Source organism: Passer montanus, unplaced genomic scaffold (genome assembly GCF_014805655.1).
Source record: "Passer montanus isolate IOZ18808 unplaced genomic scaffold, ASM1480565v1 scaffold165, whole genome shotgun sequence".
NCBI lineage: Eukaryota > Metazoa > Chordata > Aves > Passeriformes > Passeridae > Passer > Passer montanus.
The window spans coordinates 377,726-448,602 of NW_024363716.1; the positions used below are offsets into that span (position 1 = coordinate 377,726).

Sequence of the window (70,877 nt, forward strand, 5' to 3'; positions counted from 1 at the left end):
GTAACAAACTGCTGGTTTTCTCTAAAGCTTCCCAAGAGAAGACCACACAAAGGAAATTAAGGATGGAGTCCAAGCCCGAGCTGGATCTAACCAGTCCAACTCAAATTCTAATGCAGCATCCAACTGGCCTTCATCCCAAGATGGGACGTGCAACTAAATCCAGTGAAACACCAGGACATCCGTGGGGTGGGGTGGGCTGTCCCTGCTCAGACAAGGTGACACCCCCAAGGTGACACCACCAGCAGATGGAATTCTGCTGCCCAAGCCTCTGGGGCTGCTGGAAAACCAGAGGGATTTTCCTGCCTGTCACCAGTCCCTTTCTTGGGGCTTTCCATAACTCTCCATGCATATAGAGGTGGTTTTTTCCCCTTCTTTTTCAATTACATGTCCCATTAACCACCTGCACCTCCTGATTTGCTGAAGATTTCCCAGCTGAAGAGGGAAATAAAGCAACAATCTATTTCTGGTTACAGCTGCCACAGGATGATGCAAAACTTCACCAGTTGTTTGTAAAATGCTTTCACTAGCAGGGAAAAAAAAAAGACTGGGAAAAGAGCATCCCTTGCTGAAGATAATTTCCACCCCGTCACCCTGTTGTTTTGCTTTTAAATAAATGCCTGGGGAAGTGGAAGCCTTCAAAGTGTGTCCAGCTCTAAGCTCTCTGCAGGAGCTGGCTCCCAAACTCCTTCCAGGAATGCCAGTGCTGCTGGTCATTCCCACTGGCCATCAGGCCACAGGGTCACTCTGCTGGCCACACACAACCCAGCTGCAGGAAGAAAGAGCCACCCTTGGGAGCCAGGAAATCCCCCTGTGGTGGGATCTCAGCACGATGTGGTGGCTTCAGTCAGAGACCTGAAGGTGATCCCCTCAGGCTCCAGATCTAGAAATCCTCTCAAATCACCTGTGCCCATGATAAATGAATTTAGTCAGTGCTCCTCAGGTGGCTTTTTTTGGAGTTCATCAGTCCCGTTCGTGGCAAGACCCTTCCAGTGAGATTTGGTGACCTGCTGCAATCCTGCCAGGAATGAGGGCTCTCCTGCTGTCCCCCTCAAAGGGATGGGCAGCAGAACTGAGCAAGGCAGCCCCTTCCAGTCCACCTCTGCTGAACCAGGTGAGGAGAGGCTCCACCAGATCCCATGAGGAATTTGGCCGGTTCCTCCCAGACCATAAAAATCTCTTCTCTCCCCAACCCAGCCCACGTGAGTCGTGTGTGACTTCTCAGAGACCACCCAGCTCGAGCTGCAGAGTGTTCAGTGACTGATAAAAACAACAATTGCATTAACCGAGCCCGTGCTCCTTGCCAGGAGGATCAGCAGTGGGAAAATTCCTCCTGTAGGGAGTTCTGCAGCCAAGGATGGGCCCTCAGGGTTCACGACCAACAAGATGCTCCACGCACACTTAGGAGCTATGGGGGAAACATGGGAAGAATGATGAGGCTGGGGACTTCCAGTAAATCCTGCTTGTATCCTCGTTCCTCAAAGGGAGAGCGATCCGGTCCATGATCCCGGCGGAATGGCCGGCACCCAGGATCACTTCTCAAAGATGTACCCACTGGAGCACCTTCTCTGCCTCCAGTCCACTTGTTCTGGAAAACAAACCAACCTGAGGATGTTGGAGAAGGAGGAAGAGTCACCTCGTTTGTCTGTCAAACAGATTTCCACCAAGGATCCCCGAGGACGGGGCCAGACGTGCCAAGTGAAGAGCGGGGTGGATAAGGAAGAGCCACGAGCCAAACTATGGATCGTGGAGGAAAAAATTCCATGGAGGTGAAAGATCAACAAGTATTTTTACTCTGCTGAAATGCAAAGAAAGGAAAAAAGAAGCTTGAGTCTTGTCCCTGCACAACTGCCAAGAGTTCAAAATGCCCTGTGGGGCTTTAAATGCTGTGTCCACCTTCCAAACCTTCCCAACATTAGCCCTCAGGAATGTCTGTGGTTTCATACCCTTTTTTTGCTGGAAAGAGCACTTCGGTGCTGCACCAGAGAGAACGTTGTGCTCCATGCACAGAATTGGATTTTTCTGGCAGTATTTCACCCTTGGAGTCTAATCAGAGGTTACTCAAATAATTTTAAGGAGTGAGCAGAACATTAATGCTACATTAAAAAAAAGATTTGTCACATCAGAATCCCAGCAAAGACTTGCACAGCCACTGGTCCAAGATGCAGAAGTTGATTGATACATCAACTACTAAATTATTTTTTGTTGTTTTCTCCTACTCATAGATATTAAAGTTCCCTTTCCTCATCTCCAGCCAGTTTCTAATCCCTGCTAAGAAGCTGCATGACACCTGGTAGAAGAACAGTAAAGTGATGGGACAGGAGAGCAGGCGACAGCAATAATAAATGATTAAAATAATGTCTCTGCACCTCAGACTCTTAGGAACCTGCCAAAAATTCTTCCAAGTGAGTTTAGAACCACATGGGATGACAATTGTGCACAAAAAAGGCATCAGAGCACTTTTGAAATTAATTAATATGTTCAGCCACCATCAAGGTTTCTCCTGAGAGCCCCAGGGCCCAGTTTTGCTGCTTTGGATCTTTTTTAATCACAAAGTTTATTTGTCCCTAGCTAGCACCCCAAATTGTGCTCGGCCTCCTTTGGATCCCTCTCATGGGATTCAGGGATGGTGCCACCCAGCCGAATGTTTCCAGCACCTTTTGACAAGAAATACATATTTTTCTTTTATTGGACACCCTGGCCAGAGAACCCATATGGAATGTAAACTCTGTGGGGAGAGATATATATTTTCTCTCTCTGTTTATAAACACAGAGTCCAGTTCTTCCCCCACTAGGGTTAGATGAGCCCAGAATTTATCAGCATTGGAGAACATACTCCTGATTTACACAGGAGGAAGAGGGGAAATTGTTTGCAGGAGAAAACAAAAAATAAATTAGGCAATTCCTATTTGCATATGGATTTGAGTACACATGCACCACAATATTTAGATTCTCTGCAATAAACAAACTTGCCTCAACACCCACAAGAGCAAACCTGAAATCCAGAGGGGAAGTCAGGGAAAAAATATTTTTGTGTTCCCCAGATGGAAGCGAGGCTGCTCAGGGAAATTCCCTTGGCAGCACCTTCCTTTGGCAGCTGCCCTGACACCCCTGAGCCAGTCCTCAATTTTTCTCTTGTAGAAACCTGGAGAAACCTGCTCTCATGGAAGGGCAGGGGTTGGAATGGAATGGTCTTGAAGGTCCCTTCCAACCCAAACCACGCTGGCAGCTGTAACTCCAGGTTCCCTTTCCTTGCTGCTTCTCCTGCCTCACTCCTGGGCCTTTTCTCCCCCACGAGCTGGTCCCAAGAGCCACCAAAGGCAGATTTGCTAGGCTGGGCCTACCTTCTCCCACCCTGTCCCAGCTGCTGTCCAAGCCTTCCACACCTGCCAAAATCTCCCTGTGACTCCAACAGAATCAGGCACGTGGCTTCTGCTCATGGGCTTAAAACCAAAGCACATTAATTTGCCAATTGGCCCTCGTATAGATGAGGCAGTGAGGATGGTGTGCATCAAGCATCCTTGCAAGACGTTAGAGAAGCCACCAATGTTTTGACATCCAGAAGATTATGGTATTTGTAGGGCTGAGCTCTCGTAATGATGAATTTCAGGGCTGAGCTCTCATAATGATGAATTCCCCAGCCCCAGTCCTGCTGTTATTGTTGAAATAACACAAAGTCACTGGTAACAGATTATATACATTTGTATGTATACATCTATAAATGTACAAACACAGAGAGGAGGGGAGAGATAAATATCTGCAGGTCACAAGGGAGCAGTTTTAGGAAGCTTTAGGACACGAGGGAGGGTTTTGTTTAGAGAAGGATTTCCCCCTTTGTCCCTCCAGGATGAGATCTCCAACATCTGTCCCCTGTCACCTCCCAGCGAAGCCAAAGGGTGCTGGGAGCACAAAACCCTGCACAGAGGGGCCACCCTTTGGCAGGGAATTCAGCTCATTTTGGGTGGATTGAGGGGCTCTAACTGAGCTCATGGCCTGCCTGATGGGGCTGCAGAGGTCTGCCAGGGTGCTGCTCCCCTGCCATGTGGGTTTAGAGGGCTGGGGATGACTCCTGGCCAGAGAGAAGGGTCATCAGTGGTGCTGCATCTCCCTGCCTCCTTCCTCGCTGTTTCACAACTGTGTCTGCACGTGGGTGGAGATGCCTCACTCCTTTAAGCCATTTTTTAATGCTCTAATGGAGGGAATCAGGGATCATGGAGCTCAGCATGTTTAGAAGAGCAGAGGAGGGCAGAAAAAGGATAAATACAGACACAGTGAAGTCCCAGGAGGGGGAGGAAGGACAAAGCAGACACTGCTGGGAGCAGGAGAAGACCAAAACTGAACAAGTGAGTGCCAGGAGAGCATCCCTCCAGGAGCAGGCAGCAAAAACCCAAATGCTTTAACAGCAGAACCAGACTGAAATGAGCCCCAGGGGAGGACAAGGAGGGGTCTCTGTGGCCCAGGCTCAGCCTTTTCCCTGCAAACAGCTCTGCCACGTGCATCCACGTGGGTGGAGGGGGCCTCTGTGGCCCAGGCTCAGCCTTTTCCCTGCAAACAGCTCTGCCACCACATCCCTCACGTGCATCCACGTGGGTGATTCATCCTGGGACAACAGCCCGGAACATCTCAGGACAAGCAGGTGTCCCTCAGCCAGAGATTAGGAAAGGTGCCCCAGAAGGGAAAGCTGTGACAGCTCCACTTGGAGCCCAAGCACTCCTTTGGGAGATCAGGATCTGCCAGCAGCAGGACAAGATTGATACCAACCACCTTCCCTTGCTCTGGAAGATTTCTCTGGGGAGGCAGTGCCAAGCCACATGGAAGTACAACCTGCCTGCATGCCAAGCCTCCCTCCAGGCCAGCCTCCAGCACGGCTGCTCCGAAATCCCCGCTGGGTTTGAGCAGCAATCCCAGCCATGAATCTCACAAACTCCTGTCATAAACGTCTGGCAGCCTGGCTTACACCCTGGCTTCTGCAGAATGACAAATGCCTGCCATTTCCCCAGGAATAGAGCACAAGGGCCCTCCTTCCTTCCATCCTCCCTCTGAGGGGAGTCTGGGCTCCTCTGGCTGCTCCAGACTGGCTGGAAGCAAAGATGGGACAAAGATGTGAGGATAAAAAACCCCAAACCACAACAGTATATCTATTTATGATATTCCTTTTTTGCAGCTGACTCTCGATCCCAGCCCAGGTCCATTTTTCCCTGTAGCTGCAGAGAACAAGGAATTCAGGGATGTTCAGGGACACCACAGACCAGAAGATGAGCTGGACAATGGTGGCAGTGGCTGTCACAGCCAGTCTGTCTGCAGGGCTGGTGTCACCCAGCACCTTAGACAGATCTTCACAAGGGAAAGGCCGGATAAATAAATCCCACAGCATCCAGGGATGCACCCTGAGTCCCTGGCATCCAATCTGTGCTCCAGGGACAGGGTGGGTGTGCAGTCTGAGCGTTATTCCACTATTTTTTTCTTTCCTGAGAGAACCAGACCAACGTGAGGGACCAGGGGTGCAGCTCCCTGCCATGATCCGAGCCTGGGGACAGAGCCAAGCACCCCAGAGAGGTGGCAGGAGCAAACGTGCTGTGAAAGCCACTGGAAAGCTTCTGCAGGAAGAAGTTTCCCCGACTTAAGAAGCATAAAATCAAAATCCTTCCCTGGACAATATCCCTTTTGTTTCAGGAGGAAAGTAGTCCTGAAAAAGCAAAGTTTTTCTGTTGGAAAACTTGAATAGCCGAGCCCTGGGAGCCTGCTGAACTCACTTTCCACAGCCACCAGGAGGAAGGTGAAGCTGAAATTCTCCATCCAGGAAAGGAAAACAAAACCTATTTGTTCCCTGCTGATTTTCCTGCTCTTTTTTTTTTTTCCCCTGGTCATCCATGGGGAGCAGGGCCTTTTCCTACTGGGCTCCACCTGCCACCCTTTCCCTGCCAACCTGGGAGCTGCACCATCCAGCCCTGTTCTTCTGGGGACACTTTTCCCTGGAAAAGCTGCCCAACAGAGACCACAAGCACAGCAAATCCACCTTTCCCAGTTTAGTGAACACAACCCTCCTCATTCCAACCCTCTGACCACGCAGGACAAAGGGGAGAAGAGCCAGAGCAGTGGGATGAACTCCCTGGTCCCAAAGGAAAGCACAGCACTCTGGAGACATGCCTGCATTCTGAGAACCAGACGCAAGGCTCAGGGATATTTTTCCAAGGGGTAAAATGAACTGCATCACCTAAAAAAGTGAGCTGTAATTAAATAAATAGATAGAATCTCTTTCCAGACCATCTGGATGTGAAGCTAGAGGTGTTCCTAGAGGATGCTGGGGAAGAACCTGCATTTTTGTGAAGCTGAGCACCACACAAATCCCTCACCTGCACGTCACAAGCACCCCAAGGCTAAACCTGCTTCCAGAGCAGGTGGGCTCCTCACTCCTTCACCCCCAAAAACCAGGAACACAGGAGTGGGTGCCATGGGAAGGGAGGGAGCAGAGCAAGGGACAGCAGCAGGGACCAACATGGACCCAGAATGATTTTCCCCACCAAAGCTCCTACTTGGCAAAGGGACCAGGACTCAGGCTGGGCAATATTTGCAAATTTGGGAGAGCCTAAGGAAGCCAGCAGGACTTTTATCACCAGCAGCAAACTCCAGAGCTGGGCTCCTCATCCAGCCCCACGGAGCTGTTTTAACTCAGACACAGCAGGAAAAAGGAATAAAAGAAATAAAATCATTTGGTGTTATTGTTGGCTCCCTTTTTTGCCAGGTTAGTGAGTTAAATCAGGGGCTGACAAGTGCTGAAGCCAGCACTAGATAAACAGGGAGAGCAGGATTAGGGCAAGGATGATAAAAAAAGGGAAATCTCCACCTTTTTTTTTTAAAGACATTGCATTGTTAGATTGCTTCCAGCTGCCTTCCCCAGCCCAAACCCTGGGAGCCAGGATGGCAAGAAACAGCTACCAAATCCACCAGCCAGGAAACGTGGGGATTAGGAAAGAAAAGGATCAGAGCCAAACACAACCTGCCCAAGGATCAAACTCTGGGCTGGGCAGGCTGAGAGCTTGATAAAACCTGCCAGAAGAGATAACCCCTTCACAAAGCAAGAAGGGGCTGTCTGGAACCACTGCCTTTGGCCTCAAAACCCAGATTCCAGCCCCAAACTCTCCTCCGTGGGAGGGAGAGAGCAGCTGGCCAAAGGCAGAGGGTGGAAGGCTCTTCACATTTGTCAGGTTGACCCTCAGAAACACAACCTGGGAAACCCAAAAGTTCCTCTCTCGATACATCCCCAGACACCTCCTCAGATGACAGGGAGCTGCTCCCTGGTGGGCATGGAGATGGCCTTGCACAGGCTGCTGGACCAAAAAGGGAGCACAGAATCCAACAGTTATCCCTCTTCTGGGTTCTGGCATCCCATCTGTGACAGATAAGAGTAAAATAAGTCTAAAACCAGGGGGCTGGAGAGAGGAGGCTCTCCTGGAGTGCTTCTTCCCACGGGCAGAATTGCTCAGCTGCATTCAGAGCAGCAGCAGTGACATTTGGGGTGGGGGCAACAGGGGAGAGGCAAAACAAAAATCACAGAGAAATGGTGAAATACCTTCAAAAATAAAGCAGAAAAAAATATTTCTGGGAGCAGATGGAGGAAGTTGTGTCTCCTCCCTGACTCCTTCCAGCTTCACTGGCTGCACCCAGTGGGGAAGGACAGACCCACAGCTGCCTTCCCTTCACAAAATCCCTTTTCCCTTCACAAAATCCCTTTTCCCTTCTGCAGACTGAGCAAATCCAACATTCCCAGTCTCCAGCTGTGTGCCTTTCCCCCTCCCACCTGTACCCAGCTCCACCAGGCTCCTCCTCAGCAGCAGGGCTTCAGGGGTGGGGAGCACCAAAGTTTTATTTAGTGGCAGAAGGAGATCTCACCACAGCTCTCCAAGCACCTGCCCCCCACACCTGAGGTGCCACTTCTCGTGCTGCTGCTGAGCCTCTCTTGGGCCACCTGAGGCAGATCTTGGGCACCACCAGCACCCAAGGGGATCATTGTCACTGCTTTGTAATTAAGGAATGGGATTATTGTTGGGTTAAGAATCATTTACTGCTCAGATAAACATCAGTTTCAGAGGTTGTGAGATTGTAAAGGAGTAATTAGTTTGCTATAGTTAAAGGTAGTTATCTAAGTTTCTTTGCTGCAAGGCAATACCTAACTTCCTAACTCAATAGATAGCTGCTACAAGGTTTATTTTGCTTTTCTAACCTATCACTTTTACTTAATTTTGTTTAATCTCACAGGTTTCTGTCACATGTGTGCACATATGCTTCTATTATAACTTTTAAACTCTTACCTTATTTTATATAATTACATTCATATTAAAATTTTCACTATCTTATCAATACAGTTTTTACTTAAGGTACATTTTTACTTACAGCTATAGAAACATAAGTTTATGATTTTTTTTTGCTTGATGTTCGTATATTGTATTTTTACATCAGTTCAAGCTTTCTCTAAGGCTACAGATTAAACTCTTCAGCGTCTGTAGAAGTTTCTGTTTTTCTGATTCCCACACAAAGGGATCTTTTCTTGGGGGTTTTAGGACTGCACAGGTTCTTCTTATCCCTAGAAGATCCCGAATTCCTAGCACAGATCCCCCAGATCATTTTTCCATCCCCCTTTGTCCTGGAGAGGAAGATGCTGCCAGTGTGGGCTGTCACCTGGACCAGGCTGGAGGTCAACAGCAGCCAGATTTCCTCATCCTGGGAATAACCTCCCTAGGGATGAAACACCAGCAATTCACGTTTCATCCAGGAGAAAAGTGAAAAGCTAAACCTCTCCTCCCTTGGTAGAGAGACACTGAGCCCTGGAGTTCCTGTTTATAGAACTGCAATCAGCGCAAGCACAAATTATGTAGAATCAGTCAAGAGTGGGAAATTGCCATCAGAATTCCTCTCTCTTCTTTTTTTTTTTTTTAGATTAAAAAAAAAAGGCAATTTAAACCCACTGTGGCTGCTGAGCTTTCATAAAAGCTTTCCAAGCCTTCATTTCTGTGCTGTGTGTCACCACAGAAGACACACGAGATGCAGTGAATTCCCCCAAGTTAATTGGAATTATGCCACAGAACAGATGTGTGCTCTGGTGCACGGAGAGCCTTTTTCCCTCTTCCACTCCCAAACGACTCCTGCCTCATCCCATTAGCTCTTCTCATCCCCCTGCATCCCCTGACGTGACATAACCAGTCCTGACACCCTCATATATCATCAGGAGAGACAGCAGCAGCTCCACACCACTTGGGAAGAGCAGGAGTTGTGCTGCAGCTTTGGTGGGAAGCTGGGGCTGCTGCAGCCTTAATTTGGAAAAGGAGAGATCCCCCTCCCTGAGCCAATTAAGATTCTGCAATCAGGCAGATTACAGGAATGAAGGTGGAATTCATGGGTGAATCAGATGGAATTTCACCCTCTGGGCTCGGCTCCCAGCTTGTGGCAAGAGACACAGATTGAAGCAGGAGCTTTGCAAGCAGGAAGGAATCCTCACAAACACCAGCCTGGCCTCCTGGGTCGTGGTGGGAATTCCTCCACCAAGCCCAACAAGCCAGGGCTGAGGAGGAATCTGCTGCTGAAGGATGGACGTAAACTCAGGGCAGAGCTGAGAAAAAGGCACAGGGTACTTTGGAGACAACTCTGCCAATGGTTAAACCCTTCTTGTCTTTGGAGAGCAGGAGTTTGATGTCCTTTTCCTGACCTCAGTGCCTGGCTGGGCCTTCTCCTAGGGTCATACAATCCCAGAAAGGTTTGGGTTGGAGGAGCCCTTGCAGCTCATTCCACTCCCTGCCATGGGCAGGGACAATTCCACCACACCAGGTGGCTCCAAGCCCCATCCAGCCTGGCCTGGAACACTTCCAGGGATGGGTTGAGGACACCTCAGCATGGAATTTTTCCTTCCCACTCCTGCCACGCTGAGCACAGGCCACCATGGTCATGGAAAAGAAACCCCTGGGCACAACCTGGTGTGGATTTCCTCAGTTCTCCTCCTCTAGAACATGCAAATCCTCCATCTCAGCCCATCCCTCCCCAATTTCTGCTCTTATCATGACTCAAACTAACCCCAAATACACAAAATTACATTTGCACACACCCCTCTTGTGGGGCAGCACACTCAGGGTCACCTTTGATGTCCCCTTTAGGTAAGTTCCTCTGGGAAGTTTCTCAGTGCAAGGTGAATTTTCCAGATGTGAGTCACTCTCTGCATCACATACAAGGAAAAGAAAAAAAAACAGCCAATTTTACAGCATTTCTGGAAAAGGAATGCAGGGAATGTGTCATAAACACTCCCCCCACCAAGGAGATGGTAAATTGAGCCCTGAATGTTTGAAACACCGGGCTTGGGAGAACTGGTGGGAATTATTGGAGGGGGCAGATTGGTGGAGCCTCTTTCTCAAATTTTTGTTCTTCCCATTCCTCAGTTTCTTTTCATTGTATTTGAGCAGGGAGTTTTTCCTCTGCCTGACTCTCCTGCTGTACCCCAGAATGGGTAAGAAGGGAAAAACCTCTGTCTGTGTGTTTATTGTCACTGGCTCCAGGATGGCTCCACCCCAAGGAATCCCAGCCCAAACCATTCCCAAGGGCCCCTCTGCAGAGCACCTTTCCCACCTTGGGAAGATCTGTACCCAGAAACAAGGACACAAACAAAAGCACCCAGCCATTTTTCTTCCCCTCAGTGAAAATATTTTAACGATGGCAGATGAAAGAGCCAAGGCTGACAGGGCACATTACACGTGCTTTTCATGGATCTGGCTTCTGGGCTGAGTGAAGGAATTAGAATGCTGTTTCCCCTGTGTGAAAACACTGAATTAGCAGTTCTCCCTGTGCAGCATTGCTGCCTGCAGGACACTACAGGCTAAGCAAAAACCCGCACAAAATGTTCCTGTCAAGCTGCTCAGGGCTTGGTTTTCTCACTCAATCCCCTGAGTTCAGCAGTTGTTCCATCTGCTGAGGGGAACAAGGATCTCCTCCACAGAGCCCTGTGTCACAAACCTCTGCTCTGCAAGATCCAAGGGGAATCAATGGTCCCAGAACAATGGAAACAGTGATCCCAAGGAGAGTCTGGAGACGCTTCAAGGCCAGCTTGGACAGGGCTTGCAACAACCTGGTCTAGGGGAAGGTGTCCCTGTCCATGGCAGGGGTGGAATGAGACAGGCTTTAGGTCCCTTCCATCCCAAACCACTCTGGGGTTCTGTGGCTGCCTGGTGTTGAATTTTTGGGATGGTTTTCCTTAGGACTGGCTTTAAAGTGCAGCAGGAACAATCAAGGGTTAACAAGGTTAGGCTGCATTATGTCCAGATGAGTATTATCAGATGACCCCGAGCAAGGCTTGTATTAAAAAATGCCTTAATTAAAAAATACAGGTCAGAAGCAGTTTAAGCTCCCTACCCCAGGTTATATTCCTTAATTAGAAGGTTTGGACACATCCCTCAGAGTGATGGATGAGCTGTGGCTGCCTCGTGGCACCACAGGGAGAGACAGGACACGGCTCCCCAGGCTCAGGGTTGCAGCAGTTTGCTCCATCCAATTCTCCTCTCTTTTCTTCTTCCCCAAAAATTAACAGGCTGCAGGCATTCAGGGATGAGAAATCATCCATACACTGCTGCCCTGCCTGCATCAAGCCCCTCACCAAAACTGCCAAGCACACAAAACTGCCCTATAAACCCCACAGCCCAATTCCAGCACATTTCACCGGGTGGTTTCAGGTGAAACCAAATCCCTTCTCACCAACACCATCACAATTCCCTGCTGGAGGAGATGAACCAGCCCCATGGACATCAGCAGAGTGGTCCTGCTTGAAACATCCACCTGATCTTTGGGTAAGAAGTGCTTTTCCACTCAAAACATCAACAAGAAAAAGACAACCAAACAAAAAAAAAACACCAAAAACCCCCCCAAAAAAACACAAACCAAAAATAAACCCAAAAAAAAAAAAACCCCAGAAAACCCAAACAAAAAAAAAGACCAAAAAAAACCCCAAAAAACAAAACCAAAACCAAACCAAACCGAAAAAAAAACCAACAAAAAAAACCCAAACCAAACCAAAAAACAAAAAACTACCAAAAACCAACAAACAAACAAAACAAAAAACCCAAACAAACAAAAAAAAAAGAAAAAAACTAACAAAAAACCCCACCCCAAAACCGCAAAACCCAATCTCACAAACCAAAAAAAAACCCAAAAAACAACAACAACAAAAAAAAAACACCCAAAAGAGACCCACCCCCCCAAAATGAAAAAAAACCCAGACCAAATAAAACCAAACAGAAAACCAACCAAAAAAAAAAAAAACCCCAGAAAACCAAAAAAAAAAAAAAGACCAAAAAAAACCCCAAAAAACAAAACCAAAACCAAACCAAACCGAAAAAAAAACCAACAAAAAAAACCCAAACCAAACCAAAAAACAAAAAACTACCAAAAACCAACAAACAAACAAAACAAAAAACCCAAACAAACAAAAAAAAAAGAAAAAAACTAACAAAAAACCCCACCCCAAAACCGCAAAACCCAATCTCAATTCTTCTACAAAAGAACAGGAGAAGAGCATGAGGAAGTGTCAGGAACTGGGGTGAGGAGCTGAGTCTCTCACCCTGGCTGAATAAAGACCTTCAGCACTGGAAAGGAGGGAAAATGAGTCTTTTACATTACAGTTTCGATGCCAGAAAATAGATTGCACCCTCAGTAAAAGTTTAAATCTCCCCCCAAAAATAGACCCCATGCCACCAAACGAACAAAAAAACCCAAAACCAAATAAACCCTTAAAAATTTCTTTTTATAATTTTTTACTTTATTGTAATCCATTGCACATTCAAATAACATATATATTTAATTTATCCACTGCCCTAAGTAGAGATTTTGCTACACAGTTTGCAATTCCTATGGGAAAGCAAATCATTAATCTGATGGAGAAGGCCACAAACAGGAGAAGGCTTCCCAAATAGAAGAAAACCAAAAGGATTTCCTTCAAAACAAGCTTCCTTATTTGGCTGTTTCAGCATGCAGGAACATTTACGGGGTGCTTGATGGGTATTTCTGACAAAATGGAATGGGGACAATCCCAGGGACAGTTGGATTTTTTGGGATTAATTCTGTGTGATACTTAAGAGGCTCCCTGGAACAGAGACGAGGCAGAGTTAAGGAATAAATCAGGGATTTATTAAACAGATACACCTTGGGCTGTACAAGAGCTTGACCAAGGTTACACCCAAGATGGACCCCAAGTCATGAGTTTTCACTTTTATAAATTTTGGCCCATTTCCATGCTGGGGTTAATTGTCCAATTACAGCTGCAGGTTCTGCAGTCCCATCCTCCCAGATTGTTCTCCTCAATTCACTGTTTTTACACTTTTTGGGCCCGAAGCTGCAGCGGTTTTGCAGCATTTCTGGAAAAGGAATGTTTTGTCCTTGGTTCTGGGGCTGGAAAGGGATTGTTTTGTGTGACTGGACTGTGAGGAGAACTTGCTGACACTTTATATGAAGCTCAGAGTTCTGTACCAATGCAGTAGAGAAGCTGGAAAATAAAAAAGCTAAATTTTAAAGCACCATTTGTGGGTCTCCACTAAAAGCCGTTATTGCCATCCTCCTGCCTCATTTGCATAATGAAAACAGATGAGTTCAGGGCCCTGTGAGGGACACCCTGTGGCCACAGCTCTCTTCACAGAGAGCAGCAGCCACAGCCTCCCCAGGATTTCTCCTGGGGAAGGCAGGGAGAACGCTCAGAGAAAGAAGAGACAGAAGTTCTTGTCTCCACTTGCTGCTCCTGTTGCTTGGCACACGTGGAATGTGTTATGGAGATTGTCTGCTGAAGAAGGGATTTGTTAATTGGACTCTGGTGAGTGCAAACTTTGAGATAAGAAATGCAGACTTAGAAATGCCACGGAATGGACAGGCATTGTTGAGAGAGAAATGGGACTAAAAACAAGTTTCAAAAAGTGGCCTTGCAAATAAGGCTGGATACTTTGGAGAAATAGGACTATGAAAGATGCATTGTAGTGTGACCCACGAGGGGTAATTTTTGATGATTGGCTTTAAGGCATTTACAGCATGGTGTGGCTTAAGCTGACGGGCCAAGAAACACTTATAATGTATTGCAATTATGAAATAGTTGGCTTCTGATTGTGATGGCGTGAATTATAACATCTGTATTGTCTCATGAGACTGAAAATGGAATGAAAGTTTCTAAAACACCTCTCAGTTGCTCCATCTCTGGGTCAGGAAAGGGTATAATCCAACAGCATCCCAAAAAAAAACCCCAAAACCAGGGAGAAAAGCAATGAAGAGGCAGCACCTCCTTTCGGAGAGCATCACTGGCGTGTTTGCAGGGATCAGGGCAGGTTTTCCTCCATCCCGGGTTTGTGACTGGAGAGGAGTTCTCTGAGGAAGCTGGCGGGGTTCCTGGCTGTCATCTCCTCCTCCCCGCAGCTGCGGCGCTGCACATCCCATAAATCAGCAGGAGGGCCGGGAGAGGGAAGCGTAAACAGGCATCGGAGGGTTCACTGAGGCTGAGGGGCAAACCCTGCCCTGACAGCACCCTGACACCTCCCCTTCCTCCCCAGGGAGGGATGGAAGGGGTGTGGGATATCAGCCCCGGGATGTGGGATCCAGGGAGGATCCAATGATGGGAGATGGCCCAGCCTGACCCGCTCCCCACTGGATGGCACCTGGGCTCAGCAGCTCCCTGCTATTTAATCACCTCAAATCCCATCCCTTCCCCTGAATCCCAGGGATTTCAAAGGCAGCAGGATGGTGGCACTCAAGGTAAGGGTGGTGAGGATAAACCATGGAGAGCTGAGAAATCCCAAATGCCACATCAGAGCATCCTATGGGATGAGGGAGAGGGGGAGCAGAGCTGAGAGCAGAGCACCGAGGCCTTCAATTCAAAACTCTGCTTTGCTACCTGTGTCTTAAAATATTCTGTTCTTGTGTTGTGGGTGACAAGCTCTGTTAAAGGGAAATAAACTTTCTAAACTGCCTCTTTAAAAGCTGGGAACTGAAGAGGAGGAACCCAAACACATTTATATTGAAAATCCTGGGATTTTAAACACTGCTCCTGCACCAAGGGAGACCAGGATAGTGCCCCAAGGGGAAGCTGATTCCTGAGGCATCATGGCTCAGCTTCAGCATTCTGCACATTAAAATAAATTAAATAGAATAATGTGAAATAATGCTGAACCCCAAAGGGAATTCCCAAGAGCTTCACTGGAGCATTTGCACTCCAAGTGTCACCCAAGGGAGCAGCAGGGCTGATATCCCAGGATCTGCCCCACAACACCAGCTCTTCCCCAAACAGAAGATCCTCCAGCTTTCCCCCTCTCTCCTATTCTGCTTCTCTTCACCTCACACTCTGGCTTTCCTGGGACTGCCTCTCCCCTGGAGCAGCAGACAGGAGGAATGTGGCACGCCAGGTTTGTTTGGATAAAGCAAAGAGGGGAGGATTACTCTGAGCTTCCTGCTGAAAAACCGGCACTGCCGCCAGCTCCGAGAGTGGCACGGGGCTCTGCAAGGAAAAACTGGGCACAGGAGAGGGAAAAACTCAAATTCTCCAAACAAATCAAAGTGCTGATGCTCCAGGAGCGGTGATTGGGCAGGGTGCCAATCCATAGCTACGTTTCCAAAAATAGCTGAGTCAAAAGCCCCTAAATATCAGGAATTTCAGTCCACGTCCTCCAACACCCAGCGAGGAGCCTGGAATGATGGTGGGACTCGTGTCCCTGGCTCTGGTGGCCCTGGGAGCCATCCCCAGGGAGCATGGCCTGTGTCACAGCCCAAGCAATCCATCCTTTACACATTGCCCTTCTGCAAATATTTTTCCTGCTGGTGAAGAGCAAACCAAGGGAGAGAGAAGGTTTGAAAGGCACTAGAGGTTAAGTTCAGCTGGTAAAACCCTGACCCCATAAACCAGGCCTTGAGCATGCCAACAGGGAAAACAGGTGGAGAGGGATAAATCCTCATCCATCAAACCCCCCATGCAGGCTCCTTGTGCTGTCCCACAAATGCTGTCCCACACTGAGAGTGGTTTGAAGTTGTTGTGCTACCTCACAAGGAGGAGCAGCTCCAGTCTCTGCTCCCTGTGACAAGGACAGGAGCCAGGGAGTGGCTGGAGCTGTGTCAGGGGAGGGTCAGGTGGGATATCAGGAAAAGGTTCTTCCCCCAGAGGGTGCTGGGCACTGCCCAGGCTCCCCCAGGGAAAGGGCACAGCCCCAGGCTGCCAGAGCCCAAGGGACATTTGAACAATGCTCTCAGGGATGCTCAGGGTGGGATTATTGGGCTGTCTGTGCAGGGCCAGGGGTTGGATTCCATCATCCTTGTGGGTCCCTTCCAGCTCAGGATATTCCATAATCTTTCTGCTCTGCCAGCAGGGGATTTTATAGGGAACAAAGGTAAAGAAATCCAACTGCAAAACTACTTTTGAAACCCAGCAGAAACAGGCACAGACCTGGAAAAGCACTTCCCATCCCTCAACCCTCCTTGGGACTCCAGTGCCTGGAGAGTGGGAGATGCCAGAGGTGCAGAGCTGGGCAAACAGGAGTGGGTGCTGCAGCTGTTCCTACAGATGTGCTCAGCCTCAGCCAGGATGAAGAACCTGGACAGGTTTCCTTCCTGAAGATCACTGCTGTGGAGGTTTTCCTCCTCTGCCTGCAGTCTGTCCCTGCTGCCCCACATCTGGCTGTGCACTCAGGGAGCAGCATCTGTGGAAAATCCCAAGGATATTCTGTGGTGCAGCAGGCACAGCGTAGGCAGCTGGGGCAGAACAAATCTGTGATGTGCCACATGTAAAACTGGCCTGACTTTGCTCAGCCTTGGTAAAACCCAGGATATAAAGTGACTCCAGTTTGTTTTTTTTTAGCCTGGAGATGCAGAGTCACCTATGTGGAAACTCTTGCAGGGCTCAGAGCTTTCTCCTGAACAGCCCCAGGAGGAGAGCCCAGCCATCCAACCCAGGCTTCAGCACAATTCCCACAGAAATCTTGTTCTTCCAACGGTTGGGTTTTATTTCTGGAGGTGATAACCCATAATCTCATTAGCCTGGCTCCTTCAGTGATGCAGAATATCTGATTGGCAAAGGAGGCAGGGATTCAGGAAGCGAGACTGCACCCTCATTAAACACGGGCAGTGCTTTTTCCAGCCTGCTCCTGTTCCAACAAGACATCAGTATGTACAACGTGTGCTCTGCAACTGCTTTGGTCTAATCCTCCTTTTTGTTCACCTTTCAGCTTTTAAAACAGTCTGGGATAAGCCCTGCTGAGGAAAATGCCATGCTGGTTTGTGCCAAGTGAGTTACAAGAGCCACAGGCTTTGGTTATGTGTGGCAGCACTTCCAGGAGTAAGTGCTGTGCTGAGCCAGGTCCAGGAAAACAGCTCTGGGATGAGTTTCCACCACCAGAGACAAGTTTCCATCACCAGAGGCAAGACAGGTTGGAGAGAACCAACAAGAAGCCAGGGTAAATGAGCCCCTTCCCAGAAGCATGATTGTTTTTAATTAAGCATTAAAAAAAAAAAAAGTTGACAGCCTTTCTCAGACATTTCACAGCTCTCAAAGCATCAATTTTTCAAGTCAAATTGTCCAAAAGTCTCATTAACAGTAACTTTGAGCTTCTGCTAAAAAAAAAAAAAAAGGAAAAAAAACCCCAAAAATGTAGTTAAAATTTACTTTGACATTAACACAGACAAAAACCACCTTTCAAATTACACCTATTTTACCTTGGGGAAAAACCCCAAACTCTACGTTTGGAAGCCACATTTGAATTAAAATTATTCTCCTTTCCATATGCAGAAAATACTGGTGGCTGACACCAGAGTGATTGAAACCAGAGTTTCAAATGAGTCTTTCATAAGGTGAAGCGCAGACAAAGAAAAATTGACTTTTAGAAAATACTATTTTTAACAGATAGAAGCAGCACCATAAAATAGGTACCATGACATGCAACCAGCAAAGTGAGTTCTGAAGGATATAAAATAGTGAGACAGAGCATTTATCTGGAAAATGAGGATAAAATCTGTTACCAAGCACCTGTTTTGTCTCTGTAACTCTGGAGTGACCCAAGTTCAGGTCACTGCCGTGCAGAGCAGTCACCACGGAACAATTCCCTCAGCCCAGCTGCAGGGAGCTGGAACATATGAATTCCTTCTCTCTTGACAAGCTCTGCTGGGATATTCAGCCTGGAGTGGAGCTGTGTGAGGAGGATCAGCAGTGGGAAGGGAATCCAGCACCTGGCAGGTGTGTGAGGTTTGCCATCCCATCCTCGCTTGTTCACACCAGGGAATGCCAGGAGCATTCCCAGAGCAGCAGTGCTGTAAAATGCTCTGCTTCAGGGCTTTATTCAAGGTTTTCCTCCTCAGAAAACTGTGCAGACTTTCTGTCTCTCTGCAGCCTCCAGAATCTGGCATCCTGGACAGGAGTCAAAGGCGAGGCAGAGCTGTTCATTAAGGTGGGCTGGTGGGACCAAAGGAGATGCAAATCAGCCCTGGGGAGTGCCAGGAATTGCTGGCCAGGCCCTCGGGGCTGGCTCTGGGAGCCCCCAGCCAACAATGAGCCCTGGGTTCAGGGAGGGGGTTGCCAAGTGGGCAGAGGCCCAAGGGCTGTCCTGGCTTCCAGCTGCAGGAGCTGCTGCTGGCCCCAGTGAGGAGCTGATTCCCTGCGGCTCCACCGTGGCTTGTTCCTGCCAAAAGATGGTGGCAGGGAGGAAGGGAGCCTTTAGATGTCCTCACATCCAACAGATCAGACCAAAAGCTCCAACAGGCTTTCAGGGAATTTAGAATCACTCAGGTTGGGCTTGGAAAGGACCTCAAAGCCCATCCAGTGCCACCCCCTGCCATGGCAGGGACGCCTTCCACTGTCCCAGGCTGCTCCAAGCCCTGTCCAGCCTGGCCTTGAGCACTGCCAGGGATCCAGGGGCAGCCACAGCTTCTCTGGACATCCTGTGCCAGGGCCTGCCCACCCTCACAGGGAGGAATTTCTTCCCAATATCCCATTTATCCCTGCCCTCTTGCAGTTTGAAGCCATTCCCCCTTTTCCTGGCACTCTGGGATTTTGTCAAAATTTGCCGAGCAGCTTCTGGACAAGTTTTTACTGTGGGGAAGTGTGCTGGTGAAACAGCAGCCACAGGCCTACAGACGGAATCCTGACTCGAGCTGACAGAAGCTAAGAGAAAGCTGACAGCTCTTTGTGAGGACACAGTCCTGCAGCTGTGGAAAACAGCTTGCTTTCCTTGAGAAAGAGCTCTAGGACTGTGGAAAACAACTTGTTTTCCTTGAGAAAGAACTCCAGGGCTGTGATAAATACTAGCCACCTGCATAAACTGTTTTTGCGCCGTTAGACAGAAAAATGAAAACTATCTTTCAGAGAATACTGCGGGTTTGAGTGACCAATCAACAGAGTGACAACTTGTTACTGACAAATTGGGGATAGACAGGGGATGTCCTTCAAAAACCCTATAAAAAGGGATATGCAAAATAAACCAGGATCAGTTCTTTTTGCACCATAAAACATGTCCTGCATCCAGGACAGGGGAGGAAAAAAAAATTACTGCAGGTGGAACATTCCAGGTCTTGTAAGAAGTACAGATCTGTGACCACTTTCATGTTTCACTCCATTTCTCCAGCTCTGGGCTGTGTGACACATCCAGCAGCGGAGATGGGAGCTCCTCCATTAGCCCTGCATGGAAGTTGTTTGCCTTTCAGGAAACCACAAAATAATCCAAAGCAGCTATTGGCACCAGATGGCATTTGGGCTGGGGGTCCAGACTACCCAGAGCTGGGGTAGGAGGGGGAGCTGCACATGATATTAAACACATTCCCAGGTTTCAGGTATCATCTGCTGGCTTTTGAGAGTCAAGTCTCCACCCAGCAGGATCCCAGCACAATTCCAGAGGCGCTGCATCCCCAGCTGACACAAACCAGAGCTCTGCTCAAGTCAGTGGCATTGCAACCACCCTCTTCAACCACAGGATCTGCCTCCCTCCCAGATTTCCAGCTCGGCATCCTGTGGTCCTGACAGCACTCTGCTTACTCCAAGGCAATCCAAGTCTTGGCAGGACTCTGTTTAAGCACAAACATTCCCAATGTTGTGATTTTCCATCTCTAATTACCGGGAGATTAAATTCTGCCGGGGATGAGGGTGATTGCTGCCTCCAGACTTGCTGAGGTGCTTTCAGAGAGGCGGACAGTGAAGGCCAGGGAAAGGAGAGGAAGAAGAGGGTTCTGCAGACACAGAATCATGGAATTATTTAGGCTGGGAAAGACCTTTAAGATCACCAGGTCCAGCCATCAACCCAGCACTGCCACTGTGTGCTGAAGTGCCACATCCACACGTTTTTTGAACACTTTCAGGGATGGTGACTCCCCTGGACAGTCTGTTTCAATGCCTGGCCACCTTTTCCATGAGGAATTTTCCCTAAAATCCCCCTCCCCAGTGCTCAGGCATCCCTTTCCCTCAGGGTTCCAGCCTGCCCAGGGGTCCAACAGACCTTCAGAAGTGGTCCAGGTGCTTCTGTTTCAGCAGCCCAGTGGGAAAATCCACAAGGGAATTGTTCCTCATCCTCCTGCCCTCCACTTCCCACAAGTTCATGTGAAAGCACATGGCCTTGACTTTCCTTCCATTTCTCCCACCCTGGATGCTGCATGACTTCCTCCAAGGATGAGTTTAAGCCTCCAGCCTAAGCTCTGAGGCAAATCATGGCTATTTACCAATTTGTTTTGTTTTTTAATCTCTTTTGCTGATAGCTCTGTGTATTGGGGTGTGACTTAGAGCCAGCAGCAATCATGAGCTCGCAGGATCACACCCCACAGGAATCTGGGATACAGAAGCTCTCCTCAGGCAGAGGGGAGGTTTGCTGATGAAGGGGTTTGTAGTGAGGGACAGTTTGGATTCCAGCAGACCAACACACAGAGCCTTTCTCATCCCATAGATTTTTTTCCCCCCATGCTTTCTACAGGCCATTCCTGCCAGGATTTTTCAGAGGTTTAATCAGCTCCTCTTTAAAGGGCTGTCTCCGAGGGAGCAGATTCAGCAGAGTGATAATTTTTGCTGTTTAATCTGGGTTGATTAATTTTAACAGTCTGCTTAACAATAGACACCATGTGGCCACGGCCAAAGGAGTTTCATGGCCTTCACCGAGATTTAAAGTAGGTGTGAAACGCTTTAAAAATGGGTCACTGCTTCAGGAGAGGTGAAAGCTTCATTGCCCTAATGAGGGAATGGACTGGCCCAGGGTTCCAATGGGATTCTTGCCTTTCTCTGAAAGGTCACTCAGAGTCACCAGATTCCTGAGTTTCCTTTAGAAAGTAAGCTGAGGAAAGGACAAGGTGATCCAAGAGGATCTGGATCTGTTTTCTGAACTTCTGCAGCGCCTTAAGGAGAACAAATTTATGTCTTTCTCCCACAACCTCTGTGAAGTGTTCATCTAAAGGAGTCACCAAACTCTGAGAGACAGAAAGAGAGAGAGAGGTCTTGATCAGAGAATTCCAGCCTGGTTTGGATTGTGTGGGACCTCCGCCTTAAGGAGAACAAATTTATGTCCTTCTCCCAGCCTCAGTGCACAACCTCTGTGAGGTGTTCATCTAAAGGACTCACCAAACTCTGAGAGACAGAAGGAGAGAGAGGTCTTGATCAGAGAATTCCAGCCTGGTTTGGATTGTGTGGGACCTTAAAGTCCATCTTATTCCATTCCTTCCATGGCAGGGACACCTTCCCCTATCCCAGGTTGCTCCAAACTTTGTCCAGCCTGGACTTGGACACTGCCAGGGATGGGGAATCCACACTGCTTGGGATGTTTTAATGTTTTTGAGAAAAGCAACCCCCATGGAATGTCTTCCCTCACATTATAGGACATGACAAGGGCGTTTCTGGAACGCATTTTGTGATTCGGAATTGCAGACGGCCAAGGAAAAGGTTTTGAGATGAGATAGTAACAAAATCATTTTGCATTCCTAAATCAATGCGTGTGCAGGTTTTAAATTACATTTTTTCAAGTGATCTTTACTCCAATAGTACAGTGGATTATTTATGAGTAACTGAGGGTCCAAGACCAGAGCTGGCTCAGGTGTTGAGTCTTCAAGCCACAGTAATGGCAATATTTTTGGAAAACATTGTCATATTTAGTCCAGCTAAAAAGCAAAGAATTCCAGAAATGAACTCACATGTAGGAATTTGGTTTTGAGACAATACTGATTTTTTCCACATTGAGCAACCTGGTGTAGTGGAAGGTGTCCCTGCCCTTGGCACGAAGTGGAATGAGATGGTTTTTGTGGTGCCTTCCAACCCAAACCACTCTGGGATTTACTGGAGCATTTCCATTATTTTTTACAGCACTATTTAGATCTGAACACCAAACAGAGCTGGACTTCAAATCCCTGGTGCTCACCCACCTACAGTCATCCAAGTTTTATACATAATTTTTAAAAAAAATATTTATACATAAAACCAGCATGGCTCTAAAGGCACGAGCCAGGTCAGCCCCTTTCCGCCGAGGGATTTGTTCCAGTCCAACCTGCCCATTGTGCTTCTGTGCACTTATTTTCCATAATTTTTTCCTTAGAAAACACGGGCAGAGAGCAGGCATGTGTGTCAGGAGAGGAGAACAGGACGAAGGAATGGAGGAAGCCCATCTCCAAGAAATCGCTGATTAAAATTGCTCCCAAGTTCCCGTTTCCTCCACAAACAAAACAGCCTGTGAAAGTCCAGGCTGGGGTGGATAAAATATCAGCCACGTGCCTGACTTACAGCACTGGGACTGAGGTTTGGGCACCATTTCAAGACTTTCCCCTAGGAGCCTATCCAAACCCTCATTGCTTCTGATGTGGAATAATTTGGAAGTGTTTTTAGGCTGCCGGCTGGGATAACACAAGGGCTATTGTAAACACACACGCAGCTGATCAGCACCAAACCCACACAAATATGGGCTGTACACACATAAATAACCAGCAAGAAAAAAAATACAAAATTAATCAAAAGGCTCAATTAAAGGAAAAGATGAAATTGCTGAGCAGGTCTTGAAAAAAACAAATATTGTTTATGGCAAGAGCTATGTTTCACCTAATTTTAATAAATGAAACATATTTAAATGCAGACCACTAGATTTAAAGAGCTCCAGCCAGAGCCAGCTGTCATCCAAGTGTGGGCAGTGAAGCAAGACCATAATTTCCGTGGATGCTGTTTCAAAAACACTGCTGCCAGCCAAAAAAAAGTTGGGAAATTTAAGAGAGCGTGACCAGGGCAGGGAGAATAACCTGCTGGAGATCCACAACCCAGCCTGGAGCTCCAATCCTGATGCTTCCCCATTTCTGATTTGAGTGGGAAATGAGAGGATTGCTCGTTTGGAGTCAGGGTTCTCTGGGATAATTTGGGGGTCTCCTCCATGATAGGCAGGAAGAAATTCCCCTCACCTGTGAGACTTTTCCCAGCTGGTTTCAGTGTGGAGTGATGTTTTGGACCTGCCTAGCTTCCAGGGCAGGCTGATGGGAGCCTGAAAATGGGTGTCTTCAAGGGAAGTCAGCCAGATGTGGGCATCATTCACACTACGGGTTGGAGAGGCCATTTTCCAGGATTTCCAGGTGGCTCTGGTCTGCCTGGGGGCATTACATCCTTTATTACTTCTTCCAGGTTTTTTTGGCAAGTGGATGAAACAGCTCATGCCAGTGGGTGAGCAAAGGAGCCAGAGGCACCTGCAGCAAGTGACCTTCTTGCTGGAATGCTGACCATTTCTCCATCTCCTCTGAGAGGTGAGATGGGACAGAGGATACCACCTCCTCCATGGCATCTGCTTTTCCTGTAAGGAACGGAGTCTCTCCCTGTCTGACCCCAAAAGGACTCAAGATCTCCAGGCCTTTCTGTCCATCCTGCCAAGCCCAGGCTGGGATTTAAAGGAAGCAACAGCAAACCAGTCTGTCAGGGTTATGGATGTGGAGTTTTTACGTCTTGGCACTGGATGGATCTTGAGCAGAACCATTCCATGTGTGAGCCTGTTCCCAAAACGAGACAGCAGAGAGGTTTCCCGGCAGCAATAAATCCATCTGGATAATAACAGAGTGGTACATGATGGTTTTGTGACTGCACCATCTGCAAACAATATTTCCCTGAGTAGGAAGTAGCTGGAAAATGAAGTAACATTCCATGTGGAGAGGCTCAGGTTCTTCTCTCTTCCACCACTGGTGCTACTTTGACCAGGCTCATACTCAAAGCAATGCTTAAAATAAATAAAAGGAATTGTTTGGTATCCCCTGCAATCACAGAGCTCGGGGGCTGGGTGAGGAGGACTGATTAGAGCCCTCTGGATGTGTTCTCTGCTCCAGGCCAGGCTGATTTTCAGGAAATAGCAGCACGTTGACACCGTCTCCTTAGGACAGACTCCATCCAGAGCCTGTTGAAGTCTAATCACAGACTTCCCCTGCTGCAGCAGCCTCTGGGCAGAGCAATGTCATCAACTCCTTCTGGCCCATTCACAGGGGCATTTCCCAAAGGAGAAGACTGGTGCCAAGATTACTCCAGTCAAAATCCATCACCAGCTATTGTGGAAAGGAAAACAAAGCTCAGCACATCTAAGGCAAAGTGTGGAAAAGGGTGTGAAACAATTAAAGCACCTAATAAAGCATGGAGGGAAGTGGAGAGCAGGAATTTTATGTGAGTTCATCGTGTACAAGGCTTAATTTAATCAAGATAGCAACCAAAGTCTGACCCTCCACAGGAAAGTCCTCACATCTTTGTCCTTGGCCTTGTCTGAAAGGCTTTGCTTGAGCCTTGGAGGCTGTGGGCTGAGACAAAAGAGAGTCTGAATCACCCTTTGCTTGGTGACCTGTCCTGATAACCTTGTCAGTCCATTGCAAGCACTACTTTTATCCAGAATAAATTTATAGGTTTTTTCATGAAACAATCAGGATCTTGCCTTTAGTTCCCCCAGATTCTCTGCTACACAGGAAACCCTCTAACCTGGACTGGGGACAGATTCAAATTTAAGCTTCCTTTAAACCTAAGATCCTGTCCTAAGGCAGGGTGGAGCAGGTTTCCCAGAGAAGCTGTGGTTGCTCCTGGATTCCTGTGAGTGTCCAAGGCCAGGTTGGACATTGGGACAGCCTGGGACAGTGGAAGGTGTCCCTGCCATGGCAGGGGTGGCACTGGGTGAGCTTTGAGGTCCCTTCCAACCCACAACTGACAAGGAACACAGAGGCTGGAGCTGGGATCATTTCAGGAAGCAATGGTCTCCCCAGGGCCTATGCATGGGAACATTAAGGAGACTTTCTCCAGACTCCAGTGACTTATTTTTTTTTCCGTGTGAGGAACATTAGGAATACATGGGCTGCAAAGCCATTATCATCCACAGGAAGATAAGGAACATTGATTCAGCTCAAGGCTCAGGGAAGTGGGGAATTGGACAAGCATCCTTCACCAAGCCAAGGTTTAGAGGCAGTGGGAGTAGTGGATGAGGGTTCATGCACGTTTTTTTAAGGGGGTTGATTAGAAGACAAACCTAAAAATATTCTCAAAGCAGGAATAGATGAAGACACACATTTTCCTGAGATGCCCTGTAACTTGATGGATCCAAAGTGCTAAGAAAAGCAAGGTCCTGCCACAAGAGCATCACTGGGCAGTTTAGACTGGAGATGAGGAAAAATATCTTGAAAGGGCTGTCCCGCCCTGGCACAGCTGCCCAGGGCAGTGGTGGAGCTGCAGTCCCTGGACGGATTTAAACTCCACATGGATGTGGCACCTGGGGATGTGGGTTGGTGGTGGCCTCGGCAGTGCTGGGGAATGGTTGGACTCCATGATCTCAGAGAGCTTTTCCAACCTTAATTTTTGTGCTGGTGAGGCACAAAAAACACTGGCCCTGCTTCCATGAAGCCAAGCTCTGGCTGAGGTCAATCCCAGCTGGAACAAGCAATCCCACAACACCAGATGTGTGTCCAAGGAAAAGAAAAGCAGCACTTCTGGTCCTCGCCCTTCCAAAAAACCTGGTGGGACCTTGGGAATGTCACTTAGGAGGAATGTGGCAAAGGCAGGTTAGGTGTGTGCCAAAAGGGGTTTAAAAATGTTGTTTGGGCTTTTTTTGTTGTTGTTGTGGTGTTTTGTTTCTTTTAAGGACTTTTTTTTTTTTGGCAAAAATTAACTTTCTTTCAACACATTTTCCTCTGGAAAATTCAACCTGCAAAAATCATTGCATATCAACATTGAGAAATGCCTGGTCAGGTCTAATTAACATTATAATTCCAAGACAAAGGGGCTTGGCTCCACAGACCTCAGCACATGTGTTTTCACATCGGACACTGCTCCCTCTGAAACACTCAGAAATTCCCTCTGCCCTTTTCCAGCATCTTCCATGATACTTTGGCTCATGAGACTTGAGGCCAGCTGTGGATGACAGTCCTGACCCCACTGCCAGGTCTTTGCACAGCATAAAAGGGAGGAAGCTCTACCAGTAGGAATTCAGTGAAAAATTTTTTGCTTGGGGAGAAAAATTGGAAAAAGTGAAAAGTGGCTTGCTGCAGGGTGGAAAACTCAAATGTTCGAGCTGGCATTGGGTATTTTTCACTGCAAAGTGAAACACATATCCCAGGAAGCAAGAAATTCCTCCCTGTGAGGGTGGGCAGGCTCTGGCACAGGGTGCCCAGAGCAGCTGTGGCTGCCCCTGGATCCTTGGAAGTGTCCAAGGCCAGGCTGGACAGGGCTTGGAGCACTCAGGGATAGTGAAAGGTGTTCCTGCCCATGTCAGGGGTGGCACTGGATGGGGTTTAAGGTCCCTCCTGATGCTAAACCCCCCAGTTTGAGCCCAGGCTGCTCAGAAACACCTACCTGAAGGCCCTCAGCTTTCCCCACACGGTGATGACAGCACTGGCAGCCCTCCAGGGTCATTAGCAGTTAATAACCCCAGCATTTCTGGGCTCAGTGTCACAGTGTCTGAGGGCTTTTCAAGAGTTCAGGAGTATTTAGAGCTTGGTTTGCTTTGGCTCTGGAGAGTCCAAGCTGGAAACCTGTGTGGCTTGATCCTGAACACTCCTTGTAGGGAGAGAGGGATGGTGCTGGGTGATGGGGAGGCAGAACCTGAGGCAACTTTAATGGCTCCAAGATCAAGCAGGTTGAGTAGACGTGGGAGGTCAGCAGGGAGGCCTGGACAGTCTCCAGTTTTGGACCTTGGATCCTCATTTTGTGATGTGTCTCCAGGGAGGATCTGTGCTGAACCCACTGCATCTTGCAGGGAGCTCACTGGAGCCTCTATTTTCATGGGATCATAGAAGTGTTAAGGTTGGAAAAGCCCTCTGAGATCACAGAGCCCAGCCCTTACCCCAGCACTGCCAAGGCCGCCACCAACCCACGTCCCAAGTGCCACATCCTCACAGCTTTTCAATCCCTCCAGGCATGGGGACACCCCAGCTTTTCTCAGCAGCCTGTGCCAGGGCTGGTTAACCCTTTCAGTGAGGAAATTTTCCACAATGACCAATCTAAACCTCCCCTGGCCCAGCCTGAGGCCGTTCCTTCTCCTCCTGTCTCCCAGTGACCAACCTAATCCTCCCCTGGCCCAGCCTGAGGCCATTCCCTCTGCTCCTGTCCCTGTTCCTGGAGCACAGCCCGACCCCCCGGCTGTCCCCTCCTGTCAGGAGCTGTGCAGAGCCACAAGGGCCCCCCTGAGCCTCCTTTTCTCCAGGCTGAGCCCCTTCCCAGCTCCCTCAGCCTCTCCTGGGGCTCCAGACCCTTCCCTGGACATTCCCCAGCCCCTCAGTGTCCCTCTGGCTGGAGCGCCCAGGGCTGGACACTGGGCCAGCCCCGGGGCTATTTGCCTTCTTGGCCACCTGGGAACGTCTCTTTGGAGGTGGTTCACCTGAAGCACAGCTCACTGGCTACCTGTCAGCTGTTCCAGCTCCACAGGGGTGTCGTCAGCTGTGCCTGGATGGAATGTGAGGGTTCCCTGTGCTCCATCAAAGCCTCGTCCCCTTTCCCTTTCTGGCAGAACCAGAGCTGAGCACCAGCAGCACTCACAACACTCATCCCCATCCCAGTTATGGTCCCAGAGCTCCTGCACATCTGGAAAAGCACAAAACACCCCATGAAACAACTGCCCTGGAGTCAGATGCCTTCGACCTGAGTCACCGAGAGGAAAGGCGAAGGGCGTTATTCCAAGGAATTTTGCAATGAGGAAAACAAACCCAAACCAAAAACAAAAAAATCACACCCACCAGGGAAGCTGCCTGCCTCCAGGAACCCCACGAGTCAGAACTGCCCACAGCAGCTCAGCTGCCTCTCAGCATCCCTGCAACTGCAGAGCCAAGACATCCGAGCACGCTTGGACTTCCTGGAAGGAACTCCAAGGCTCGGTGGTGAGTTAAAGTCATGTCTGAACACACTTTCACCTGCATGCCTCCAAAGTAGCCCACAGTGTTCTCCTGCTGGCTTCCCACTGGGATATGTGAGTCTTGGGAATGGAATGACAGTGCAGCCCTTCCAAAGGTGGCCATCAGCCCCCATCCAGGGGAAAAAGTCCAGCTGCCATCACTTGGACAGTGTTTCTCCCAATTCTCCCCCCAAATCCTTCAAAAGGATGAACTGAAATAGCTTTTTAGGTTTTTTTTTTCATTTTTATTTCATTCCAGCCGACGAACAAACACTTCAGCTGTCTACTTTGCCTTTTTTAATCCCCATTTTTTTTTGGCACAGCTGCATGGTCCTCAAGCAGGCATCCTACAGATATCCAGTTGCTTTGCTCTGCAGCCCAGCCACCTTTGAATGCTCAATGTTAAAAAGATTTGTCAGGCACTATCTGCTTTTGCTGGATATTGCCCTCAACCCAAAGGGACTCTTCCCTTTGAATCTGGCAGCACAAGTCCTGCTGCCTGTAGATTTATATGGAGGTACATCAAGTTCTCCTTCCAGTAAATAGGACTGGATAATCAATTCCGAATGAAGGTTTGGGAAAAAACCCTTCTCAGACAGTCCCTCTCAGGGAAGAGTTTTTAAACCGCTTCCAAGTTGCTAATCAAAAAAAAATTTTTTTAAAAGCAAATAATGATGTGCTAACAGCGCTTCCAATTCTTGGTGTCTTCCCAAAGCCACAGCTCACGAGGGTTAACACGCAAACCCAAGGAACTGTGGGAGCTCCTGGGCCTCCTGTTTGCAAAAAAAAAAAAAGAACATTTCAGCAGTCCCAGAAACAGGTCAAACAAACATTTCCCAAGAATCACACAGGTGATTGCTGAGCTCGCCTTGGCATGACAGGAATCTGCTGGAAGAGGTCTCTGCTGCCTATCCAGGACTATTTCCTCCAATTCTTTTTTAAGTCAGTGCTTCCAAGAGTTAAAACCCCACTGGTTTTAGCCAAGCTCTCATTTAATTTAAGGCATGAAGGGAACAATATTTATCATTCAAAGGAGCCAGTTCTCTTTCTCTCTGCTCCTATTTTTGTCCTCTGCCTCTAGACAGGAGCGTCCCTTCCCTGTGCTAATTAATAGAGGGGATAAAGGCACACCTTGGGGTTGGGAGCTTTATAGAAAATTTAATTACAGATCCTGACTTTGTAATTACCAGGCGAGACTCTCCCATTATCTGCCACAGGATCCCTGCAGGCTTTACCTGGCTGGAAAGAAGCAGGACATGACTTTAAAGGCCTGGGTGGAAGCTGATCTCTAGACAAAGTTTAAGACACAGGAAGGGCCACCAAAAACCTCCATAATGATGGCAGCAGGGGGGACATCAGCAGGTCAGAAGGAGAGAGAAGCCCTGATAGGTCACAGACATCATAATGGACTTGCAGGATTGAAGGGAATGGAGGCTAAGACCATAAGGAGATAACAAACCTGCAGCATTGTCAACACGAGTTCAGCTGGGCAGCTCTAAGTCCATTAACAGGCTGAGACTAATTAGAAGGTGATGCAAGACCAGAGCAGAAGGAGAACTGTCCTTAGAGAGGCTGGAAATGTTCTTGTGCAACCCGTGCTGCACGTTCTCAGCTCGGCCCTTGGACCTGAGGATGATCAAGACCACTTGTGTAGCTCCATCCCCGACCTGTGAGCACTTACATACTCACTCTGGTATGTGCTGAGCTGGTGCCTCGCGCTCCCCATTCCATAAATCCTCTCCCCTTCCAGGCTCAAGTGATGGAAAATGCTCTCTGAGCAGACAGTGAACTGGCTGAGGTCAGAGGGGGACTGCAGATGGAGAGGTACAGCACGAAGCTGCAGCCTAGGGGATACAAAGGACTCCTCAGCTATAAACCCAAGGTTTTCTACCCAGAAGCTCTCCACAGAATATCCCAGTGGCACTGTGCAGCACGACTGAATTCCGTGGGTTTTACCAGCACAGCTCCCAGTTTAAAGAGGAACCATTCATTAATGATGCACTGGCCCATTGTAGGAGTCTGAGTATTTCTCAATGCATTCAAGGCTTTGCCAGTCAGCTCCATAAATCAACTTGCTGGAAAAATTGCCTTTAAAAAGGGAAAAATAAAAAAAAACAATTAAATGTCATGTCAGCAACACAACCATGCAAACTGGAATCCCTCACCTCATGTACTCCCAGGGCATTTTATACCCTGTATTACAGAGGTGCTGCTCTGCTCCTTGAAAACTGTCTTTAAAAATACCCAATGAGATAAAAAAAAATAAATTCCTGAGTGACTGTCACGGGGAAACAAAGCAAGAAAAGGGGAGAAAATGGCGATTTGTGGGCCGCTGTTGGTGGGCACTTGAATGGGAGCCCCGTGCTTGACACCAGCGTGACTCTGAACAAAACCAGAGCCAAGAGCTATTTGTCAAGGGGCACCAAGGCTCACAAGTGGTGAGAACCTGGCCCTGCTGCAAAAGCGTGTCAGGCACTTTGCTGTGGGGCCGTGCCGAGCCCCTGATGGATCGCCGTGCCGGGAGGGCCGCATTGTGAGCCCGGGAATGAGACATCTGCTCCCTTCTCCTCTCCTGAAAGGAGATCCTGCCTCGGCCGAGCCCAAACGAGCAGCCCCTCGTACACAGCGTGCATGTGGGGGTTTTGTGGCCACTGACCCACAGAGTGGGTCTGGCCTCCCTCACACCATCCCTGAGGGCTCAGCCCGGGATTCGGGATCTGGGATGTGCTGCCAGCATCCGCCACGGCCTCTGCTCCTCTCTGTGTGTTCCAGTGCTCCCTCTGCATCCCTCCGAGGTGTCCCTGCTCAGGACACCGTGCCTGAGCCCACACACACACAGGTTCACACAGCACAAGCTGTTTTCCCTAAATCTGCTGTGTGGGCACGGAAATGCTGCAGGCAGCATCATGGAATGGTTTGGGTTGGAAGGGACCTTGAAGACCATCCAGTGCCACCCCTGCCATGGCAGGGACAGCTTCCACTAGCCTAGGGTGCTCCAAGCTCTCTCTGTCCAGGCTGGCTTGGACTCTTCCACAGTTTCTCTGGTAACCGGTGCCTCGTTTTTCCCAAATTTTCCCTCATTTTTCCCAATACCCCGTCTTACCCTGCCCTCTGTGAATTTGAATCCATTGCCCTTTGTCCTGAACATCCACTTCCCAAAAGGACGCCCCCATCATCTCCTCAGCCAGAGAGGAAGGATTTGCTGCAGGATGTGAGGATTTGGAGGATTTTATGGAGCTGCCAGTGCAAGCAGGCTCCCCTTTCCCAGGTAAGCCAGCAGCTCCTGGGGAGCCATTCCCTTTCCTTCCCATGCAAGGCAGGACACAAGGCTCACAGGCACAGCCTCAGGGAAGCAGGAATAATTTATAAGGCCTGAATTATGGAAAAAGCAGAAAGTTTCTATAGAGAGTTTCAGTTCTGAGCACATTTTACCCCCAAGAAAATGGAAAATAACAGGATTTAACACACTGGGCAACCCTTCAGCAGCCCTCTCCTGACACCTTACACCCTACAAGAGTAGGATGGACTGAGGAGCTGAGGGAGGGGGAGCTGGGAGCTGCCTGGGAATGGGCTCGAGACATAAAGAAAATAGGGGAAATGGAAGCAAAGAAAAGAACAGCAAAGCGGAAGAAGCAGAAAGAAGGACGTCTGTGTGCTGCAAATCTCTCAAAACAGAGGCCCCACTTTGCAAACGCCGCTTCACTGGGGGAGGAAGGGAGGGAGGGGAAGGCCGGTTTCCATTTCATTTTCACTTTGAAAACGCCATTTTTCCGCACATCCACTGAAGTGCAAATTTCCTCGGAAGCCGTCTGAAGAGCGAGCGTGCCTCAAAGCTGAACTTTTCTAAACCACATCTGCTGGGCTTTACAAAGCCCTGCCTGAGGGAGCCGCCGGCAGCGTGAGCAGCATTTCCCAGAGCAGCACCCGGAATGTCCCCAGCACCCAGGCGGGCACAGCGGGGTCACAGAGCTGCCAAGGGTGGCACAGACAGGTTTCTCCAGCCCCAGAGCTGGGAACAGAGATAGGGAGTGGCTGCTGGCTGTGTAGAGGGTGATAAAAATGGGGTGACAACCAACACCTCCCCATCTGCTGGGGGAGAGCTGCCCATCTTCCCAGCCTTCTGTCAGGAGCTGAGCAGTGCAGCCAGCACAGGCAAGACGTGGGGATAACACTGAGGGAGAAGGCTGAGAACAGGGATGGGGGTGTTCATGTGGCAGCAATCCCACCTGGAGAGCCCCACAGCCTCCCTCTGCTCCACATAAATCACTGGCTGGGTGGGAAAACTGCATTTGGAGCAGAGTTTGGAGCAACGCTTGCAATCACATCCTTGGTGACATCCCAAGCAGCGCATCCCTCAGGAAAAGCCTGTGGAGTTACCTGCCATCACCCATGGCTGTGTCTTTGCAGCTCCCCCAGATCCCAGCTCGGTGCCCGGGCCAGGCAGATGGTTTGCACAAACAGCTCAGGGGGAGAGGGCTCTAAAGCTCTCCAAATTCCCACGAGCACACAGCAGCCTCCCCCTTCCTTCCCAGCTGGCACCGACAGCAGTGCCCAGCCCCTTTGCCCGCAGCTGGAGGGGGCTCAGAGGGAAGGGACACAGCCCCAGGCGCGGGGACAGTCCCCAGGCTGGCAGCTGCACCATGGCAGGGATGCCCAGGGGAAGCAGGTGTCCCTTCCCAAGGGCTGGGTGGGAACGCTGGCACCCAGGGCCTGTGCAGAGGGGTGACCCCTGGCTGGGTGCCCGGGGACTGTGTTTGATGTGACAAAGGAGCTGTGCAGCCCCAGTGGCACCAGCTGGGAGGGCTCAGCTCTGGGCCACCCCAGCAGACTCCTGCACCCGGTGGGAGCCAAAAGGAGGGACACAAAGCATGGCCCCAGATCTGCTCCTGCAGAAGGAGACATGCCAGGCACCGAGCTGCTCCCTGCTGCTGCACAGCCCTGCCCTGCACCCTCACCCTCCCCTTCCTCAGGACTGTCCCAGTCTGTCTGCAACAGGACCAGGATGTGCAGGCCATCCCAATTTCCCCAGCTGCTCCACACCCTCCCTTCCCACAGCATTCCCATCGTCAGCTGTGGAGATCTCCTTCCCAAGGCCATCCCAGCTTACAAACCCATGCATTTAGGGTGAGACAGAGCCCAGCTCAGTGCCATAGGAGCTGCTCCTTTCCTGGAAATGTTAAGGTCCGTGGGTTTTGCAGTGCAAAGGAGCCCTTTGGCATTCAGTTGGGTATGTTTAATGCAGCCTGTGGAGCAAACAGACCATGGTTAATGCATCCAGAATGGCTGACGGCTCTCTACTGGGCAGACGTGAAGAGGGCAGTAATTCATCCCAGTCCACTCTGCTGTGCACATTCCCACTGCTCCAAGGAAGAGGTCATGCCCTCTTTTTCCTTCTCAGCAGCACCCTGTGCCTCTGGTCTCCCTCTCTGCTCTTTGCCAGGTGCTGGGAATGGCCCATTAAGGCCTTTTGCTTGATTTTTTCCCTTTTTTCCCCCCAAAGCTCCCTGCAGCTCAGTGCACTGAGCTGAGCAAGCCACAGCTCCCCTACCCCATGCCCTTGAAAACAGATGGCAGGCCCCAAGTTTTCCCTGACAAGCAAAGGAATGAGAAGTGACGTGGCTGGAAAAAACAAGCTCAATTCCTCTTGGCAGGATATTAATTTAGAAATCTCTGGTGTCGTCGCCCCGATTCACGGCGAATTTGAATCCGAGCTCTCCCAGTGCCAGACGACACAGAGGTTTGACAGGAAAGGTAATTGGAGGAAATGGCTTTGTAATCCAGCTATTGTGCTGGCAAGATCTAGCTCTCCTCAAGAGCAAGGTTCGCTTCCTGGCATGGCTGATTCAGCAGCATTTATTTGTCCCCAGTTCCGCCTCTCTCTCCCCTGCCTGGCAGGGGTGGCACGGACCCTTCAAAGCAGTGCCAGAGGTGTGCTGGGCACCCAGGCTTTCTGCAGCCTGGGGAGAGGCAGGGATGGGGTGGAGGAACCTGCAGGGTCAATCATTTCACGTGCCCAAGTGCTGGGGAGAAGAGCAGGACTGGGCAAGCCTCGTGTTCCACACAGGAACAGCAGACATCACCGTGGTGGGCGCTTGTGCCATGCCAGGTGCAGAACGGGGGTGGGGGGTGTTCAAGAGGCAGAATTCCCACCTGGAGAGCCCCACAGCCTCCCTCTGCTCCACATAAATCACTGGCTGGGTGAGTGGGAAAACTGCATTTGGAGCAAAGCTTGCAATCACATACTTGGTGACATCCCAAGCAGCACATCCCTCAGGAAAACCCTGTGGAGTTACCTGCCGTCACTGAATCATAGAATCACAGAATTATTAGGGTTGGAAGGGGCCTGAGAAACCTCATTCCAATCACCTGGACGCTTCCACTACACCAGGTTGCTCCAAGCCCCATCCATTCTTATTCTTCTTCAGAAAAAAAACACTGTAAAAAAAAAAAGCAACAACTGCATTCAGTGAGGGGAAAGCAGCATCAAAGGGCCAAAGAGTCTGCCCTGGTCCCACCTGGAAAAAGGCAGAAAGAAAAGAGTAAAACAGGTCCAAAATACACTGTGAGCTGAGCAGCACTTGCCTAGAAATGCTCATGCATGATTCTATATACAGAGTTCCTGGGTCATCATATGCAGCATCTTACCACTGCTCTAATAATCACCATTGATAATTAATAACAATAAAATAGTAATAAAATATAATAATGATGATGATTGTGATAGAATAACAAAAATAAACAAAAATATAATAATAATAACAATAAAATAACAATAATAACAATAACAATACCCATTTAAGTGAGCTGTGTGCTCGTGCCATTCCACTGGTCACTCTGTGTTCCCAGCTGCCCCTATCTGGGCTGGAAGGTGAGGTGCTGGATCCACTCCCAGGCTGAGATGGGATCATTTGGCAGCTGGGGCAGTGTGAAACCCTATCCCTGCTTGCTCCATCAACCCCACTGCTGCCCTGACAGCCCCTTTGGGAGCCCTGGTGAAATGAGCTCTTGCCTTTCAGAAGGCTCCCGTATATTTAAATAAACAGCTTGGGGATGGAGCAGAGCAGCACTAAGGTACCCCAGGATCTGAATATATCCTTTAGCACCAGGGCCTGATTCCCTGAATGCACACCAAACTGGTTTTGTGGAGGAGAAGAAAGGGAAAAGCTCAATTTTTTTTCTTAATCTGCTAGCAAAACAATATTGGGGTAGTGAACAGGCAGCAATCACCCAGGGATGCCTGGAGAGCTCCTACCTTTGGGCATGCAGAGCTCTCATCTGGAATTCATTGATTCCTGTTTACTACTGATGCTGCTCAGCTGCAGAGGTGCTTGGGGAAGGGCACAGTCAAGAGACCTGCAGGTCCTGAAGAGGCCAGTGCCAGCTCTGGGAATAACAAATCCTGGGGATCTCTCAAACTCCTGGAGGAAAAACTGCACAGAAAAGCAGCATATATTAGGAAAAAATTCTTCCCTGGGAGGGTGGTGAGGCCCTGGCACAGGGTGCCCAGAGCAGCTGTGGCTGCCCCTGGATCCCTGGAAGTGTCCAAGGCCACGCTGGACAGGGCTTGGAGCACCCTGGGACAGTGGAAGGTGTTCCTGCCATGGCAGGGGTGGGACAAGATGAGCTCTAAGGTCCCTTCCAACTCAAACCATTCTGTGATTCTATATTTGCTCCATGGATTTTATTCTGCATCCATTTTGCTGCCAATTCCCTCAGAAAGCTCTCCTAGTGCTGATGATGGCCTGCATCTCATTTAATTACATCCAGCAAGTCCAACTGCTGGAGCAAAGCCACTTTAGGTATAACCACTTTGAGCTCCGAAGAAATCCCACAGCCTGGTGAAAAATGTAGATTTAATTTGTATATTAAATATATTCCCTTTAAGTGCTGACTTAACACACCTTGCAATGACCCTTCCACAGCTTTACACAGTCCTTCACTTTGCTTATCCTGAACACAGGTCCTAGAGGGTGAGAAAAGCACAAGATGTGCTGCATAACCTCTGGTTTGGGGGGAAAATCCAGGAGGAAAGGAGATGCCTCCCGGGAGCCCCTCCATCACAGCTTTCCACAGGCAGGCTCACGCTCAGCCTTCCTCTGGGAAGAGACCACACAGGCTCAGGTTGGAGGGGAAAAAAAGCACATGAAGATCATGGAAGTCTCAGGGCAAGTAAATTACTGTTAATTGTGAGATATTTGATTGCAAGAAGCACCAGATGGCCAGCCATCTGGTTTTTATTATGAAATTAAACAAGATTAACCCAAACAGGATTTCCTCAGCATTCTTCTCTGACTGGCTCACAAATACATCTTTAACACCTATGCTACAGATAGAGCACAATCAGAAGCCCTTCCTGCCTTTCCCTAATCTGCTTGGGCTAAACACTCTGCTGAGCAATGCCCTTGCACCTAAAGATTTCCAGCAGGATTGAAAAGAAGCAGGGGATGGAGTCATTGAGAGAGGAGGGAAATGTCAGCTCCAAGAGAAGCAACCCCAGCAGAAGCCCTTCCTTTCCCACTGGTTAAAAAGGCATCGGGGCAGGAGAGTTGCCAAGGGCAACAGGTTGCCAGAGGCAACAGCAGCTGGGGTACCAAACTCTCCTGGTCAGTGCTGGGATGGGAAGGGATAAAACAGCAGAACTGGGAAGAGTGGCCAGACCCCGCAGCCTCTGGCCATCTCCTCAGAAAGGCAGCGGTCAAAAGCATCTCTCACTCTTTTCCTTTTTACACCTTAGCCCAAATCCTCAGGAAGTCTGTCCTGCTGCTGTTACTCCCTGCACTGCCCAGCCACCAGCCCTGGCTGTGTCCCTGGAAGGGCAGCACTGCAGAAACTCAATTTTGCTGTGCACAAGGAGGGATAACAATGCCTTCTTTACCCCAAAGAGGGCAAAGCCCTGCAGAACCAGCTCAGGATTTGCTGAGCAGGGCTTGCTGGACCAGTTAATCCGGGGACTTTTCCACCCTCAGCTCCCAGAGCTGCTCTGGAAGCTGTGAGAAATGCTACCTCACTTGCAAAAATTTAAAAGGTTTATTAAAACCTTATCAAAAATACAATAGAAGACTGAACAGAGAAAATATTCCAGCACCAGGAGCAGAGGACTTTTCCCACCTTGTGCACATCCACACAATGGAGGTTTCACCTTTTAACCCTTTAGCTCCTCAAAGTTCTGTCCATCAACCCCATCTTTGCTGTGCTGTGGTGGAGATCACTTCTTTAAGCCTTGATTGGAGGTCAGGTGCTGTCATAGTGACAATCTGACCCTCCCAAATGTCCCAAACACAGGCCACACCCTGATAACAACACAAGGAGGGTGATAAATGATAAATCTATAAAACCTCTCCTAACATATATCCATGATATTTACCTTTTAATTGTGAGAGTCCACCATCACATTGCTCATCCACCACAGAGGCACCCAGCTGCCCCTGCTCCTCTCCCTGGAAGCTGGGCTGCCACCAAGGTGGCCTTTCCTTGGCCACCCAGGCACCCTGCAGCAGGCAGGGATGGAGTGGGAGCCTGCAGCTGGATCTGGGAGCTTTTGTCATGCAGATCACACCCGTCCTCGTTTGTTCGCAGCAAATCGCCCGTGAACGGAACATAAAGCTGTTCCAGGGGAGATGTCCCCTTGCATCAGTCCCCAGGGTAAATCCCTGGGATGTGATGCATCCAGAAATTATCCATAATACCCCACTCACACCCTCCTGTCTGATCAGGAAAACCTGGTGGGAGATTTCAGCTGCAAAACAACAGGCTGGGGCTTGAGCTCATGTAAACATGATTTTTTTTTGTTTTTGGTTTTTGTTTGTTTTTTTGCTTTGTTTTTTGGGTTTTTTTGTTTAGCTTTGAATATCTTCACTTTCAGAGCTCCCCTGAAGAGAAAAACACCATAAAGTCCTTTCTGGGAGAGCAGCCAGCAGCTCCCTGAACCCCAGGCTGTTTGTGCCCCGTGTCACTGCTATGAGAGGCTGGGGAGCAGCACACAATTCCCCATTTGCAAGGTGGCAGGGTGACAGGCTCCTCAGCAGAACATTCCCACAGCCACTGCCCCTTTGGCACATTCTGCAGGCCCTGGGCTGGAGGTGGCCCAAAATCCAAGCTGCCCATCACCTACCAACCTGGGATGCTGCTTTCCCAGCAGCCACACCTTGCCAGGTGCCACCACTGGGGGTCCTGAAGGAAGCCAGCCCTGTCCTTCTAGTGGGAAACTCCATGTCCTGGTGGTTTTATGATCACAGGATTAGGTTGGAAAAGATCTCCAAGGTCATCGAGTCCAACCTTTGGCTGTCACCCAGCCCAGAGCCCTGAGTGCCACCTCCAGCTGTTCCCTGGACACCTCCAGGGATGGAGACTCCAAACCTTCCTGAGCAGCCCCTTCAATCCCTGAGCACCCTTTCCATGGAGAAATTCCTGCTGCTGTCCACCCTGAGCTCCCCTGGCCCAGCCTGAGGCCGTTCCCTCTCCTCCTGTCCCTGTTCCTGGAGCACAGCCCGACCCCCCGGCTGTCCCCTCCTGACAGGAGCTGTGCAGAGCCACAAGGTCCCCCTGAGCCTCCTTTTCTCCAGGCTGAGCCCCTTCCCAGCTCCCTCAGCCCCTCCTGGGGCTCCATTCCCTTCCCAGCTCCATTCCCTGGACATGCTCCAGCCCCTCAAGGTCCTTCTGATGAGGGGTCCAGAACTGGAGACAAAACCCAATGATGGTTTTAGGTGGCATTCCAGTGTGATTAATTCACCCAGACTTTAACATGTTCTGGAAACCATATAACTTATTGCATTTTGGGATATGGTCTGTCTTTAAAAAGTAAAAAAAAATACATTAAAGATGGTCTTAAATTTGATAAAAGCTCTCTACAAACTCTTCATGTTTCCAGCCAGGTCAGTGCCCCTTTTCATCTCACTGGAAGCCACCAAATGGAGATAAAGTTCCCCCAAGGACAGGCTACCCATCTCCTTGTGGCCAAAGCCCTCAGGCTTGCACGAACTAAGGACAGCTCAGAGGAAAGATCAAACATGACCCAGGCAGAGGCATATTCAGGGAATTGACTGGAAAGCTCTAATACAGCCTCTCTTCTTTCTCCTTTGCCTTTCCACAAGAACCAGGCTTGCTTCAGAATGGAAAATTATTTGGTTTTTCACGATTTTATTCTCAGGAGGGGCTGTTCCACTCTGAGCTGGTGTTTCTCCAGAAGAACTTGGTCCAAGGCAGACACCTCAGCTGGAAATCCCCCATCCCAAGAAGCGAAGTGTTTGGAGCTGAGAGGACATCCTATCCTATTTTTAGGAGGAGCAGGGAATTACTAGATCAGTAATATGCTGTACTAAACATTTACAAAGCACAGCTCAGAAAGCTGGGTTTTAAACAAAGGGAACAGATGCTCTGACAAGAACCCTGCACAAAATATTTCCTTTGCCAAGTGAGCAAAGGAAACCTATATATATTTTTTTAGCTGAATAATCAGCTTTTAAAGGCAATCCCTAGTAAATGAGGTATAAAACTGAATTCAGAACATTCCCACTACTTTCTTGCCTTGCTAGCAGAGCATCCTCTGGGCTGGGCTTTCACTGCCAGCCAGCTGGGGAGATGCCCCCAAGGTGGAAGCATACACATGAGAAAAAACAAAGCAGTTTAACAAGCAGTTAAAATTTGCAAGCTTTTTAAACATGATTTATCCATGCTGGGTACTCCTCTATCTCAGCAGATGCTTCCAAGTGTCTGGCACTGGAGAAAAACCCATAACTTTATTCCATGATGTATGACTAACCTGTATTAGACTTGCACGGAAACAACTGGCTGCTGGTGGTGGAGGAATAAAAAGTCAGTGGATTGCACTGAAAACCAGAAGAGACTTCAATTGTCTTGGAGGGGGTTTCACAAGAAGCTGCTTCAGTCTGTCAAACATGGATTGGAATGGGGCTGTGGGCAACCTCTTCCTCAGGAGCCACAAGGAAAAGGCACTTCCAGCCAGGAGGAGAGACCTCCACACCTTTGTGAACAGCTGGGTGTGGATGGGAACCCCCACCTGGGCTGGGATCACCCCTCAAGGGGTGTCCAGGCAGAGGGAGCAGGAATTAGACCCCAGCAGCTCCAGGCTGGCTGCCAAAGCAGGCACATCCCTCTGGGAACACTGGGGAGCACATGGCTTTTATCTGTACACCACTGGAAAAACCAGCATGGACACAGCTGGGGAAAAACAGAGCAGACCTGCTTTTAGCCTCAGGAGTGCCTTGTCTGCTTTTCCCCAAATCTACTGGATAATCTAACAGGAGATACTGCTCCCTACAAACCATGCTGCTGGCAGCAGGACCACCAGTGCACCAGGGAGGCCTGAGGCACTTCTCAGCTACAAAATGACTTTCACAAAGCATCACCCCTTGTCACCTGCATCAGGGGGCCCAGAGAAATGTTCCTCAGGGAATGATGAGCAGAGAGCTTGGTGCTCCTTCCAGCCCCGCTGGATTTCAGGAGCCTGCAGCACCAGACACAGGGCCCTGCTCCTGGCTGTAAGCCAGAGATAAGGCTCCTGGAATTGCAGGGAAAAGAGTTTTCCCAGCCTCAGGTTGGCAGGAGGAGGGAAAGAAGAGCACAGGAGGCAGAGAACAGTGAAATCAATCCAGAAATATCCATTTTATCCATCCTGATGGATGCAGTGCTGGCTATCAAGCCGATGCTGCTGCTAAAAACAGCCTTCCATTTCAGTGTGGGCTTCTTGAAGCTCTCACCTTCATTCCTTTCAAATGAACAACAGGAGCACCCAGAGAGCCTGCACACTATGATAAAGCTCAAACAACACCTCAGCTGACTCAAAATCAGAACTGAATGTGTTTCTGGTTAAGAGGGCAGCTTAATTTATATTTTAGAGCAGCAAAGGGGGGAAAAAAACCCCTTCTTTAGCTGTGAACCACAGGTCCTGGAAACAGTCAACAGCTTTGCTCTTCCCCCAGAAGTTGTCTCCATCCCTCCCCGACGAGGAACGGGTTGATGGGTTACCTCAGAGCCTTGTTTTGAACTGCTCTCCTTTATAATCTTCCTCTAATGCACAACTCCAGCTGTCAGTGGAAGGGGAAAGGTGATTAAATCAGCTCGTGAGGACTCCCTGCAGGAAGGTACAGCGTGTGCAACATGTGTAACACAAACCTGCAGTTCATTTAAAGTTCCCTTTTCCATCACCCTGCAAGCTGACACAGCTTTAGCTCTGCAGCAACATGGACCTATTCCAACTGCTTGGAAAGTGGAAAGGGTTGGTCACTCCCCGAAGGGAAGGAGATGGGATTTGTGAGATCCCAAGCAATATTTCTGGTGCTGTACATTGATTCCTTTCAGTCTGTGTGACAGCAGTTCATCTTTGGGGTTGTACCACCCCCAGAGGCATCTTTTCCTGCCTGGACATTCCTTGGCACAAATGGGAAACAGCCTCTCCTTCCCAACAGGCAACAAGCTGTGGTCTCACAGAGCAGAGGGGAATCAAGAAACTTCCTAGGAAGAAATCCAGGCTGAGAGGTGTCTGGGAATGTCTCAGTGACTTCAGAGAAAAGAGGTTGTCACCAGGTCTATGGGAAGCTCAGGGAGAAGGCCACGTGTACAGGGGCACCTACCCATCCTGTAAGTAAATCCCCTTCACTTCCCCAGACTGCCTGGACCAGACTTTCCAGCCACATAAAGAAGTGGAAGACACAGATGCCAGCAGACTCTGGAAATTTTACACCTGGAGACATTCCTAGCTCTACTACAAACAGCACCTGGAATTGAATGCAGAGTGAAAAATGGATTTCCAGCTCTCCAAGAGCAAACCTACCTGAGGAAAGCACAAGACTGCTGCAAGCCCACGATTTCAGAGCTGTCATGAGTTGAACCTGTCTCAGGGTCTGGCTTTTGTTCATTATTAATCACTTTCACGAGCCTTTGCACTTCTGGATTCCAGCCTGACTGGAAGCAGCAGCACTGGAAAGCTCAGAAACCTTTCCAAAGTGTGAACACCCCCCACTCTCCACTTTTGGAGAAGGTTTAATGCACTTCAGGTTTGCATCCAGACTTCCAGGGGCTGAGCCAAGCAATCACCCCTCTCAGACACCCAGGGTGTTCACCTGTCTGGCAGTTTCCAACCTGAAATCCAGGCTTTCATCCTGAAGCGTCTTTGGCAGAAGCAGGGCCAAGAGATCACCAGGTTCTAAGGAGCTGAGATGGTGCCCAGAAAAGACAGCAAACTACTAGGGCTGCTGATGGAAAAATCCACTTTCCATCCTTCCCCAGGGATCTCCTAGGCTCCATCACCCTCATCCCATAATTTGATCAAGCAATGAATGCCTGGCATTTGCTCCACAGCTCAGGCAAGGTTTAGAAAGCCTTGAATAATGCCCAAAAATCAGACCTGGGTGAGTGAAGCTGCCTCTCAGCCAAGGGAGCCGAAGCCTGAGTGGGGAAGTGTGTCCTTCTCCCTCTCCTATTTTAGCCTCCAGCAGTACAATGAGGGCTATTCTCTCCTGGAAGCAGGAATCCAAAACACTCTGGTGTTTTATGGATGGAGTGCAAAGGGAAGGTATGGATTCTCCTGTGCCAGCCAACTTCCCATAAAGCAGCCATGAGGAAGCACTGGAGCTGAACTGAGGGGAAGCTGTGGGATTGGCCTTTCCAACCGACTGCTTCCCTTGCTCTCTCAAACCCCTCAACCAAAACGTGGCATTCACCAGGCCAGACAGGAAGGGAAATGGGAAGAAAACCTCTCTCCCCACCACCACCCCTCTTTATAAAACTGCCACCCACCAAAGGCACGACCTTGAGATTCCAGCCAGCCCAGGAACAGGGTGGCTGAGTTGGGGACAAGAGCTCCACATTGTGTCACCAAGGGCCCAGCCTCCTCCAGGCAGTGCAGCATTCCCACACCTTTGATCCTGCCACAAGGGAAAAGAGAGCCAGGAGGGAGCAGGACCATGCCACAGAGGGCTCCTGGGCTGCTCCATCCTGCATTCAGGTGGTCTGGTCTCAGATACGTTCCCAGGAGGCAAAATTGATTAAAATACTCTCTGGAGTAACTTCATGTGGTTGTCATGGATAACCCTGAGCTGAACAGTCTTTGCCCAGGCCAGCCTGGTTGTGCTGGGATGCCTGGAAGACGGAAAAAGCCAGCTTGCTGCTTTGGAGACCAGAAATGTGCCTTTCCTTCCCTCTCACACCTTGTGGGCACTCTGTGGTGACCAGTGACAGGAGGGAATGCCATGGAGCTGTGTCAGGGCAGGATCAGGGAAAGGTTCTGCCCCCAGAGGGTGCTGGGCACTGCCCAGGCTCCCCAGGGAATGGGCACAGCCCCAGGCTGCCAGAGCTTCAGGAGGATGTGGACAATGCTCCCAGGGATGCCCAGGGTGGGAGGCACTGCCCTGCCCAGCGGCTTCACTCCCCTGGGACTCCCACAGCCCAGGCCCCAGATAATGGGGACATTGCACGTGGTGTGCCTGCTGGATGAAGATCCAGGGAGTGACCCCGATGGACATGGAGCTGATGGGAACAGATCCTGGCAGCTGGTAATGATGGGAGCTGCAGCAAGACCCACCCTGAGGCACAACCATGACTTTGCCTTTTTGTGCATCCCAACTCCCCACTGCAGGAGACACAAATGTGCCTGTAGGTGGCCCAGAAACACTGGCTTATAAAAAAGAAAAAAGGAGGGGGGAAAAAAAAAACCCCAGAATGAATGCAGCGTCTGTCACCCTTTTGCAGAATTGTTATGTTTTTTGTGTGTAGTTGGTGCTTGTTTTCCAAAGATTTACATTTTTATGTGTGTGTCACTCGCTTTTCATGCATTTGGAGACCTCGGAGCTTAGAAATTCAAAATACTTGTCAGTCACGTCAATCCTTTTGGACAAAACAGAGCTGCCACTTGGATGGATAAAAAAAAGCCCACAACAAAACAACAAACAAAACACACTTTTCTCTCAAGCTGTGACTCGGTCACCCCGCTCAATGCGGGCAAGACAATGTTCAGAGAAAGCAAAAAGAAAGATCTGAGTTTTCATACTCATCGGTGGAACTAAATTGATTAAGGTCATTTCCTAGGTAGGTTTGAAATCTTCTGCAACAATTTTTTGCTTTTTTGAAAAGAAAAAGAAAAGCGTCCCCCCCCCCCCCCCCCCCAAAAAAAAAAAAGGGGAAAAGTCACCACTGCAAAAACATTAAATCTGCTTGGGTAACTCAGAATATATGTTGGCAAGGCAACATATCTCAGCTTGAACAGTAAACCTGCTATGTCAGAGGCTCTGCCACATATGAAAGAGGCTTGGGTTTCAATATCTCATGCTGAATTTACTGCTTTTCAGCCTTTCACGGCCAAGTATTTGATGTCTCTCCTTTCACTGCTGCAATCGATAGGGTGACCTTATGTAAGAGTTTCCTGACCTTTGCTGTTGTCAGTATTGTTCTGCTAAAATGTAATTTAACTTTTTTTCTTTAGTCTGGAAATAGCACTGTACAGACAGCAAACACGAGAGGGGCTTGGGGTTTTTTTCCCCCCTTAACCTAAAGGCAAGAGGCACCATCCATCATCAGAGTTGGCTTCAAACCAGAGGATGACAAGAAGCATCATCTGCAGAGGGTCTGGTTGGTTTCCCAGTGCTTTCTTGTATCTTTTTAGCAAGTTAAAAACCCCAAAAAGCCTTACTCTGATGCTCATTCCAATGCCATCCTGCTCAGTATTTTAGGACTGAGGGGTCACCCTGGATTCACATCACTGGGGTGTTGGTGTCTCCTTGGCACTATGAAGTTACAGCATTTCCTTCAGCTAAGGCCTTGCATTATTTCACGTAATAAAAACAAAGAGATCAAGACTTCTATGAAAAAAAAGGAAAATAATTGTTTTCAAACAGCAACTACCAAAGTGGAAGGAGGCTGATTTTTCTCGTGACAGTGGATGTTGAAGAGTCAGCCACAGGTTTTAGACTTACAGCTGGCTTATCCACGCCAGGATCTCTGGGAGCCTGGTTTGAATCCCATTATAACTCTGCAATGCAAGTACTTTTGTGGGAGCAAACTGCCATGGTTATCCTCTGCTGTGATTTCATCTCTGAGTTCTGGCTGATGTGGGTATTACTCTGCATTAGCCATGCAGATGCACACGTCGCCACTCACACCCATACATTTGCACAGGATTATGGCTGAAATTCCTGATCCTGCTTATAAAAAGCCCTATAAATCCCAGAGAGCTCCTTTTAAATCGGCAGCATTATCCTACTGTAAATCCGGGGTGTAAGTCGGAGCAGACTCTGGCTCAGATGCTCTTCAGCCACACATCCTAATGGAGCTGGGAGCCTAAAAACAAACCCTGGGCTCTGCACACACCAATTCCCCACAAAAACACATCCCCAGCCCCACACCCCTTCACTTCTTAAAGTACCAGCTCCACTCTTGTCATGGAGAAACTCTCAGAAAGAGAATTAAGAGCTGGGCTTTGGCAGTGGTGCCCCCGCCCCCACGTGCTTCAATATTGCTCACAGCTGAGTTATTTCTTGCTTCTTAGGAATTTTAACTGGCTTTTATGCTCAATGAACTCGTGAAAGGAGAGTACCTAAAGTCAGCAGCGCTGAAACCATGAATTAGCACAAGGAGAAAGGGGCCAGTTGGGTGTTTCTTGCAGTACATTATCTGCGTAATGCCAGAGGAGCTGATTTAAAGTCACTGTGCTACACCTGAACGTCATTTATGGCTCATAAAAGGAAAGCTGTGTTTAAGGAACAATAAAGCAGCACTGCACTTTCTGTGGAAGAAGAGAAATAAAGCCTTTCTCACGGAGCAGATGCATTTTTATTTGCTCAGTGCCTGCCTCCGAGGCACGTGGAGATGCTTTACCAGAAAGCCCAACTGAGCAGGAGGACTCGCTCCAGGTTATGGATTATGTTTGATTTGTGCTCATTTTTCCAGCCAAGCCTTAACACACCAAATTTGACCTCCTGCAAAAGGTAAGATCTGAATCCCCATGGACACCTGTAGCTGTCAGAGGAGCAAGGGAGATCCCCAGGCACAGCAAGCCACAGCAGGGGCCCTTCATAAAACAGAATCACAGAGTCATGTTGATGGTCTGGGAGGTCTTTTCAAACCAAGACCAACCTGTGATTAATTTGTCACCCAGCCCAGTCCAGTCTTTCCTTGAACACCTCCAGGGATGGGGACTCCATCACTCTCCTGGGCAGCCCCTTCCAATGCTCAACAACCTTTCCATGAAGAAATTCTTCCTGAACACCCCAAGTTCCAGGCTCGGGATGTTTGGCCAAACAAAGTGACAGCAGCTGTCACATCAACCACTCTAAGTCTCAGTCACATCACAGAAGACACCTGTTTTCACTCACCTGCTATCTGCTAATAAATTCCCTCATTTCAGTCTCCAAGGGGTCCAGACCCACACTTTGGTCTCAGTGCAAACACCAGCTGAGGTATTGTGTCACACAGGAGAAAAGCTTCCTAGAACACAGACAAGTTTTTAGCTATTACACTCCTGCTAATTTGATTTTTGGGAATTTTTAACATGAAACCAAAGTCTTAATGAGAAATACACAATTACAAATTCCATCCCTTCTGCCCCTCTGCACTGTTCTGCCCTCCACCCATTTCCCATCCTCTGACCACTACCCCACTTCCCACAGTCGTGGCCACCTCAGCAGTGCCAATCCCTGGAGAGGATTTGGAGAGAGGATTGGAAGGTTCCCACTTCCCAAACTGCTGCCTCCCAGCTCCACTTGTCCTGTCAAGAGACAAGATGAATCCTCAGCTCCAGGTTTTCCCATCAAGGAGCTGGAAAGGATCCATGTGTGCACAATATTGACAGCAAGGGTCATGGTCCTGACCTTTCCCTGCTCCCTGTCTGACCCTGCTTTTGGAAAAGGCACCATCACACCACGATTCACCTCCCCGAGGAAGAGGCCTGGAGACTTTATCAGTGTGGTTTAAGCAGCAGGTCTGCAGGATCTCCCCAACACTCAGCACCACCCGGGCTCTGCGCAGGGCTGACGCCGCTCTGTGAATACCAAACTGCAGAGGGAAAGAAAAAAAAATTCTGAGTTTCTGCCGGTGTAAAGCTACAGCACCACGTGAGAACAACCCACTGCCTGAGAGGGAACCTGAACTGAAACAGTTCTGCTGCTCTAAAATGAAAAACACCCTGCAGGGAGACAGGAGCAGGATGCCAGAGCTGTATCCAGCACCTTTGGGGAGGACACACAGCTGCACACAGGGATGCTGAGGGAAGGGAAGCAATGCCCAGCTAAAGCAGAGGATTAATTTCTCAGCATTAACCCATTTCAAGTGTCAGCACAAGGGAGAACTTTCCTTGCAGCTCAGCAGCAGCTTAAGGTTAACAGGAAGCTCAAAATACCCACAAGTGTACAAGAAGCATCAGCACAAAAAGCTACGCCTGCACTCCATCCTGACAGCTTCCCTGCAACCAGAAATCCTTTTTCTTTTGGGATTTCTCCCCATTTGGGAATGGACTGGTGTTTTTTTAGAAACACCAGTACAAGAAGAGGATGGCAGACTTAACATGTTTTTACAGGATGACCTTTGAGGAAGCAGTAATGGAATGTGCAGAGAAATGGAATAGAGTCAATCCCAGACTGTTTGGCTGCTGGGATGGCAGAGGGATGAGGGCATGCTTGGATTGAACAGGAATTTAAGTGTAGCGCTGCCCCGGAGCACCAGACACGGCTGGGAGACATCACTGATTTGACATTAAATACCTTGTCCTGAGGTGAACACCACCATGATTCAAGTCCTTTGCTGGCTTAGAGCTCCACTGTAGGCATCCCACAGCACCTGGATCCTGCCCCACTCGGACACTATGGCACTGCAAATCCACAACAAAAGGAAGAAGAGATAAAAAGGGATTTAGTGCTGTCAGGACTGCTAACCCCCAATTCCACAGCCAGCAAAAACCACAGAGGGTTGAACCTGGATTAGTCCAAATATCCGCTCCATCTGCACACTTCTGTATTTTCCTTCCCCATGTTTATTCCTAAGCTACAAACACAGCTTTTCATCAGTCCTAGCAGCTTTTACCTCATAAATCCATCACTTTTACCTTCCCCACCAGCACAGACCCACTCCTCCCACCCCTCCCCTGCTCACCATGCTCCAGTGCCATCTCCCATCCTCCATCAGCTCTTTCTGGCCACCAAACACCAGGAAAACTCTGACTGACCTGTCTGCTCCTGCACCAAAGGACAGAGGGTGGCCTTGCGATTCCTCCTTTTTTTGGCTTTTTTTTTTACCTGAGGAGAAGGCTAGCAAGTCAAACCACTGGTAGGCACAGGTCTTGTTTTCTTTTTCTCAGATCTTTATTTTACAAAAATAACTTACAAATAGAGACAACTCTCAGCAGTAAGATCACTCACTCTGTGCAGGAGGATACAGCCTGGTGAAGCAGGGGTGTAGGAGTTAAGGACTCTGACAATACTGTTAATTTTAACATGATGGCAGCTATATTACACTACATATATTTCATGCTCCAGCATGTGGGTGTGACACCACATAAAGCCATGGTCCATAAAGTGTGCCAGCCAGGGAGGATGCTCCCAAGAGATCATTTCCATCCTATTTATCAGCATCCTCTTGGAGCCAAACGGCCACCCAACACTCAGACTACAGCACTCTGGATACACTCATCAGCAATATACTTCAAATACATGATAAAAATATATTTCACTTTCAAATACACTTGTATAAGGTACACCAAGAGGCAGAAAATAAAGTCTCGAGCTTTTAAATACAACACACTATATATATAAACGTACACAAGGAGACAAGAGGGAATCAAGACGTGGAAGGACAAGCTTATCCATGTTATCTATGGTACACAATGGCTTTGTCTGCTAGGAAGCAATTTCCATTTGCATAGCGTTGTTGAGGAGTCCACACTGGGCTAGGAGGAGAAAAGGTTTTAATTTTGGTACCACTTCCACTTTCCAACTGATCCTACTCTTAAATTACACTTTGTCCTCTCTCTTTTGTAGGCTGGAATTCACGCCGCGTTCGTAACAAGCACATTGAAAGGAAAGGGGTAAAAAAAACCAAAAAAACAAAACAAACAAACCGTAACACACAAAAAAAACCCCACATCAGGTCAGAGAGTCAAGGAAGTTTCTTTCTGGGGTTGCAGTCATTTGGCATTTTGCTCCAGAGCTGAGTATTCTGCTTCTGACACTCTGGAGGCGTCGATGAGTTTAGTGAGGCCAGTTTTGGCAGAGTACTTGAAAATAAAGGCTTTCATGAGCTCGTATCTGTAGTTGCGGTTGATGAAGCTGTACAGGATGGGGTTGACGCAGCAGTGGACCAGGGAGAAACACTGAGTGATGTGGAGGGTGGCGTAGAGGAAGTTCTCCATCTGGCAGCTGAAGGGGATGAAATGAAGGCTGTAGAAGATGTCCAGCAGGACGGCCACGTGGTAGGGCAGCCAGCACACCAGGAACACCACGACGTAGGAGAAGATGATCTTCCCGTTGCTCTTCCGCTCCTGGTCGCTGGAGGTGGAGATGCTCTTGGCCAGGAGGAAATAAAACACGGCGATGATGGGAAAGGGGATGAGGAAGCCCAGCACCACAGAGATGAGCTCCATGCCAATCAACCACTCCTTGAAGCTCTCTTCGGGGTAAACGGGCCTGCAGTAGGTCTCGTTGTTGGAAGAGACCGTCTTGAGGTAATAGGTGTCCGGGAGGGAGGCGGAGAAGGCCAGGAGCCACACCAGGATGCAGATGCAGCGGCGGATGATCTTCTTCTTGCGGCTGCTGGAGTTGGTGAAATAGGCGACCGAGAGGTAGCGGTCCACGCTCATGCACGCCAGGAAGAAGATGCTGCTGTACAAGTTGATGGAAAATATCAGGTGAGTTATCTTGCAGGTGATTTCCCCCATGTGCCACTGGTTGTGCTGGATGAGCGAGACGACCCACACAGGCAGGGTGATCACGACGCACAGGTCGGCGATGGCCAGGTTGAAGATGTACAGGTGGGTTTCATAGCCGGTCATTTTGGCCTGCAGGTTGACCCACACCACCACCGAGTTGGCCACCAGGCCTATGACGAAGATGAAGATGTAGAAGAAGGACAGGGTGTAGAGCAGGGCGCTCTTGTTGAGCGTGCCAGGGCATGTTGTCGCATCCACCGTGATGCACTCGCCATTGTTGCACGTCCAGTTGATCTCCGTCAAGTTGGCCGTCTCCAGGAAATCCAGGATGGAAGTCAAGTCAAGCGCGCTCATGGTCGCTCGGACTGGAACTCAAACGACCTAAAGGCAAAACAGGATTGAAAGAAATGACGTAAATTACGGAGCTATTTCTGCTGCCGTGTCATACGGGGACGCGCCGCTTTAGTGACATCCTGCTCTTGCCAGGCACCTTCCATCAAAGCACTCCGTGGAGTAAAACAGCCAAGACACTTAGCAAAACTCATCTGCTTGACAAAAGAGGAGCAGCACCAGATCTAGCGTGATTTTTCCTTCTCCTCCAGCTCACATCTGACATCATCAGGTTGGCTATCGTCCCCGGGTGTGAAATCTGCAAAGTACACCGTGGCCAAATAAATGTCAGGCGACTAAATCTGTCTCCTCCAGCATAAATGATGCTCCTATCGCTTTCAGCAGGGGAATCTTTAGGCCATTTTATCTGCGCTCCCTCAAGCACAGTAGAATTGATCTGGCTGATACACGGCACCGTAAAACATTTACCACAGGCTCTGGTCAGCATCTTGTCAAGTCATACAGATGCATAAAGTAAAAGTGGGGAACTAAGGGGCTTTGTACTCCTATCCAAACTTAAATTTAAATTCTGCTCTGTCCTCCCTCCCTCCCTCCCTTCCCTCGAATTCTACAAAGAATTCCCTCGAATTTTACAAAGTATCCCCTGCATTTAACTACCATTACACAGCGTTGAGAAAAGAAAGAAAAACTCAAGAGTCTGACTGCTGAATAGATCTGCTGGTCTTAAGTTTTCTTTTTAGAAGAGTGCTTTGATTTCAAAACACTCCCCCATCATGGTTGGCTCCATAACTGCCTCCTTTCCACCCTTTTGCTTTTCTATATCTACTTTTGCTGCCTCTTCAGTGCTTTCTTCTACCTGCAGGCAGTGGACAAAGCAACTTGTTAACTTCCTCACCAGCAGAAAGAAAAGGCCCTTAATGGCTCACACAAAACCCCAAGTGGGGCTGCTAACTGCTCCTGTGCTTTTGGGGAGGCATAAAAATGCTGTCCCCCCTCCCTGGGACCCTCACAGGACCCTCAGTACCACCCACCACGCTTCAGCCAGGCCAGTTTTGGAGCACAGGATCCAGCCTGGGATGTGCCAAAATGAAGCTGCAAATGTGGGTTCCCAAGGGATGAATCCTTGTTCCCTCATGGCTTCCCCTGAGCTGGACCATCAGGTCAGCCAGCCCGCCCATGGACACATCCAGCACCCCACCAATGGTCACCTTGCTCTTCCCCATGACCACAGCCCCAGAAAGAGAGGGACCAGCCTGGAGAAAACCAGTGTGGCCAAGTGACCAGAGAGCAACAGGGACCTCCAAATATCCCTGACCCCACCACAGGATCTCTTGGTAGGGTTTCCAGGAGCACAGAGTGGGGTTAAGCAGGGAAGAGCTCAGATGTGCCCCTCTCCCCAAAAAGGGACCTTGGCTGACACAGCACCTCTCCATCTGCATAATGAGCTCTTCCCAAAGCTCCCACCCTCCTGCCTGTCAGGGACAGAGGCTACGGAAGAGAAGGGAGATAAGGGGGGAGATTACCCGAGAGGACTCAAGGCACTATTGTCCCAGCAGAGGGGAAGCTGGTGGCACTAACAATGAGGGGGGCCCTGCACACATTCAGGGGAGATCAAATCTCTCCACAAACAGGCCCAAATTGGCCCTGTGAGGAGATCTGGCCTGTGGCTTTCATCCTGCTGGCCTGATGAAAGACGGTGCCGAGATTCAAACCAAATTAAGCACGGATTTTGCTAAAACGCTGCCTAAAGAGGGAGCTGAGCCAGGGGCAGCTCTCCATCCTGGGACAGCCCTCCATCCTGGGACAGCCGACCCTGTGCTCATCTCAGGAAAGCAGAGAGTGATTTAACCCACACTATGCAGGGCAGAGGGGCTGATCCACCCCCAGCGCTGCCAGTTCCACCCTGGTGCTTCAGGCAGCAGTGGTGGATGCATCCCTTGGGTGGTCACTTCATCCCAGGGCTGTGAGTGGGACAGAGGGATGGGGCTCCTGCCAGACCTCATCCAGGGTCCCACTGCATCCCCAGCACAAACACCTTCCAAGCCTCCTACACACAGGAGAAGCAGCACCATCCCCAAGTCCCTCTGCCTCAAAACTCTGCAGCAATTAAAGCAAACTCCCTAAAAGCCACAAAACTTCCAGCCCCATGGCAAAGGCCACCAGCTCCTGCTGGTATTTGGGGGCAGCAAGGGGAGCACAAGAGGAACACCCCGCTACCCCCTGACACCCTACAGAAGTAGCATGGGTGGGTCTGGGCTTCTCAGCAAAGGCACATGGTCTAAAACAAGGGGAACGGGCTCACCCCACATCCCAAGACCCCAATTCAGGACAGGACTGTGACCACCCAGCACCAGCAAGCCTCCAGCACATACCTCACAGAGAAGAAACTCAAACCTGGCTCAGAGGTGTCAGATTCCGACAGAGAGGCAGCAACGGGGCAGCAGAGAGCCCTTGAGGCTGGGGCTCACACCAGTGCTGGGGACACCACAATCGCAGCTGCCGGCTCAGAGGCACCCTGGGGGTGTTAGGGAGCACGAGGGATGCTCAGCCCGCTCCCAGCCCGCCTGCACTCCGAGAGCACGGCTGCTGCACACACGTGCATCCATCTGCCTGCGCCTTTCGCATCCCCAGCGCGGCAATAAAAACCCGACACCGAGCCGGCCTCCCAGGCTCCAGGTCCCGCCGGGGAGGAGGGCTGTGCTCACAGATTACAGCCCCACAAACCGGGCTGTAGTCTGGGATTAGCTGCTGTAACCCGAGCTCCGACTCCCACCCAGATTAGCTGGGAGGTACGGGGGGGAACCCACCAGACAAACTCAATAAAGCCACTCCGTGCTCCTAGAAAAAACCCCTTCAGCGCTCTCTGCAGACAGCACAGCATCCGAAAAACTCGTGAAGGAAGCTGGGACGGTAATTTGTGTCCGCGACACTGAAAAACTCCTGCAGGCCATCACCCCTTCCACCTGGCAGGCACACGTGCCGAGTCCAGTCGCTGCTAGTTTACAGGACAAGAAGGAAAGGAGACGCACCCAAAATCCTGCTCCAGACCCCCAGAGCTGTCCCGGGAGCTGATACAGCCTGCAGGAGTGCACCATTCCCATCCCACCTCCTGCCCAGGACCCGCTGCAGGCTGTGACAAAGCAAACAGGCACAGGCATCCCTGCCTAGGAGGGCAGCCCGGCACGGCAGGGCAGTGCCCAAGCCCTCAAGCAATTTGGGGAGCTTCCCAGAGCATCCCACTGCCCGCACTCGGACCTGCCTCCCGGCCGCTCAGGGGTGTGGGCAAGCGGCGCTCTGCCCTTCCCACCAGGAGAAGGAAAGAGCCATGCCAGGAAAAGTCGGGACGGCCGGGCGGGCTGTCAGCCGCACAGCCTCACCCTTCCCGAGCGCCGGCTCTCCAGCGTGAGGAGGCGGCCGCCGCAAGAGGACACCCATGCCCGCGAGGGTGTGCGAGACGCAGCCCGGCACATTCAAACTCTGCGGCAGCTCCGGGCTGAAGAGACAAACAACAACCGCAGGGGAAGGAACGGAGCGGGGCCGAGGAACGGAGCGGGGCCGAGGAACGCACCTGGGCACGCAGGGGCACCCACAGGGGAGCGCGGCCGCTCCGAACCCCCCCAGACCCTCCCGCCACGGCAAACCCAGGCGGGGACAAGCCGCAGAGGCTCCCCCACCCCGTGCGGGCCCACAGGGACTCTGCGGGGAGGCTGCGAGCCCTCACGGGTCCCGCAGCCCGGCGGGGCTCCCCCGGTGCCGCCCTTACCTCGGGGCCTGGCGGCAGCGCTGCCCGAGCCAGTGAGCGCGGCCCCGGCGCCGCCGCCGCCTTATATCGGCCGTGAGGGGAGCCCGCCTCCCGGGGGCGGCTCCGGCGGCCCGGCTCCCATCGGCCCGGCCCCGGCTCGGCCGGAGATCGGCTCAGCGCAGCCCCGGCTCGGCCCCAGATCGGCCCGGCCCAGCCCCGGCCCCGCCCGGGGCTGCGGGAGCGGCAGCGAGGGGTGCGGGCAGCCGGGGTGGGAGAGGGAGATACCGGCACGGGGGAGAGATAAGGAGGGGGAAAGGGGGGAGGAAGAGAGAGGAAAGCGAGGGAAAGAGAGAAATAGAGAGAAATAGAGAAATAGAGAAATAGAGAGAGGAAAGCGAGAGGAAAAGGACAGAAAAAGAGAAATAGAGAAAGAGAGAGGGAAAAGGAGAGAAAAAGAGAGAAATAGAGAAAGAGAGAGGGAAAGACAGAAAAAGAGAGAAATAGAGAGAGGGAAAAGCGAGGGAAAGAGAGAAAAAGAGAAGAAATAGAGAAAGAGAGAAGAAAAAGGAGAGAGAGAAATAGAGAAAGAGAGAGGGAAAAGAGAGAGGAAAAGGACAGAAAAAGAGAAATAGAGAAAGGGAGAGAAAAAGGAGATAAATAGAGAGGAAAAAAGGAGAGAAGGAGAGAAAAAGAAATAGAGAGAGGAAAAGGAGAGAAGGAGAGAAAAAGAGAAATCGAGAAAGAGAAGGAAAAGAGAGAAAGGAGAGAAAAAGAGAAATAGAGAAAGAGAGAAGGAAAAGAGAGAGAGAGAAAGGAGAGAAAGAGAGAAAAAGAGAAATAGAGAAAGGGAGAGAAAAAGGAGATAAATAGAGAGGAAAAAAGGAGAGAAGGAGAGAAAAAGAAATAGAGAGAGGAAAAGGACAGAAAAAGAGAAATAGAGAAAGAGAGGAAAAGGACAGAAAAAGAGAAATAGAGAAAGAGAGGAAAAGGACAGAAAAAGAGAAATAGAGAAAGAGAGGAAAAGGACAGAAAAAGAGAAATAGAGAAAGAGAGGAAAAGGACAGAAAAAGAGAAATAGAGAAAGAGAGGAAAAGGACAGAAAAAGAGAAATAGAGAAAGAGAGGAAAAGGACAGAAAAAGAGAAATAGAGAAAGAGAGGAAAAGGACAGAAAAAGAGAAATAGAGAAAGAGAGGAAAAGGACAGAAAAAGAGAAATAGAGAAAGAGAAGGAAAAGAGAGAGAGAAAGGAGAGAAGGAGAGAAAAAAAGAAATAGAGAAGGAGAGGGAAAAGGGAGAGGAAAAGGAGAGAAGGAGAGACAAAGAGAAATAGAGAAAGAGGGAAAAGGAGAGAAAAAGGAGAGAAGGAGAGAAAAAGAAATTAGGAAAAAGGAGGGGGGAAAAGAGGAAAAAGGAGAGAAAAAAGAGGGCAAAGTAGAGCAAAAGCAGAAGAAACGAGGAAGAATATAAAGGAGAAAAAGGTAATCAGAGGGAGGAAAATGAGAGAAAAAGAGGAAAAATGAGAGGGAAAGGGGCAAAGGGGAGAGCAAAAGCAGAAGAAATCAGGAAAAATATAAAGGAGAAAAAGAGAATCAGAGGGAGTAAAAAAGGAGCGGAAAAATGAGAGAAAAAAGAGGGCAAACAGGAGCAAAAGCAGAAGAAAAGAGAAAAAAGAAAAAGAGAATCAGAGGGAGGAAAAAGGAGAGAAAAAAGAGGAAAAAGGAGAGAAAAAAGAGGAAAAAGGAGAGAAAAAAGGGAAAGGATAGCAAAAGCTGGAGAAAAGAGGAAAAAGGAGAAAAAGAGAAAGGGAGGAAAAAGGAGAGGAAAAAATAGGGGAAAGGAGAGAAAAAAACAGAAGGGGAAAAAGAAAAAAAGAGAGGAAAAGGAGAGGGAAAGAGGAAAGGAGAGGAAAGAGAAAAAGAAACGTGGAAAAATGAGAAAAAATAAGAGAAAGAAAAAGAGAAAAGTAGAGAAAAGAGAAAGCAGAAAAAGAGAGACAAAGACAAAAAGCGAAAAAAGAAAAAAGGTGAAAGAAAATGTGTGAAAAGAGAAAAAAGGAGAGGAAAGGGAAAAAAGAGAAAAATACAGAAGAAGAGAGGGGTGTAGTTGTATAGAGTAAGAGTTTAGAAGTTACAATAGAAGCTATGTGTGCACATGTGATAATATCCCATTGGATAAAAGTATCTACAGTGCAGTAGAAATCAGTAAAAGTGATAGCTTAGAAAACCAAAATAAACCCTGTGACAACTGTCTATTAGTTTAGAAAGTTATATATTACCTTGTAAACAAAAAGCTTGTGACTGCTCTTGAGCTATGGCTGACTGCTCCTTTGCAATCTCACAGCCTCTGAGACTGATGTTTATCTGAGCAATAAATTGTTCCTAGCCCAAAAATAGTCCCATCCCTTTATTTCAATAATTCTGAGGGAAAGGAGGGCGGTCAGGCTGTCTGTCCCAGGGAAATGCTGGGATCAGGTGTCCATCCACCTGCCCAGCCCTGCCAGCGACACTGACAGCTCCCAGGGGTCTCCAAAACACCAGGTGAGCTCGGCCCCCAAACCCTCCCCCTGAGCCCACACCAACCTGCAGCTCCTAAATCACCTCAGCAGGGCTGAGCCACTGCCCAGCCAGGACATGCAGCTTAGCTGGCACCTCTGAACCACGCCTTTTTGGAAGATACAGGGCTCAGGTTTAGCCCTTGGACCTGCCCCCAGAAAGCACGTATTTTGTTTCCCCAAAAATACATAATCCTATATCCACAGGCAATTAACAGGACAAGGAGGAATGCTTTCAAACTGAGAGTAGGTTTGGATGGTATATTGGGGGAAAAAATCTTCCCTGGAAGGGTGATGAGGGCCTGGCACAGAAAAGCTGTGGCTGCTCCATCCCTGGAAGTGTTCCAGACCAGGCTGGATGGGGCTTGGAGCAGTGTGGGATATTGGAAGATGTCTGGCCCATGGCAGGGGTGGCACTGGATGGGCTTTGGGGTCCTTTCTGCTTTGGTTGCCAGGGAACAAGAACAGTCTCCCACCTTCCCATGGATGGAAAGGGTGGGATGTAAAGTGTCTCATCTCCCTTCTGACTCCTGCTCTCCCTGGGTGAGGTCCTCCCAACTTCACAGCTGTTGGTGAGCAAAGTGTTTCAGCATCTGCTTGAATTCTGAGTGCTTGCCCAAGTCCACGGATGTTGGTGGGATTGAAACACAGTGATGTCAGAGAGCTACAGGATTAGGTTTAAAAATAAGCAGGGACTGAAGAACTTGGCTAAATCAGGCTCTGAAAATCCTAGGAATTAAAAAAAAAAAACCAACAAAACTAAAGGCACTCTAGCGGCACTCTGATTGCTTGGCTAAAAAAGCAAGTGGAGTGGTTTTGCTTTATTTGGTGTGCCAGAAAATAACATCAAAAAGTGCAAAGTCTTCCACAGCTCTCCAGAAATACCAGCGAGCACCTGGAACCACAAAGCTGCTGGAAGTTCACAAGTCACAGGCAACGTGCCCTGTCCTGCACTTTGCCCAGGGCAGAGCCCTCGCTGCCCTCTCCAGGTTCCTCCTTTCAGGTGTCATTTTGTAGGAGCACATTCCTCATAGAAGAGCCAGGGCAAATTCCCTTTTAGCTACAAAACCTAGATTTTGTTTGGTGCTCAGGCATTAAAAATCTGCATGATACAAAACCACCTCCCTAGAACAGAGCAAGCAGAGCTGGGAACCTCAGATCAAATCAGCAGAAGGTCGAGATGCTGCCTGCTTGCCATGATTAATTGGTGTCTGCCACCAATCCAAGAGATGTGATTGCAGATTGCAGTTGCTATGGCCAACAACTCCTTGGAGATGCAGCTGTCCAGGTGATCCATCACTTACTGAAATGAGACAGGCTGGGAGAACTGGGAATTTTTCAGCCTGGAAAACAGAATGTTCTGGCGAGACCTTAAAGCACCTTCCGGTGCCTGAAGGGGTTCCAAGAGAGCTGAAGAAGGATTTTGGATAAGGGGAAATAGCTTCCCACTGCCAGAGGGCAGGGTTAGATGGAATATTGGGAAGAAACCCTTCCTTGTGAGGGTGAGCAGGCCCTGGCACAGGGTGCCCAGAGTGGCTACCCCTGGACCACTGGAAGTGCCCCAGGCCAGGTTGAACAGGGCTTGGAGCAACCTGGGATAGTGGAAGGTGTCCCTGCCCTTGGCATGGGTGGAATGGGATGAGCTTTAAGGTCCCTTCCCACCCAAACCATTTTATGATTTAGGAAAGCAAAGCTCTGCAGTTTTCACCCTGTTATGGAGGAGTCTGTGGCAACATGTCATTGTTGGGCAAAATGCAGCACTGAAAGCCAGATCATTATTTAACTGCTTTGGTTTGCTTTTATATTTTGTTTAACTATCTGAACTACAGCAATATGTTCTTTTTTATTCCAAAACACAAGTTGTTACTAATGGGGGTAGAGGAGAGAAAAAATCCTGAATTCCTCCCAGTCCTCACAGCCTTTCCCTATTGACTTTGGGAACACAGGCTGAAAGCACCCTCCCTTTCTCTTAAGGCTTCCCTTTCCAGCTGGGAGGCAGATGGAAGCTGACACCCAGCCCTGCCTACTCAAATCAACAGAGAAATTAAAAATAAAAAGTAAACCACTCCAGTTGGCAGCTTCGAGTGCTGGGAAGACACAGGTTTGGGAATGAGAGAGAAGGCCAAGAAGGCAAAGTGCAGATTGTATTGGGTGGAGGAACATGCTGATTGCACAGCAAGTATCAGAATGGGACAAAGGGGAAACATTTCTCCCATTGTACAAGAGAGGGTTTGCGTGCCGCAGGAGCGAGGTGGGAGCAGCCTCACGCACACAGAGAACAGTGCCAGGAGCTCAAGCACCCACCCAGGCACGCCAAAGCCTGGCACAGCCCTGGAGGAAGGGAGGCTGTGATCCATGAAGTGTCCGAAGGGGAAGCCCAGCATCCTGTGCTTCCTCCCTCTGCCAAGACAGCCAGCCCTGTGTCACGTTCCTTGCTGCATCGCTGGGATGATGGGTGGATGGGTGGATGGGTGGATGGATGGATGGATGGATGGATGGATGGATGGATGGATGGATGGATGGATGGATGGAGGAACGAGCCCCTGTGCTAACAAGAGGAATGAATAGATGACTGCGTCAGGAGTCACCTCTGAAACGGCAGCAGAAAGGAAACGAGCAGCACGTTTCCAGCAGGCAGTGGCTGTGGTGCTGCCCGGCTTCACTTCCCCCAGCAGCAGGGAACAATCAGGGCATTTCATGCCAAGCCCTGCCTCCAGCAGCGTCAGCAGCCTCAGGGAAGCCCCAGGGCTGCTCTCCTGCCCAGCTCCATCCTGTCCCGTCTGGAACAGACGCACGATGAGGAAGGCAGGGGGAAGAGAGCAGGGAGAAGCAGCCTCTCACTGCAGGGCAGGAAAAGTTCTCGTGCTCACAGGCAGCTCCAGGAAACCAGAGTTCTCCTCTGCACAAGGATGGAGCGAGCCAGAGGTGCCCCAAGCTGAGGAAGCTGCTCAGGGGGTGGGAAAGGCAGCGCTAGAGAAACTGTGGCAGAAAGAAGCTGACCTCTTAAAAGTGGAGAAAGAAGGAAGAGAAGTGCACAGAGAGGCTGCCAGGGCAACCACAGCCCATCCTAGGGCAGGCTCCTGCTTCCCCTATCCTAGCCTAAACCACTAAACCAAGCAATAAAAGAGAAATCACTGCTCAGGACTTCCCTTCCTCCTTCACAGCACCCACCTGTTAGTTCAAAGGTTCACGAGATGTTGTATTTTTATTGCAAAAAGCCGCCCTGGGGCTGGTTTCCATCTCTGCTGCAGCTCCAAGGCTGCATTTTCAGCTTCAGCACCACAACAGTAAGGACCGAACTGAAGAGGAAGATTTTCCAGCATAAAGCTGAACTTTTTGGGCTGTCACAGGCCTGCAGCATCTGTGGTTTGAGGCAGCACACGTGGAAAGCTTTGTGAAAAGCTGCCTGGAGGGATCTGTGTTTTCCAGCCTTGTCCGGCACGGGGACGCTGCCGTCAGCTCTCGCCTCCTGACAAGTGATGGTGAGCAGCTCTGATTCAGAGAGACAACTCAAAGCACACAGTGCTTCACATGGCCCTCTTCAGCTGGGCCACCCAGGCTTTTAACCATTCTCTGGCTTTGTCCACCCAAAGACAGAATCATGGAGTTGTTTAGGTTGGAAAATGCTTCCGAGATCATTTAGTCCAACCTGTGACTGATCCCCACTTTGTCACCCAGTCCAGAGCACTGAGTGCCACATCCAAGCATTCCTTGGACAGCCCCAGGGATGAGGAGAGAGACAGAGCAGGGGAAAGTTTAAGGTCTTGTCCACCTGCATGGCAGGGCCTTTTCTGTCAGTCCCAGCGAGCTTTCCCAAAGCCAAGCAATAATATGGCAACAATTCCAGCAGGATCTGCTGAGGAAAGGGTTGGCAGAGCAATCAATTTGCTATTTTCAATGTAATGAGAGGTTTCAGGAGAAATCAATTGGTGGTGGAATTAGGAGTATGACCTGTGTAGCCAGTAATTACAGAAGATGGGTTTCCCCTTCACAGTTCATTTCCATCTTACCCTTTCCACTAAATAAAGGTGTTACCAATGGATGTTATTTGCTGCTTCTTAATCTGCTGTCAGAGGCATTACTGCCATTTATTTGAGAGCGTGCCAGAATGTGACCATGAGGAGGATAACATCAAACCCTGAGCCAGAAATCCTGCCTGGAGCAGTTAAGCAGGCAGCAGAGAAGATTTTTTCAGAGACACTGATTTTTACGTAAACATTATTCAAAAACTTCTCCTGTCCTCACAGCGCACTCTCAGATTAGCAGTGAGACGTGAATGTGGCAAGGGTAGGTTTTGACAGGAGCCATCCTATGGAAATCTGCATCAGCAGCAAGTGGCAGGCTGGGGTTAGAGAGAAGAAAGCAAGGAGCTGGAATTAGGATGATGGGATCCCCCCCACCTTCACTTGCTTCCATGGGAAAGAGCCCTGTAGGTGTAAAACAACTAAATGTTACAGGCTGGTAAGAAATAAAAAATTCATTAAATCGTAAATCTTTTGGAAAGGGGATCTACTGGGGAGATTATATTCACTTCTCATGGACATATTAATTCAACAGTGGCATATCATATTGTTCTCTGCAGGGGGAAAAAAAGACATATTGTTTTAAAGTCTGATTTTTAGAGCAGTCCTTGAGGAAGGAAAGCAAATATAATCTTGGCAAGGAAAACCAAGTGTATGAGCACCGAGGAAGGGACATTAAACACAGGGCCCAAGTCCCAGCTGCTGAAAGTCAGCATGGTTTGACTGCAGTTCTTGGAGCTGAGCCCGTGCATGGGAGCTGAGAGTGAAGGTCACCTCCATTTAGCCACAACTCCTTGAAAATGTTAAGTGAACACAAAGGGTAATTTTTTACTGTGAACAGTCACTGTTTGCCCACCAGCAAGCAGGTGAGAAGACAAAGACATTACAGCTGCTTTCCTTTGATGTTTGGTGATTGGGACTGTCTGGTCTTCTCCTTCTGGACAGCTTCTGGCTCAGCAGTGGAAATTGCCAAGCTGTCCTGGCTCTCAGTCCAGCCAGACACTCAGGATTTGAGGAGAACTCAGTAGCCACCTGCAGAACATGGGCTCTCCAAAGCCCTGCTCCAGCTGCTTCCCAGCCTAGGCTCCCTACATGCCTGCTCTCCATTCTCCAGGAAGCTCCAGTGGCATGTGCCAGATGCTCCTGCTGCAGATCCAGCCCCATCTCCTGCCTAAATTGCATCACATGGAGTCAAAATAAAGCCCTGGAGAGACCTTTCCTGGCAGACACCTTGCACACAGCAAGTGAGACTGGCCACATGCCCCCTTCCACAGGTATGGTCACACTCCACCTTTGGCTTCCCACCTGACTCCTGACCACACAAATTTTGTGTTCCTTTGAAAGAGGAGCACCCCTGCTCCCTTTTTTCCTCCCTGCCCGTCTCCTGGAGCGTGTCTTTCCTCAGGAGAAACCTGTGGATTGTCGAAAATCACCTCAGGGAATAGCTACAGGGAGGTTTTCAGCAGACACACAACTCAGTGCACAGTAACTGCTCTACCCATGGCCTTCCCCTCACCATCCCAAGGAGTTGATTCCAGGGGAACAAGGGGAGAGCACAGCTGAAGCTCCCCACACAAGAGAGCAGGCACTGCTGAGCGGCTCTTGCGCCATAAAACAATCGAGGCCTGTTTGACCCCATCACACTCTCAGCCAGCTCGGGCACAGATAACCAGCCTGAGCCATCAGAAAAGATGGGATTTGCTTATCACTCAGACTGCACAGACCACTCTGTGAGCTCACACATAACAGCTCCTGCAGGACTTCCAGCTCTCCACCTTCCCTTTGCCTGGCTCTCACACTGACAGCTTCCCCAGCATCCATCCCAACGAGGTGTGAAATTTGAAGCATCACCAAAGTGCACACGGGGCTGCTCCTAGGTAATTACACGAGCAGATAAAGTAAAAAAGAGCTGATGAAACATTAACCACGAGCAGGCAGAACAACAAAGGCAGTGCACCCGAACCACAAAGACTCTTAATGCAGCATTAAGTCAGCTGCACCTTAGTTGTGTATTTGCCATGTGGATTCAATACCTCCTTGAGATGGAAAACGGGAATAAGGCTCTATTTTTTTTCCACACCTGGGCCAGGCTCCTACTTGAAACAGGCAGTTCATACCAGCCAAACACTTGGACATTTAATTTCTGTGGCTGAGGTCCTTAGCAATGGCTTTAGGTTCAAGGCACAGTGGCAGCAGCTCATAGCCCAAAACAACAGGAAGCCAGAGAGGTTTTAAACTACTCGAATTATCCAATGTGAGCATGAGAAGGAGGCAATGTGGGCTTTAGCGTCTGACCAGGGCCCCTGGAAACTTAATCCTAGATGATTACACCATTTCTTTTCTTTTTTTTTCCATAGAAGAAATAAACAGTCTTTTGTACCAAACATAAGGCTGCCTTATTTTGAAGGAAGATTTATCACCCAGGCTAAATCCATGAGTTCATTCTGGTTTTGTCCCAAATCTTCAAAGCAGTGTTTTACACTTCATGACACAGTATCAGCTGGTTCCGCCTCTGTGCCAGGCAGTCCCCAAAAGACATCCCACTTTTCTTTATAAAAATAATAAAAGAATGCAGACCATCTCATCAGTTGTTTAAAGCCTGCACAGCAAATTCCACGCAGGCATGTCAGAGCCATACAAACACTTCCATAAGGACTGGCTTCCCTGCAGATGACAAACATCAGCAGTGTGTTGGGGCTTGGAGTGACCTGGACTAGTCAAAGATGTCCCTGCTTATAGCAGGGGGGTGGAACAAGATGAGATTTAAGGTCCCTTCCAATGCAAACCATCCTGGGATTCCGTGGTGTGACACTGTTCAGTGGAGGGCAGTGACTGATGGGTGACAAAATCTGCTGAAATGAGGATTGCTCAGTGCCTTCCCTGCACCAACAGGGGCTCTGTTGTACTGAGCTGAAACCTTGAACTCATTACAATGTCACTCTGTCTCTGGATCCCATATCCTGTGGGGGAATCTTCTGGGAATGTATTTTGGTTCAGACTTGGGTCAAGGAGAGTTGACTTGACCTGAAAATAAATCCAGGCGATCTCGAGCTGAAGAGCCATTGACTACTGTTTGCAATACAATAAAGTGAGCAGATCAAACTCGGCTGAAAGCCAGGCTTAACATAAATCCAGGCAAAAAGGGGAACAAGAAGATGCATTCACCACCACGACAAAGGGGACATTTTTTACATTGGCACAGCTCAGAGCAGTGACTGAAAAGAGCTTCCCAGGCAGCATTTTTAGTGTCCCATATGGTGTGTGCTGTTTAGCTGTGCTGGCATCTCCAACAGACTGCAGCAAGATAAGAGTTACACCACTTGGATGTGTGTGAAAAAGAGGTTGTGGGATTTGGTTGGGGTTTTTTTTACCATTTTTAACGTCACTAGCAGGAGTTCCTCTGCTTGCACACAGGGCAGCTTTTGTGAGAGGTATTTTATATGGATCCCCAAGGAAGGGTCTCAGTGGCCGGGCTCTGAGCTCTACTGTGTGCACGTGTGTGCAATAACTCTCTGCAGCTTTTGGTTTGCAGTCCAGGTTGTACTCACTGCAGCTCCAGGATGAAGTCTTCTGCTGGCTCACTGTACCACTACTTTCACTGAAGTTAGCCTCTCTCCTCTTCCAGGAGCTGTCAAAATGTTTGTTGGATAAAACAAGTTTTGATCCAGCTGATAATTCCCAGATCCCTACCCACTCAGCAATACATCCTAAGGAAAAGAGGACATCCTCCCAGCTCTCCTCCTTCCCAGGGCTCAGCTCCAGAAGCAGCAGCTTGATCCACCAGCTCTTTGCCCACAGCACAAACCCCACTCTGCAAATTTTCCACCTCCTCAGTGAAGCTGGTTGTCCAGCAACCACTCAGGAGGATCCTCTGCCCAGCCAGCAGCACAAGCACAGTAATTTGGCCATTTTCCCAGAGTTCCAACTTTACCAGCAAAGCTGTCCCACAAGGATCTAATGAATGCATCCTCCAGAACAAGCTGTGGGTGATGACAACATCTAGTGATGCTTGGACATCACCTTTTTCTGTCCCTGCTAAGCCTCCTCAGAGCTCCTCTAGCCCAAGCCTTTACACATTTCCAACCAAGAGCAGCTGGTTCATCTCTGGATAAATATTAAATGGAGTTCAGTCCTTCTGCTGGCATTCATTATCTACTCCATTTTACAATAAGGAGCTGGTCAAATCCCTGCAGCCTTCCCAGACAAAACCAGCCAGGGTAGCTGCTTTCAGGAGATGAAGGCAGCCTCTGTGGGAAGACATGAGCACCACATTCCTCATTTGAGTGCAACTATTTCTAAACACATCTCAGAGAAAGCTGCATATTTATTTTTTTTATTGCATTAAAACCCATTTTATTAACCAACTGGTACTTTAATGTGGATGATGCCTTTGTTTATAAAATAAATTATGCTGTTTCCTTGCATCTCCCACTGTGATTGCACGATTCCCGGTCAGATTGTATAATGTTTGATCTAAGAATGTATAAACTCCACTATACAAAGCTGCAATAGAAAGTTGAATAATAAGTTGAGACTCCAGCCTCTCTCAGGGAAAAAAAAAAAGGTGAGTTTGACAAAGTAACATGCTGAGAGAGCCTGGGAATCTTTCTGATGGAATAAAGTATTTTAAGAGGGGCTGAATATTCCAACTCAGCATTTCCCATCTGCACCTTCTAAAAGTGACAGGAACTTCACCCCTGACTCAAGCAAAATCTTCACAAATTGGGATTTCTTTTACAACTGTGTGAAAATTAACACTTTCACTTGCAATTAGCAGCATCACAGCCCTGCTCACACTTTTGCTGCAGAAACAAGCTGCACATGAATATTCACAGCCAGGCAATGCCATCTCGAAGAAACCAGTGCTGGGAAGGGCTTTACCTGTCTCTCCTACAGGCAGAGGAAAGGCACAGATCAGTCTCTCCACAGGGGTTCTGCAGGTAGTTGCTACTGCTCATCTTGGAGAGCTCTGGGACAATCATGGAATGGTTGGAAGGAACCTTAAAGATCATCCAGCACCACCCCCTGCCATGGGCAGGGACACCTTCCACTGTCCCAGGCTGCTCCAAGCCCTGTCCAGCCTGGCCTTGGGCACTTCCAGGGATCCAGGGGCAGCCACAGCTGCTCTGGGCACCCTGTGCCAGGGCCTCAGCACCCTCACAGGGCAGAATTCCATGCCAGTATCCCATCTAACCCTGCCCTCTGGCAGTGGGAAGCCATTCCCCCTTGTCCTGTCCTACATGTCCTTGCAAAATCACATCTCACCTGAGAAGAATTTGCTCTGCTGATGCAGGTCTAGGCATTATGCACATGGAAATTCAAGTATTTTTTAATGGACACATTTTTTCTTCCCAAAAAATACCCATCATCACAGTAGCTGAACTTTTCAACCCCTCTGTGCTTGCAGGACCATCTTAACACTCCTTTTTATAAGCCAGTTCCACTTAGAACAGCAAAAACATGAGTAAAGCCAGCCCTGGAGATTTTCCAGCCATCAGGAGAGGTCCCAGCAAGGTGAAGATCTGCCCAGTCTTTATCCACCACCTGCCCCTTCTCTGCTCAGGTGCCAAGTGCATTGCAGCCACAGTATGTGAGTCCTTTCTGCAATGCTCACACCACTGAAACCAGCTGGAAATGAGAGAATTATTGATTTTAACATCATACGCTTGGCATAAAGGGAGTTAAGCATCTCTTTTCAATGTAGCAATCTTCAAAGCTGTGGTTATTTCAACTCCATCTTTCCTGGCCAGTGTAATAAAGGCTGAAGGAGCACAAGAAATGCAGGAAAGGAAGGCACTAAGGAGGAGGAGGTGGGAAAAACTCCAGTACTGCCTCATGGATAGCCCCATTTCAAAGCACACTGCTTGTAGCCAAGCCATGAAAGCCAAAGTTATGAACTCAGTTACCAACCAGACCTGGAGCAGAAGCTCTGTCTAGAACTTTAAAAATCCAAGTGAAATGTCATTCCTTGGTGGTGTTCCATCCTCAAGCCAGGCTGAAGTCATCCCCAGCATGTGATGGGTGGTGTTCCATGACGTCCTGAAGAGCCAGAGGCCACCCTGCTCCACCTTTTCCAGGAAGGATGGGTCCATCCTCTCCTCTTTCTGCAGGACCTTCCCTTTCCAGGGCTTGCTCCAGCACCTTTCAGCTGCACCAAGGCACAAAAGATAAAGAAAGTGCCCATTTTCCACTGTCAAAGAGAAAAAGGAGGTTCCCCGAGGCTCCTTTCCTCTCTCTAAACAGCCAAAAAGTTGTTCTCCACCAGAAAAGAAATCTGGAGCTGATCTGAAGCCCATCAGTGGAAATTGGTGGAGCCCTTGCTGTCCTCAAGGAAGCCTGGAGAGAGGAAAGCAGAGAGCCACACTCCTCAGAGCTTAAAATATTTACTTAAAACTGGATGCCAGGAAGGTGAACCAAAATAATGCTTGAAAAGACAGAGTGGCTATTTAAGGGGTGGAAAGACAGATCGTAATTATAGGGTCATGGGATAAATTTTACATGGCTCATCTGAAACAAATTGAGAACCGATTAGGCACCCAAAATGAAACAAACACCTCTAATTCATTTATTAAATCTTGCTTGGAGTAGCAGAGGAAATTCAGTTCTAAAAGCAAATGCTTTCTCTCTTTGCAGAGAATTTTATAGGGATGAATCAGGTACTAAAGTTCTTGCCAGCAGTTGTTTTGCTTGGCTGCCTTAAAAGCAAACAAATAAACAAACCAAAAATCCCCAAACAACTCCTTGATTGAAACTTCAGGCTAGTCCTGGAAAACTCCCAGCCCACCAGTAGAGCTGGTGGGGAGTGTTCCAACAGGCAGACCTTAGGCAGAAGAAAGGTTTTCTGCTGAAAAAAAAGTTTGAGTTTCATGCAAATATCGTCATGGAAATATTTTCAGTTTTCCAGCAGGATAAAAATTGAAGGAACAACATCTTAATTTTCAAGGTTAAGTCATCATTTGGTCTAGATCAGCTGCTGTTCCCCGCCCTTTGTGGGTGAAGCTTTCTGCTGGAGTTCCCTTAACATGATTCATCCAAGCCTCTCCCAGGAGAGACATTGCTTCCTTGGCATCCCTCCTGTATCCTGAGAAACACAGTCCAGCTAGAGGAGAATAGAGGCAGCTGCTCCAGGCTCTTGCACAGAAACAGGAGGACTTAATCATGCTCTTGACACGAAAAAGAAAAGGATACATTTGGTTTTGAACCACGCTGCAATGATGAGTCAAGCACAGCGCTGTAATCAGCACACACCCACCACTGGCTCCAGAAGTGAGGGAGGGTAATTTATGGGTTATTGCAGGGAACCAGGAGACAGCAGGATTGCCACCAGGCCAGCTGCCACTTCTGCCAGTCCCTCTAAATCCTCTGAATCCCCCAACAAGCTATGAATGCCCAGATGGATGAAGGAGAGGGCAAAAGGCTCTTCCAACCATTCTGCAAGACCTTCACGGAGCAGCCCGCTGTTGAGCAAGAGGCCCACACATGATGATTGGTCTTGCAAAACAGACATTACACACACTCCCGGGGCTTTCCCAGGCTATCAAGACATTTTGGCTCATCCTTCAGGACTTGGCATGAAGTACTTATTAGCACAGACAGGTGTTTGGGTAGCAGGGATGGCCAGCTGTGGCAGGACAAACATCTGGTGCCCATGAGCAGTCACTCCAGAGCAGCCTCTTGTGCCTTGGACATGCTGGGAAGTCAGAGCAAAGCAAAGATGGATTTAGGGCAGTCCCTGGGACACAGCATTGGTCTCACAGTGTGTTTGCACAGAGCAAAAGGTGCTGCTGTCTGTGTTTGAGCTGTAACCATCAGCAGCTCCTGGGATTGCCCAGGAGTTCAGGGCAGGTCAACGCGCCACGAACAATTCCTGTGCTGCAGAGATCAACATTCAGCAGTGACTGGTATTTACTTCATACCCTGAGTCATACGACCGCTGTTAGTTCTGCATCAGCTAATTGAAGCAGACAGGGCTATGCTGATGGTATCTCAACCCCTCAAGACTTGTTTTGTCAAAGGACCCCCACACCCTGCCTTACCTTCAAGGATTCACTGGCATTCAGCCTGGAGGAGCAGTGAGCTAGAAATCCCAACATGGAGCCAGAAATAAATATTCTTCTCTGTTTACTCACTGAATTGCAGTCTCTTGGCCTTCCCACTCAAGGAAAACTTATCTTTGTAAGATTCCAACCAGCACTTACATCCCAATAACAAATCCACACAGAACTTGAATGAGCCAGATTAAATGGCTACGAGTGATTTTGAGGTCATTGAAGTCAACAGAGCAAATTTCCTGTTGGGCTTCTCTCAAATAATGCAAAGCAAAGCCATTTATTTACTCTCAAAAAGTATCTGGGGTGATATAAGCCTGCTCTCACCAGCAAGAGGCAAGTGGGGCTTGTAATTCCTTGCATACATTTGGTCATTGAGGTCTTCCCTGAGTTGCAAGTGGAACTTCACACTTTGGGACAGCTGCTTTTGGAATCCTTTAGGACCTGATGCTACCAGCTCAACATCCAGCCTATCAAGTACTTAAACAGAAACAACACTGCTGGGAGTGAACAGGATTCAAGAAGCAAAATTACCACGTTTTAAACTTTTTCAGGTGTTTCAAACCTGCTACATCGGTTCAGGAAGTTCTGAGGCTCATTCCTACCTTCTTTTTCTCCTTCCTGCAGGTGATGTGGGGGTTTTCATGTGAGCCTGGTACATGTCAATGCCATCTGTAAGGACCCTTTTTTCTGGATATTCAAAAATGTTTTACTGTACAGCTGAAAAATGTGAAAAGGAATAAATTAATAAAATGTGAAAAATGTGAGAAGGAATAAATTATGAAGCATCTTGAGCAATCATGCACTCCTATGAGGCACTTAAGATACTTTTAGGAATAATGTACAACTACATTACAAAGCCCCTTGTTCTTCAAAGTGATGCTGATGCTGCAGAAAATGATAAATCAATACTGCAGAGGGCTTTCAAAACTGCTTGTTCCTTAGGGTTTATGAGGGGGCTGTGATGTCCAAGTTAAACGTAGGGGTTGCGTGCCTCCAAACCTGTGTTCTTCCCTTCTGTGGGCTTTAGGCTGCCAAATCAAATGCAGAAATAGCTTCAAAAAGGGTTCAGAAGATGTAGGCGCACCCCAAGAAGCTGAGACATTGTGCCTGCTCTTACAGACACAAAGCCATCTGAAGTACTGAGGGGCAGCAAAGCTTTGACACACGGAGAGTCACAAGCTGCTGGTGACACGGAGCTATTGGCAGCTGCCCAGCTCATTATGCCCAGCCATCCTTTGAAGGCTATCGTTCTGTGGAACAGAAATCAATACCCCACACACTCTACGAGCTGAGCACGGGGCTGGGACATTGGATCACCAGGAAAGCGAGGAAGGGGAACGCTGGGATCAGAATAATGCACACTGAGCAAGCACAGCCTTGCCTGATCTGAAATATCCAGTGAAAAAGGGGAGCCAGGAACACAAAACCTCAGGTTCCTGCTGCAGGGAGCCTGGTTTGTGGTCCCTCCACACAAAGGCAGGTGCTGCTGATGGGTCACTGCCACCACCCTGTGTGGCCAGGCTGATGTCATCAGCCCCGTGTCAAACTGAGGGCTCTTACAAACACTGCCTACACTCCAAACCAACCAGCACTTCCTACAAAAGCACTCCTTTATCTTCACAACATGGTCCCAAATTGTACAGGAAACACACCTTCCAGGGAAGCATTTTAATATTGATCAGCGCTGGGGATCTGTGTCAGCAATGGATGAAGAAAGGCTCTAAGCACATCCGACAGGATCACGGCTGTCCAAGGCTTTGGATTTCTTTGTTGCCCTATCAAGACACGGCTCCGACCCGCTGGGCTCGTACCCCTCAATGCCAGGGGCTGGCTCCAGCTGCTTTTCATCACTGTCTAAGGAATTATCACAGGAGACTTCATGCAATTAGGCCTCAAAAATGGGGATGTCAGTCCTCCAGGGGAACTAAGCCTGCTTCATGAAAGCCACTTCAGCCTTTGCTTTCGCTGCACAAGGTGGTTTTTTT

General features: G+C 49.1%; 1 protein-coding gene and 1 long non-coding RNA gene across 4 annotated transcripts; both read right to left on the bottom strand.

The window, feature by feature from the left end:
* Window positions 1–28,623: 28,623 nt before the first annotated feature.
* LOC120499656 lies at window positions 28,624–48,164 on the bottom strand. 3 transcript variants are annotated; one of them, XR_005626935.1, is made up of 7 exons: window positions 48,017–48,164; window positions 47,189–47,312; window positions 46,634–46,745; window positions 35,563–35,740; window positions 34,604–34,745; window positions 31,414–33,553; window positions 28,624–30,398 (listed from the first exon to the last, which is right to left on the bottom strand). It is a non-coding gene; the product is annotated as an uncharacterized LOC120499656 (long non-coding RNA). The 3 variants fall into 3 exon arrangements; XR_005626936.1 differs by having other exon boundaries at window positions 28,624–30,154; window positions 30,267–33,553; XR_005626934.1 differs by having other exon boundaries at window positions 28,624–33,553.
* Window positions 48,165–48,589: 425 nt separating this feature from the next.
* Window positions 48,590–54,431, bottom strand: ACKR3 (atypical chemokine receptor 3). The gene is made up of 2 exons (XM_039703620.1): window positions 54,290–54,431; window positions 48,590–50,556 (listed from the first exon to the last, which is right to left on the bottom strand). The coding sequence occupies exon 2, from the start codon at window positions 50,527–50,529 to the stop codon at window positions 49,435–49,437; it is 1,095 nt and encodes a 364-aa protein (XP_039559554.1). The 5' UTR covers window positions 50,530–50,556; window positions 54,290–54,431; the 3' UTR covers window positions 48,590–49,434.
* Between the last annotated feature and the right edge of the window lie 16,446 nt (window positions 54,432–70,877).

Excerpts from the sequence above, each read along its gene's own strand:
- ACKR3 (XM_039703620.1), bottom strand. The coding sequence starts at position 50,529 with ATGAGCGCGCTTGACTTGACTTCCATCCTGGATTTCCTGGAGACGGCC.